This window comes from Cibotium barometz, chromosome 32 (assembly GCF_041138505.1).
Source record: "Cibotium barometz isolate CiBa-2024 chromosome 32, ASM4113850v1, whole genome shotgun sequence".
NCBI lineage: Eukaryota > Viridiplantae > Streptophyta > Polypodiopsida > Cyatheales > Cibotiaceae > Cibotium > Cibotium barometz.
Window position 1 is genome coordinate 801765 of NC_141077.1, and position 72089 is coordinate 873853.

At 38.4% G+C, this 72089-nt stretch overlaps 2 pseudogenes; one reads left to right on the forward strand and one right to left on the reverse strand.

Annotated features, from left to right (window-relative positions):
• Positions 1 to 30362: 30362 nt before the first annotated feature.
• Positions 30363 to 31377, forward strand: LOC147619712 (uncharacterized; annotated as a pseudogene).
• Positions 31378 to 33435: 2058 nt separating this feature from the next.
• LOC147619713 (uncharacterized) lies at positions 33436 to 36797 on the reverse strand (annotated as a pseudogene).
• Positions 36798 to 72089: the final 35292 nt, after the last annotated feature.

A 72089-nucleotide genomic window follows, 5' to 3' on the forward strand; every position in this document is an offset into this window, starting at 1 on the left:
AAATCTGTATAATTGAAATTCCCATGGAGGACTGTTCAGATGGAAATTTCGATCTAATGGACCATTATTGTAATAAAGATTTGAATGATACGATCTGAGTGAATTGTTATCTAATGATGAGTTCTATATAAGGGATCTTTATCCTAGGATTCTGTTGGGTTCACCAGACTGTAAGGAACCCCAGAATCAACTGGATCTTAAGGGAAAGAGTTGTCCTCTAGTTGCAAGATGAGGACATCTCACGTTTTTTTAAGTGGGGTAGGATGTAAGATTCCTCCCTCCAGCTTTTTAGGTGTGCAAGTATAAGAACCTCCCCTTCTGATCTTATAATTTTCCCTCTCTGAAATAAAAGAAAGATCATGTTTTACCCTGTTTTTGCCTAGAGAGAGAAAATGTATAGAGGGAGATTATTCAAAATTGAGATATTTTTGGATATAAAAATCCTCCTAGTGTCTAAAATTATTTTCCTTGAAACAGAAACTCAAAAAGAACTTTCCAATGTGCAATTGGAATTAATTGAAAATAGGTAAAAAGGACCTTAGCCTAAGGATCCAGATTTTCTAAAATTTTTGAATTATGCTCCAATTAAGGTTCCTATGGACCAATAAGATTAATCCAAATGTAGGGAGGAGATAAATTGAAGAATAAAAGAAAAACCACCAAAAATGAGTAAATGCTCACATAAGATGAAGAGTTGACTGAGTACAAGGTTTATTAGTTAAAAATTAAGAGATATTTAGAGGAAATGATGCATTTTTGACATCTCAATATGGGGATCTCCCCTCATGAAGGAGGCACCTATTTCACATGTGTGGGGGAGTTTTAAATTCAAAAATAATGAGATATTTTCATCTCTCCTCTCTCCTATTTCAACTAGATCCAAAAAGTAAGCTAAACTGACCTAAAAATAGTCAAAAATTGACCAAACTGATCTGGAAAATTCTAGAATTAGTTTGCTTGGTTAGAGGCTCACTTTTTCTTATAAATAGAAGCCTCCTCCTTTGTAAAAGCTAAATGCGCTTTTGTATACTATTACTCTGCTCATGCCCTGAACCATTGAATTTCTTAATAATTCAATTGTTTTTGGCTTAATCCTCTCCAAAGAGAATTGGTGGCCACTCTTGCTTCAAACAAGAGTAGAACCCTCAATCCTTCAAGTCAAAGGAAAGCTTACAACTCCATGTAAGCTAAATTTTCTTACTTTTTTAATTTTAAATCTATGGTTTTCTTGATTTTCTTGTTTTACAGTTACTTGAATTAAATTCAAATGCTATGCCTTTGAGAAAAAGGCCACCCCCTTCTCTTCTTTACAATTCAGCCTTTCTTAATCCTAGAAAGATTAGCTAAATAATTAATTAAACTTCTCTTATTGTTTACTCTCTTGAATTCTGAAAATTGAGTAGATTTCTAGAGTCCTATACATCTAGAGTGGGTTAATTTAAGTTGAAATTAGAATGATAAAAATGAGAAATGGTCATCCATAGAAAGGAGGTTATGGTAAAATTTTCCAGAGTTTTGTGGAAAAGAAAGTTTGTTTTTATGTTATTCCAAAAGAGTAATTCCCACCATTTAAGCATTCTAAAAGAAATATTCTAATTACTCCATGTACATATTCACCTATGAATATGCATGGATATCACTAATATTAATTATTAAAATTGATTTCTATGCATAGAAAGATGCATAATGAAAATGGTTTGATTATAAAAGTGTTATTTTCCTGAAATTTAATTTCCATGCATAGAAATATGCATAATGGATTTTTTTAATTAGAAAAGTGTTTTTTTCACTAAATTTGATTTCTATGCATAGAAAGATGCATAATGGAATTTTTTTATTATAGAAGTGTTATTTTCATTAAATTTAATTTCCATGCTTAGAAAGATGCATAATGGAATTTTTTAATTATAAAAGTGTTATTTTCATTAAATTTAGTTTTTATGCATAGAAAGATGCATAATGGAAATTTTTTTGTTTTAAAAGTGTTATTTTCATTAAAATTGATTTTATGCATAGAAAGATGCATAAAGGATTTATTTTTATTTCAAAAGTGTTATTCTCATTAAAATTTATTTTATGTATAGAAAGGTGCATAAAGGATTTATTTTATTTCAAAAGTGTTATTCTCATTAAAATTGTTATTCTCATTAAAATTGACTTTATGCATAGAAAGATGCATAAAGGATTTCTTTTTATTTCAAAAGTATTATTCTCATCAAAATTGATATTATGCATAGAAAGATGCATAAAGGATTTATTTTTATTTCAAAAGTGTTATTCTCATTAAAATTGATTTTATGCATAGAAAGATGCATAAAGGATTTATTTTTATTTCAAAAGTGTTATTCTCATTAAAATTGATTTTATGCATAGAAAGATGCATAAAGGAATTATTTTTATTTCAAAAGTGTTATTCTCATTAAAATTTATTTTATGCATAGAAAGATGCATAAAGGATTTATTTTTATTTCAAAAGTGTTATTCTCATTAAAATTGATTTTATGCATAGAAAGATGCATAAAGGATTTTTTTATTTCAAAAGTGTTATTCTCATTAAAATTGATTGTATGCATAGAAAGATGCATAAAGGATTTATTTTTATTTCAAAAGTGTTATTCTCATTAAAATTGATATTATGCATAGAAAGATGCATAAAGGATTTATTTTTATTTCAATTGTGTTATTCTCATTAAAATTGATTTTATGCATAAAGGAATTATTTTTATTTCAAAAGTGTTATTGTTTTATGTCAAGAATGCTGGGGAAGCATTTTGACCGTCTTGTGAATGAGGTCGTGGAGACCTAATCTGATAAAGTTGCAACAACTGGAGAGTCAATGGACGTCTCGCGTAGCAAGGTCGACCGAGGTCTTGACCAACCTCGGTTGGTCAAGACCTCGGTTGGATTTAAATGGTGAGCTTCCGGTACGGTGGATGAGGGACCAAGGAAGCGGCCTATGAGTGAAGCGCTAGGTAACTTGCGAAGGATCCTAGAGGGTGCTGACCATATGGTGCTCGGGCTCTGGGTCACCGAAGATACCCACTCGTGCGTCAGGGAAGTTATTGGAACAAGGAGTAAGAGTTGTTTTCTGAATTCGGGCATGGATCTGGTTGATTGACCTTGCTGGTCCTCAACGGCTGAGTCCATGGCTCTTTTATATGGATCTGTTGGTTGATCTTGCTGATCTTCAACAGAGATTCCATTTTGATTTTTATAAGTGAAAATATTGCCAGTTACTATGAGCTAGGAACGAAAAGGCCCCTAAGTGGACAGGTGGTGAGCGTTTTGATTGCCAATGATGCCATAGGTACACCGATGAGGGAAAAATTGAAAATTAGGATTCAATCGGATACTTTGGAGGATTATGATTAGTGACACTATGGTTTTATCAAATGATTGAGACAACTGATTCTGTGAAAAAGGTAATTTCATATTGGGTGTGTAAGTGGTGTGACTAGTTTTAAGTTTGCATGAATATCCAGCTAGGGGGCCTGGGAACTCTTTTTCCTGGTACTCGGGATAAACTTAACCAAATTCTTAAATGGATCCCATCACTACAGTGGTTGGGCGGTTGGTTAACCCACGGGACTAGATGGGGTTAGGTTGGACTGATGGGTCCCTAAAATAAGACTCAATTTTGTTATGGTACGATAGATGAAGTAAATTCCATATAAAAATTGTTCTATGGAAAAGAATCAACGACTGTATCTCTCACTGAGGAAAAAAGCGTTGGTCTCTATGATCCAAGTGCAATCGTTTCCTTGATCTGACTATGGGACTTACTGGTTTGGTCAGATCAGTTCAGTTAGATAAGGATTTTGACTACGTTAGAGTAAAAATTATTCTAGAGGAATTGCCCGTGCTTTTCGGGCGAGGGAAGTTTTTTCGGGTTCGGTTTTGGAAGAACCGAGGGATTAGTCTCTTGTCTGGATATCCGTGGGCGAGGCCCCGAGTGAGGGACCCTGCCCCGCCGCGCAAGAAGTGCTACTTCCACTGCTAGCATCCCTGAATTCGTTGCGCGGTGGGGATAGGGATCTTTCACTTTTCCTCGGTACCCGAGCAAAAACACAACCAAATCTTTATAAAGGAATCCCACCAATACAGTGGTTGGGTGGTTGGCTAAAATCCATGGGCCAGAGGATTCCTGCGAAACAACTAAGATGCAATTAGTTATGTTAGTTAGATTAAGTCTTGATAAGACCTTGTTTTGTGGGAAGGGATCAGCGAGACTGTGCCTCGTTAAAGGAGAAAAAAAGAGGCAATTCTATAGACCAAGTGCAAGTCTCTTCTTGATCTGACCATGTGACTTCAGGTTCGGTCAGATCAGTTTAAAATAGTGATGACTTTGACTCATTAGGATAATTCCCTCGTAGAAGATTTTTCCCATGGCGGAATCGCCTGTGCCTTCCGAGCGAGGGGACTTTTTTCGGGCTCGGTTTTGGAGGAACTGCTTGGGCTAGTCTCTCATCCAGACATCTGCGGGGGCGAGGCCCCGAGTGTGGATCCCCGCCCCGCGCGGGAGGTCGACGCTGCTTCTGCCTGCCGGCACCCCTGGAGGGGGATCTCACAGCTAGTATCGGAGCTTTGTTAAAAGCTAATAAGGAGAAATAAATTCTTGTCAAAAAATTATAATAAAAACTCAGAAAGAGCATTTACATATTGTATTTTCATTCCTTAAGCTTCACTAATGAAGATTTTTAATCAAAGAATTTGATTTTATAGATGGAAGTTCCACACTTATCTGGTGTTCCCAACAACCTCACCCAGTCACAAGACATGACTGCGTTTGCCTTCGAGCATCTCATCTCTTCTACTACAACTCGAACAAGCCAAGCCAGACTCGTAGGCCATTTTGAGAATCTATATTTTACTGACTCAGCACAGAGACGGCAGCACAAGTGGTTTGCAAGGCAGTATGTCCACGCCTCTTGTGACCAGTGTGCGATGCTGAGGTAGAATCTCTCACAGACCATGATTCTGATGAAGTTGAATGTGATACATGGTGTTATTTAATATCACTCAAGGCCTCAAAATTTCAAACTTTCCTGCCAAATCTACAGACTCCTTAGTCGTGTTCCTAAAGGAGAAGATAGTATCTCCCTTGGCAGTAAGGGAACATTTGTATCAGGGCATGTCTATAGTCCAGTATCGTCGTCTTATGCGTCTCCTGAGGAGATTTTGACTTCTGGAGCCGAGCTGCTCTATTTACATATTGCAACCTTTCTATAAATAAAGAAATGTTTTGTGGAAAAATTCCCTGTTGTATAAGTGATTGTTTATGGACAAACTGATAAAGCAAAATCTGTTACCAGACATATGTCATAGATCTCCAATAAGATCATTTATCTTGTTTAAATAATTATTTTCTGAACCTCTTAAAGTCTTAGGATCTCGTGGACGATATCAAAATATATATTTAATAATATATCATTTTTGGCAGAATCATGAGGCGAGGAAACCGTGGCAATCAGCCAGACCCTCTCTTTGAAGATGAAGAGCTTGACCCTGACATTTGCAAGGCTCTTCACAGAACTCAGCCAGGACCCTTCAAAGGAGAAGGGGAGAACCTGGGCGAGGCTGTGGAGAAATGGGTGGAAGCTATGGAAGAGTATTTTGATGTCATAGGCTACAATGAGCGGAGCAAAATGACTCATGCCAGGCTGAAAATTGTGGAAACAACCAGGGTGGCATGGAGGAGCCATTGTGACACTAACCATCTGGACAAGAATACCTAGTCCTAGAACGATCTTAAAACCTATTTGAAGAAGAGATTTTGTCCCCCCGGGTTCTTAGAACCAAATATGAATGAATTCTTAGAGGTAAACCAGGGGAGAAAAACCATCGAAGAATATCACCAGGCATTTTCTCTTCTACTCAAGTATTCACACCACCTCTAGACAAAGAGCAACTTATGGCTAGGTTCATTCGGGGAATGAACGAAACCTTAAACACACTCGTCAAGAATGCCAAGCTAGTGTCCATGGCAGAAGCTAGCAACTTATGGCTAGGTTCATTCGGGGAATGAACGAAACCTTAAACACACTCGTCAAGAATGCCAAGCTAGTGTCCATGGCAGAAGCTGTCAGAATGGCAAAGGATTTCGCCAAAGCTTTCATTGTAAAAGTCCTGCCAAAGCCAGCTCCCTCATCCTTCAAGAGATTTCAGACACCGGGAAGTTCTTCTAACCTTTTGCCTCCAAAGAGACACCAAGGTCCTAACCAGAATCTGGAGACGGGAAGTTTCAGGAATGAAGACCTTTCTCTCGAAGTACATTCTCAGGAACTCCAGCTCTCTCAAGAATGCAAAGGGAAGAGCTTCGAAGCAAGAACAGATACTTCAGATGTCAAGGGTTTGGGCACAGATCAAGGATTTTCCATCTTCTTCTGTGGGCCAAGGAAGCCAGGGACCCAGAATTTAGAGACAGTCTCCTTCGTATCAGTCCAATCAGGGTCCCTCGCGCCAAAATCAAGGTAACCCAAGAAGAGTGCCAGCTCTGCCTGCAGTCTCCATGCAAAACAGTCTCCGAGATCCCTCTCGGAATTGGAGTAACCAAAGAGAGAGAATTCCACCTCAGACTGCAGCAACTAGAGTAGTCACTATAGCTGATGAAGTGGAGGAAGAAAAAGGATAGATCTATGCGCAGCAATAGAGCATCAGGGGAATAACCACATCAATTCTCAGTCCTCCAGAATCTAGCAAAGTACTAAGGTAAGCAATTCAAGCTTATGATTGATTCAGGCAGTACTCATTCTTTTATTTCCCCAGGATGTTTGCATAAATTAGTCCTAAATAAAAAATCAAGGAAACCTATGCAAGTGGAATTGGCCAGTGAAAAGATTCTTTTCACACACCTTGAGACAGACCTTATTCAGTTTAGCCTAGACGGGAACGTAACAGAGTGTCAGTTCAGAGTCCTACTCTTGGGAATCTATGATGGAATCCTTGGAGTGGATTGGCTCCAAAAGAATCAGGCTGATATTCATTGTCACAAAGGAACCATCTCTTTCCTTGACCTTCACGGGAATAAAGTTCAAGGAATTGGAATTTCCGGATCCCCAGTGCTGTAATTAGTCAAGGCTTCCAAATTATTAAAAGGGCTCAAAAAGAGACAAGCTGTTTATGTCGTTAAGATGAATCTAGTAGACATAAAATGCAAGGCTTCCAATTGATTAAAAGGGCTCAGAAAGAGACAAGCTGTTTATGTTGTTAAGATGAATCTAGTAGACATAAAATGCAAGGCTAAAGAGCCAGAGTGGTTAAGTGAGTATGCAGATGTGTTTCCTGAAGATCTGACTGAGATGCCTCCATCTCGTGAAGTAGATCATGAGATCGAGTTAACCCCCAGAGCTCAGTGGCTCAGCGTACATACAAAATGCCAGTCCCTGAAGCCATAGAACTTAAGGAAAAGTTAAGACAATTGTTAGAGCAGGGATTCATCAGACCCAGTGTCTCACCTTGGGGTGTGCCCGTTCTCTTTCAAAAGAAGAAAGATGGAACATTAAGACTCTGTATTGACTACAGAGGACTGAATCAATTAACAATTAAAAATAAGTATCCTATTCCTAGGATTGATGAACTTCTAGATCGGTTAAGTGGGACCCAAATGTTCACAAAGATAGATCTCAAATCCGAGTACTACCAGATCAGAATCAAGGAGCAGGACATCCCAAAGACAACATTCAATACTCGCTATGGGCATTATGAGTTCAGAGTCATGCCGTTTGGATCAACTAATGCCCCGGCAACATTTATCGTCTTATGCAGGATATTCTGAGAGAATACTTGGATGATTTTTTTCTTTTCTTCTTTGATGATATCTTGGTATACTCAAAGAATGCTGCAGATCATGAAGATCATGTGTGCAAGGTCCTGGAAATCCTAAGAAAATACCAACTCTTTGAAAAAAGAGCAAGTGTTCTGTTGACCAGGTGGAATACTTGGGATTCATAGTATCAAAGGATTGGATTTCTCCTAACCCTGCAAAGATCTAAGTAGTCATAGAATGGTCAAAACCCAAGACAGTAAAGGAAGTCAGAGGATTCCTAGGATTAATTGGATGGTATAGGGTCTTTATACCTAGGTATGCTCAGATAGAATCCCCTTTAACTAACCTTCTCAAGAAGAGTACCCTTTTTTAGTGGACTGCATGTGTCCGAGTGCCTTTAATAAACTGAAGACAGCCTTAGTAACCAACCCTGTCCTTAAGTTGCTAGATTTGACCAAGCCCTTTGAGGTAGTTATTGATGCCAGTGGGTTTGCCTTAGGCGGTGCTCTTATGCAGGAAGGTCATGCAATGGCCTATGAATCTAGAAAACTCAGAACACGTGAGAGAAATTATGCCGTCCCCATGACTTGGAGTTACTCTCAGTAGTTTATGCTCTCTGAAGTTGTGGAGACATTATCTTTTGGGACAAAGGTTCACCTTGATGACAGATCATCAAAGTCTAAAGTGGATCTTCACCCAAAGGGATTCCAACATGCGTCAAAGGATATGGATGCAGACCCTGCAAGAATTTGATTTTGAAATTAAGTATCGATCGGGGAAAGAAAATGTGATGGCAGATACGCTCAGCAGAAAAGCCTCCTTGCTTGCAATTAGAGTGGTGTCAAATCCATTGATCAGTGAAGCAAAGGAGAAAATCATGCAAGACAAATTCTTTGCCTCTATTGCTTGCAATTAGAGTGGTGTCAAATCCATTGATCAGTGAAGCAAAGGAGAAAATCATGCAAGATAAATTCTTTGCCTCTATTGCTACCCTTTTGATGCAGGAAAGCAAGACTCCTCAGGAAATGAGTCGAGTTCTTTGGTACAAATTGGATGAAGGATGCATGTATTATAATAATCAACTATGTATCCCCAATGATGAGGGAATAAAGGGAATAATTTTGAGAGAAGCCCATGATAGCCTAATAGCTGGACATCCAGGGTTTATAAAAACTTATGTGTCTAATGAAGAAAAGCTTCTTCTGGGCCATGACTCAAAAAGGATGTACTTGATTATGTGCAAAAACGCTTAATGTGTCAAAGAGTCAAGGGAGAGAGAGTCAAGATGCCAGGGAAAGTGGAGCCTCTAGACATTCCTCCGATGAAGTGGGAATGTATCAGTATGGACTTTGTCACTGGATTACCTTCAGTGCAATCATGTTACAACTCCATTTTTGTGGTAGTTGATAGGCTAACCAAAGTTTCCCATTTGATTCCATTGAAAGAAACATACACTACAGTGTGGATGTTGCCAAAGTTTTCCTTAAAGAAATCTTCAGATTGCATGGCTTACCCAAAAGGATAGTAAGTGACAGAGATCCCAAATTCACATCGAAATTCTGGACTGCATTCTTCGAAGCAGTAGGTACTTTCTTGGATCTCAGCATAGCCTATCACCCCAAAACAGATGGCCAAACTGAAAGAGTGAATGAGGTAAAAGAGGATATCCTTCAGTCATGCTGCAGTGGCAGGGAACCTAAAAAATGGTTAAGCCATTTGCATTTGGTCGAATTTGCTAACAATGCTTCTTATCATCGAAGCATTGGGATGAGTCCTTTCAAAGCTTTGTATGAACAAGATTGCCTTACACCGTTGACTTGGTCTGACCCATTAATTAGAGTTGAAATGTCTAGACAAATGCTTGATGGCATGGACCAGCAAATGCAATTAATCCATAAAGATATAAAGGCAGCCCAAGATAGGCAAAAGCAGTATGCAGATAAAAAGAGATCAGAGAGAGAGTTTGAAGAATCAGATATGGTCTTCATTTGAGTACGACCAAAAAGAAGTTCCTTATCCTTAAGGAAGTACAAGAAGCTCTCTCCCAAATACTGTAGGCCATATGCTGTTATAAAGAAAGTGGGCGATCTAGCCTATAAACTTCTTCTACCTCCCCATATCAAGGTACATAATGTATTCCATGTTAGTTTGTTTAAGAAGTATGTACCCAGCCCGAGTCACGTGCTTGATGATGAACAATTGATTTCTCCGACTCAAGGTTAGATGGTACTTCGACCTGAGGAATCCTTGATGTTTGGGAGAAGATTATCAGGAGCAGAGTCCTCAGATAATTTTTAGTAAAGTGGAAGTTCTTTCCTCTAGAAGATGCCACCTGGGAGAAAGAAGAAGAGTTAGCGAAAGATTACCCCCACTTTGCGAGATGAGGACATCTCGCGTTTTTCAAGTGGGATTCCTCCTCAGCCTGAATAATGAATAAGCCTTTACTTCAATCCCCTGTAATCATTCCTTGTTTTTGAATACAAGAAAATATTATTTTTCCTTGTTTTTGCCTAGTGAGATAAAAATTTCTAGAGAGTGGTAATTCAATATTGAGATATTTTTTGATATATAAATTCTAAAACTATCAAAAATATGTTTCCCTGAAATAGATTTTCAAAAATAAATTTTCTAAGGTGCATTAGGAATCAATTAAAAATGATTTAAAAGACCTTAGTCTAAGGGTCAAGATTTTCTAAAATTTTTGGATTATGGTCCAATTAAGGTCCCTATGGACTAATAAGATTAATCCAAGTGTTGGGATGAAATAAATCCAATGAATAAAATAAAATACCCAAAAATGAGTAAATGCCCACATAAGATGAAGAGTTGAATGAGTACAAGATTTATTAATTAAAAATTATAAAATATTACTAAAAAAATGAGATATTTTGGAGTAACACATAAATCATTTTTATGCATAATGTGAAAAGAGGACTTCTTACGATATTCTAGGATTGGTCATCCTAGGTTAAATGAATAATTCTCATCATATTCATGGAAAATTAATTTTTAATGTTCATGCATAAATAGTTAATTAAAGAAAAAGAGAAATTTCTAGTAATTTCATTTTTATGATAAAGAGGAATTCCCATGATAATGGAGATCCATGTATTCCAATAGAGAAAGACAAAAATTGAAATATTAAAATAATGGATATTTTATTTAAAATTAAAGAAGACTGTTAGATAAATTATTTTTATATATGAAAAATTTAAATGATGAAAGAGGAATTCCCATAATAATTGGAGTTCAATCACTTAAATGGAAAAAAAGGAATTTTTGTCATATTTGGATTAATGGACATTTTTAATTCAATTTTAAGAGAAATTTTAGTTAAATTTATTTTTATGCATAGGAAAAATTTAAATGATAAAAGAGGAATTCCCATCATATTTGGAATTCAATTATTTAAACAAAAAAAGTAGAATTCTTGTCATATTAGGATTATGGATATTTTTATGTAATTTTTAAGAGAAATTTTAGTTTATCCATGAATAGATTTAAATGATGAAAGAGGAATTCCCATCATATTTGGAATTCAATCATTTAAATGGAAAAAGAAGAATTCTTGGTGTATTGGAATATTGAATATTTTTATTTAATTTAAAGAGGAATTTTAGATAGATTTAATTTATGATAAAAGAGGAATTCCCATGATGTTTGGATTACACTCATTAAATGAGAAAGAGAAGGATTTGAATTAATTTTTAGTGTCAAAAGATGAATTTCCACCATAATTCTACCTAGGGAATTAAGGTCGAGAAATTAAGTGATAGAAAGAATATCTTTAGATATTTTATTTGGTTAAATCACTAAATTGGTATTTACCCAAAACTAGATGTTTATCTGAAGGAATCCTTATTAGAACTAAACCAAATGAATTTGGTTAGACTACGAGAGGGACGGGCAGTAAACCTACTTGTCCATCTCTCGATCTGAATCAAGAAAAAACTTCATGACCAATTCCAGTTCCTAAATACAAATTCCTAAATACAAAGAATAGACTACCGTTGAACTAAACTAGTTTTCCTTTGACCGAACTCACCAAGAATCAAGTTGGATAATCAGTTAAATGATGGGTAGATTACCCCGAAGGTGTTAGTCGTAAGCTAGTGTGAGCCATGGGCCAGCATCAAAACCAGCATCACAGCTACAACCAAACAGCTTCGTGTTAGCACTGCCAACTATCAGGGCCGCCTACTTCATTTGCAGAAAATAATGCTTCCTTAAACACTCAACCAGCCCATCTTACCACCATCACAGTATACTAGTAGATATTGTAAGAGGGCACTATAAAAGGATGAATCCACAACCTTGCAAAGGCTGGCTATTGATTGTATCATTTTTGTTTTGGATTGATATAAGAAAGATTATCCCCTTTTTTCTATCTCTCTCTTGTGTACATTCATCTTCTTGTTATGTTTTTAGATATTTTTATTCTGATGCATACATTATAGTTATCTGTTGTAAGATTCCTCCCTCCAACTTTTGATGATGTAAGGATGTAATTACCTCCCCTTCAGTCTCTTGTAATCATCCCCCCTTCAGAAATGGAAAAAGATCTTGTTTGACCCTATTTGGCCTAGAGAGATGTAATCTAGTTTTGAAATATTTTTGGATAAGTATTTTCTTCCAGCCAATAGAAAGCGATCCCCTGAAATAGAATTTTAATCAGAAATTCCTAAGTTGCATTAGATTTGGACGGTGGGTGTGAAACAAGGAGTCCCCCAATTCAAAGTTCTAAGCCTTATTAAATTATTTTGAATTTAAAAATGTAATATCCTTATCCATTAAGGTTGGAAAATAAAATTAAAAGAAAAATAATTTTTTTTGGAAATATCCACAAGAAAATAATAAAGAAAGGCCTCCCTCACCTATAAATAGACCCCCATTCCTTTGTATTTTCAGCTTAGTGTATTTACATGCTAGTGTAATTTTCAATTTAGTGTATATTTTCTTCTTCCCTCTTCATTGTGAAGCTTTGGTGCTTCACTAAAACTCTTCTTCTCGGTCGTGAAGATTACCCTCTTTTCTTGGTGGCCAAGCCTCTTCCTTGTTGAGGGCTACACAATTCTTGCAAGAAGGTAAAGAATCAAGCAAACCAAGGGTAAGCCTAAACAGTGAAGTTTATTCTCTCTTTTTGATGTTAATCTTCTTCCTAACCTCCCTCATGCTTGGGAAAAAATTTATTTTATGGGTTTCCTCTTAAAACCATGCTTTTTTGATCTATGTTATTGTTTAGATGAATTAATGTTTATGTTTATGCTTAGGTTTATGCATAAACTAATTTTTATATTAAAAGTGAAATTTTAAGCAATCTCATTTCATAGAAAATATGGGGAAGCTATGGAAAAATTTTATCATTAGAAAATGAAGGTTATGCATAAACTAATTTTTATATTAAAAGTGAAATTTTGGGCATTCTCATTTCATAGAAAATGCAAGGAAACTATGGCAAAAAATTCAGCATTAGAAAATGAATTTATGCATAATAAATTTTATGCTAAAAGTGGAGTTTTGAGCATTATTCATAGAAAAATAAAGAAGGTTATGCACAAATTTTCTAGATTCATTCAATTTATGAGAATTATGAAAATAATTATGAATATAATTCATTTAGATAAAAATGGATCAGTAGGTATACATAAAAGTTTTATGCTAATGCAAAACATCGAGTTGTGTGGAAAAGTTGATGTTTTGCATCAACTCGATGCAAAACATCGACGAGTTGTATGGAAAAATTGATGTTTTGCATCAACTCAATGCAAAATATCAACTTTTAGCCTAAAAGTTGATATTCTGCATCGAGTTGATGCAAAACATCAACTTTTCCACACAACTCGATGTTTTGCATCGAAACATTAAGTTTTATGAAAAAGTTGATGTTTTACATCGATTTTATGCAAAACATCAACTTTTTTATAAAACTTGATGTTTTGCATAAAATTAAAGAAAAAATATACCTAGGATAAGGTGATATAGGTAGAACATAGGTTTATGGCAGCTAAGGACGTGAAAAACACATATGGTCGCAAAAACCTTTGACTCATTAAAAAAAAATGCTTGTCTATGTAATCATGTAACCTTTGTATCATAAATAATATCGCTACATAGTAGATGCCAAAAAATCATGATAACAGAAGAGCTAGATGAGATAATCCATGATGACCTGTAATCCATTGGTTTTAATCCAAATGTGCAAGGCTCCATTGATTTGGAATACCACAAGTCGATTGATTCGCCAATCCTGATTTTTGTTCTACAATTCAATTTTAAAGTTGAAGAACTATAAGCAAATACACGTGGTGCAACCATCTATGTCGAGGAGAGGGGTGCATGCGAGCTTGGACGCTGCCATGCCTATGTGCAGTAGTATGCTCTCCAACATAGGGGACCTTGAATCTACCATCATCGTGAAAGCTCTAAGCTCTTCTCTACCACCATTCCAGAAGCCCTAAGATCCTCTCTTTTCTCTTTATACACAAAGATAATATCTCACGAGCGAAGATTGCATCTCTCAGCATCCTTTGCATGTCCTCTAAATAATTATAACCAGAGTTCATTCTACACTACCCTTAGGCATACCATCTTTCAACATTCTTCACATGCACTATAAATAATTATAACTAGAGCTCATTCCTACACTACTCTTAGATATACCATCACCTATGTTCACGATAATGGCTATCTGGATCAAATATCAACATATGCATACTATGAATTTTTGCCACCACCACATATGTACATGATATAGGCTACAATTTCTTCCTGCCACCCTTATCCATATTGCATAACAAAAATTCTCTTCATGAAAACAAATGCCTATGTGGGTCGAAATTTACACCCATAGGCTATATGATGTCTGCCTCTAAGATTGTCCTGCTGAAAAAATCTCTCTTTTAACATGCTTAGGTTTACCCAGAGCCTCCATAGTTACCATCTTCTACATATATATATGAATACAAGTCTACCTTTGCACACTTATAAGTTGACCTCTTTAAACTATTAGCATTGGTTGTATATCAGGCCCACTATTTGCTTATAAATAATAGAGAAAATAATTATATCATGCAAACTGTCAAGGTAAGTATATACTAAAGGCTTTACTATTTGGATCTAGAAATAGACTCAAGGATGTTTGTAGATTTTTTCATAAATCATGGAGCTTATATTGTTATGTATTCTAATATTTTTTAAGTACTTATCAAATAATGTGCATATTTATGCATAGTTGTAAGATTCCTCCCTCTGGCTTTTGAGGTGTGCAGGTGTACAAACCTCCCCTTTAGATCTTATAATTATTCCCTCTCTAAAATAAAAGAAAGATCCTGTTTTACCCTGTTTTGGCCTAGAGAGAGAAAATGTCTAAAGGGAGGGAATTCAAAATTGAGATATTTTTGGATATAAAAATCCTCCTAGTGTCTAAAATGGTTTCCCCTGAAACAGATATTCAAAAAGAAATTTCCAATGTGCAATTGGAATAAATTAAAATCAGGTAAAAAGGACCTTAGCCTAAGGGTTCAGATTTTTTGAAATTTTTGAATTAAGGTTCCTATGGAGGACCAATTAGATTAATCCAAATGTAGGGAGGATATCAATTGAAGAATAAAAGGAAATCCTCCCAAAAATGAGTAAATACTCACATAAGATGAAGAATTCACTAAGGACAAGGTTATTATTTAAAAAAGAAGAGATATTTAGAGGAAATGATGCATTTTTGACACCTCAGTGTGGGGGAATTCCCCTCATGAAGGAGGCGCCTATTTCACATGTGTGGTTGAGTTTTAAAATCATAAATAATGAGATATTTTTATCTCTCCTCTCTCCTGCTTCAACTAGATCCAAAAAGTAAGCTAAACCGACTTAAAAATGGTCAAAAATTGACCAAACTGATCTGGAAAATTCTAGAATCAGTTTGCTTGATTAGAGGCTCACTTTTTCCTATAAATGAAGCCTCCCCCTTTGTAAATGGTTAATAGTGTTTTATGCACTGTTACTCTACTCCTCCCCGGAGCCAAAAACAGTGAATTTATTAATAATTCATTAGTTTTTGACCATTTCCTCTTCAAAAGAATTGGTGGCCACTCTTGTTGCAAACAAGAGTAGATCCCTCAAACCATCAAGCCAAAGGAAAGCTCACAAAAATTCATGTAAGCTAGAAATCCTACTTTTTCTTTATTCCATTTAATGGTTTTCTAATTTTGTTTTCTTTAAAATGAAAAATGATGCTATGCCTTGTTGGAAAGGCTTTCCCCCTCCCTTCATTCTTGAATTCAGCCTTTCTTTATCCTAGATGTATAATCAAATTGTTAGAATTCAACTTTTCATATTGTTTCTCTTTAAAAAGTGAAATTTGATTTGTTTAGAATGCTTTAAACCATTTGGGATAATTTCTAAGTAACTTAAGAATGAAAAAATTGAAAAATGGTCAGCCATACAAAGGAGGTTATGGCAAATTTTTTTAAAATTTTGTGAAATAAGTTTTATCTTTTATTATTCAAAAAGAGTAATCCCCACCACTTGTGTATTCTAAAAGTGTTATTTTTATTCTATGCATAGAAAAATGCATATTAGGAATATTTTTATAATAAAAGTGTTATTTTCATTAGAACTAATGTCTATGGATAGAAAGATGCATATTGGGAATATTTTGATTATAAAAGTATTACTTTCATCAAAATTGATTTTTATGCATAAGTAGATACAAAAAAGAATTTTTTTATTATCAAAGTGTTACTTTCATTAAAATTAAATAGATGCATAAAAGAATTTTTTTTAAAATAAAAGCGTTACTTTCATCAAATTTTGATTTTATGCATAAATAGATGCATAAAGAAATTTATTTTTATTTCAAAAGAGTTATTCTCATCAATTTTGATTTTATGCATAGAAAGATGCATAAAGAAATTTATTTTTATTTCAAAAGAGTTATTCTCATCAATTTTGATTTTATGCATAGAAAGATGCATAAAGAAATTTATTTTTATTTCAAAAGAGTTATTCTCATTAAAATTGAATTTATGCATAGAAAGATGCATAAAAGATTTATTTTTATTTCGAAAGTGTTATTCTCCTTAAAATTGAATTTATGTATAAATAGATGCATAAACGGATTTTTATAAAAGTGTTATTTCCCACTGAAGTTGTTCTTATGCATAAATAGATGCGTAAAGAATCTTTATATCAAAAATAAGAATTCTCTTACATTCTATAAATAGATGTGATATGAATCAGATAGATGAGAATGAATAGAGGATGGATGTGATGAGAATAGAAGTGATGAGAATGAGAGGTAAATAGATGTGATGAGATGGGATGCGGATCAGATAGATGGGAATGAATGGATGGATGGATGTGATGAGAATAGAAGTGATGAGAATGAGAGGTAAATAGATGTGATAAGATGGGATACAAATCAGATAGATGGGAATGAATGGATGGATGGATGTGATGAGAATAGAAGTGATGAGAATGAGAGGCAAATAGATGTGATGAGATGGGATGTGAATCAGATAGATGGGAAAGAATGGATGGATGGATGTGATGAGAATGAGAGGTAAATAGTGTGATGATATGTGATGCGAATTAGATAGATGGGAATGAATGGACAGATGGATGCGATGAGAATAGGAGTGACGAGAATGTGACGAGAAAAGAAGTGATGAGAATGAAAGGTAAATAGATGTGATGATATGTGATGCGAATCAGATAAATGTAAATGAATAGATGAGATATGATGTCATGTGAACCAGGATGTAAATGAATGATATAGGATATTAATGAATGTGATAACATGTGAATCGCGATGTGAATGAACGATAAGGGACGTGAATGAATGTGATAACATGCGAATCGGGATGTGAATGAACGATAAGGGACGTGAATGAATGTGTTAGCATGTGAATCGGGATGTGAATGAATGAGATGTGATGTGATAAGATGCGATGTAAACTGGATAGATGTTAATGTATGTGAAGTGATGAGATGTATGGGTAGATGCAAGTAGATGTGATCTGATGAGAGGATAAATGAGGAAATAAGTGATGAGTTAGAAAAAGAAGTGATTAGATGAGAATGGGAATACTTATGAAATGAATGTGGATTGATGTGGATTGATGTGGATGGATGAGTGGATAATGTGGATTGATGTGGATGGATGTATGGATGATGTGGATTGATGTGTGGGTAATGTGGATTGACGTGTGGATTGATGTGGATGGATGAGTGGATAATGTGGATTGATGTGGATGGATGTATGGATGATATGGATTGATGTGTGGGTAATGTAGATTGACATGTGGATTGATGTGGATGGATGAGTGGATAATGTGGATGGATGTGGATGGATGTATGGATGATATGGATTGATGTGTGGGTAATGTGGATTGACGTGGATGGATGTATGGATGATGTGGATTGATATGTGGGTAATGTGGATTGATGTGGATGGATGAGTGGATAATGTGGATAATGTGGATGGATGTATGGATGATGTGGATTGATGTGTGGATAATGTGGATTGATGTGGATGGATGAGTGGATAATGTGGATTGATGTGGATGATGTGGATGGATGTATGGATGATATGGATTGATGTGTGGATAATGTGGATTGACGTGAATGGATGTATGGATGATGTGGATTGAGGTGTGGATAATGTGGATTGATGTGGGTGGATGTATGGATGATGTGGATTGACGTGTGGATTGATGTGGATGGATGTATGGAAGATGTGGATGGATGTGTGGATAATGTGGATTGATGTGGATGGATGTATGGATGATGTGGATTGGTGTGGATGATGTGGATGGATGTATGGATGATGTGGATTGATGTGTGGATGATGCGATTGGATGTGATTTGATGTGGGAATGATATGATGTGATAGGGATCGATGAAGGAAAAAAAATTGTGGGAAGATGAGAAAAGATGGAGACTAATGTGAAAGGATGTGGAGTGATGAGAAAAAATGGAAATATTGTTGGAACTATATTTGTATGTGAAATCTGTTTTTAAATGACTTTTTTTTTGTCAAGAATGCTATGGAAGCATTTTGACCGTTTTGTGAATGAGGTCGTGGAGACCTATTTGTTAAAGTTGCAACTACTGATGGAGAGTCAACAAAGGACATCTCGCGTAGCAAGGTGGTCGGCCAAGGTCTTGACCAGCCTCGGTTTGATTTAAATGGTGAGCTTTCGGTACAGTGGATGAGGGACCAAGGAAGCGGCCTATGAGTGAAGTGCTAGGTGACCTGGGAAGGATCCTAGAGGGTGCTGACCATACGGTGCTTGGGCTCTAGGTCGCCGAAGATACCCACACGTACGTCGGGGAAGATATTGGAACAAGGAGTAAGAGTTGTTTTCTGAATTCGAGCATGGATCTGGTTGGTTGACCTTGTTGGCCCCCTCAATGGATGAGTCCATGGCTCTTTTATATGGATCCGGTTGGTTGACCTTGCTGGCCCTCAACGGATGAGTCCATGGCTCTTTTATATGGATCCGTTGGTTGATCTTGCTAATCTTCAACCGAGATTCCATTTTGATATGTGAATATATTGCCGGTTACTATGAGCTAGGATCTATCGAAAAGGCCCCTGAGTGTTTAGGTGGTGAGCGTTCTGGTTGCCAATGATGCCATAGGTACACCGATGAAGGAATGATTGGAAATAAGGATTCAACCGGAGATTTTGAGGATTGTGATCAGTGACACAATGGTTTCATTAAATGATTGTTTTAAATATAGCTGATGCTAAAAAAAAGGCAATTTCATATTGGGTGTGTAAGTGGTGTGGCTAGTTTTAAGTTTGCATGAATATCCGGCTAGGGGGCCTGGGAACTCTTTTCCCTGGTACCCGGGACAAAACCTAACCAAATTATTAATTGGATCCCATCACTACAGTGGTCCTGGCTGGATGGGGTTAGGCTGGACTGATGGATCCTTAAATTGAGACTCAATTCTGTTATGGTACGATAGATGAAGTAAATCCCGGATAAAAATTGTTCTATGGAAAAGAATCAACGGCTGTTCCTCTCAATGAGGAAAAAAGCGTTGGTCTCTATGATCCAAGTGCAATCTTCTTCCTGATCTGACTTGGGACTTATGGGTTTGGTCAGATCAGTTCAGTTAGTTAAGGCTTTTGACTACATTAGAGAAAGTTATCCTGGAGGAATCGCCCATGCTTTCCGGGCAAGAGAAGTTTTTTCGGGATCGGTTTTGGAAGAACCGATGGATTAGTCTCTTGTCTGGATATCCATGGGTGAGGCCCCGAGTATGAGACCCTGCCCCGCGCAAGAAGTGCTACTTTTGCTGCTAGAATCCCTGAATTCGTTGCGCGGTGGGGATAGGGACCTCACAGCTGGTATCTGAGCGAATTGGCTAATGAGGATCAACCGAGAAGCCAAAAATGTCAAAAAATTATAAAGAAGCAGTAAAAGGTTATAATTGTGTGAAAAAATTCATACGAATTGATATTTAAATTGAAATTCGTAAATTGGTAATAAGGTCTTCAAATGAAAGTACCGCAATTGTATGGAATCCCTGACTTGCTTGAGGCCTAGACATGATGGTATTTACCTCATAGTTCCAAGGACCGTGACTACCCGTATATACCGAGGGTATAACTGTAGCTCTTTACTGGCAGTATATATAAGTAAATCTAAGACTTAAAATTATAAGCATTAATACTATCTAGATGATGAATTCGAATGTGGTTGATATGATTTTGAATTCTGGTTGAGAACTGATGAGTTGATTTGGATTCTGATTGAAAAATGAAGATTCCTGAATTTTGGTTGAAATGTAATAAACTAAGCAAAACCACAATGAGGATGAATGGGACGAGTCCCTATGATGACGTTCGTGCTGGAATGATGTTAATGACTTCAGCAAATCGATTTAGTGGATTGTGTTGGTAGATTGTTGCTGCTAACATGACCCAATGGATCAAGTTACGGGATGTCAAATTAAAAATTTGTATAATTGAAAATTTCCATGAAGGACTATTCAGATAGAAAATTCGGTCTAATGGACCATTATTGTAAAGGATTTGAATGATACGATCTGAGTGAATTATTATCTGATGATGAGTTTTATATAAGGGATCTTTATCCCAGGATTCTGTTTGGGTTCACCAGACCAAGGAACCCAGAATCAGTTGGATCTTAAGGAAAAGAGTTCTCCTCTAATTTTGCGAGATGAGGACATCTCACGTTTTTTTAATGGGGTAGGATGTAAGATTCCTTCCTCCGGCTTTTGAGGTGTGCAGGTGTAAAAACCTCCCCTTCTGATCTTATAATTATTCCCCTCTTTGAAATAAAAGAAAGATCCTGTTTTACCCTGTTTTGGCCTAGAGAGAGAAAATGTCTAGAGGGAGGTAATTCAAAATTGAGATATTTTTGGATATAAAAATCCTCCTAATGTCTAAAATGGTTTCCCATGAAACAGATATTCAAAAAGAAATTTCCAATGTGCAATTGGAATAAATTGAAATCAGAGAGATGGAAATACCCTTACCTATTGAGTCCGGAGAGTTTCACTTGGCCAACCCTAAGAGAGTTAACTCCTCAATGTGAAGCTACTAGGGGCTCACTCCACCTCTTTTTGTATCACCCAATAAGAGATCCAATGGCTAGGTAGAGAGAAATAAGGAAGGAAGCTATGAGAGCTCAACCTTCACCTCATGCAACTAGCATGTAAAAGGGACTTGGTAGATAACAAAGAGAGGGTAGAGAAGAAGAGAAATGAGAGCATTACCATCCCTACTTACATACACCGACAATCAAACAAGCAAGCAAGAACACAAGCTAACATGTATCCATAAGCTCAAATGAGAGAGAGAGAGAGAGAGAGAGAGAAGGCAAGCTCAAATGAGACAATTGAAATTGTCCCTTTTGATATTTCATAAAATGACTTATATATAAGAGCTCATAGCTACATTGGCCGGCCGCCCATTTACAATTGGGAACCCAAAACTAATCTTCCTAGTCTCTCTAGCTCTATGTACAACTATTCCTCTCATGACCGGCATTACACGAGTCGTAAGCTTGGTCATCCCATGTGACTTATATAATCAATGCATTGCGCGGCTATAAAAGATAGATTATAAATAGTGTAGCCACACCAAAGGTGATGTTAACCAGAGTGGTTAACAACAAAGTATAATAATTTTGAATGTGTGGTAATTTTAAATAATGTGATAAATTATGTTATCAAAGTACACATTGATGAAAAATAGGTAGAAGGAGAGAAGATACACACATAGGAGCAAACCCTAATGTATTATGCAAACTCTAACAAAAGAGGGAAGCCATCTCCCTTCACACACAATGCATAAAGCCATAATCCATAATCTACAACACACTACATGTGTTGTGTCCACACACTGCTAACCCTAGCTAATGTCCACACGCTATGACCAGCTGGACGTAGTCATTTATGTCTCACACATGTTACTACCTGACATGCCAGCACAGAGTGCAACTAGCATAAGCTGGCACCGAGCTTGAATCTCAACAGCCCCTCTCAAGCTCATAATGTACTGCCATAGATGAAGATGTAGATGAGCTTGGGCTATCAAAGCTCTCAACACTCCCCCTCAAGCTCATCCCATGTACTCCCAACATAGTATGGAAGTAATCAAACTTCACCCTGCTAAGTGGCTTTGTAAAGATATCAGCCACTTTCTCTTCAGTCTTCACATACTGCAAATCCACTGTACCATCCAACACTTTCTCTCTGACAAAATGATAGTGGACCTCTATGTGTTTGGTCCGTGCATGAAAATTTGGATTCCTGGCCAACTGTATGCTGCTCATGTTGTCACAATGAATGACAACCTTGCCATCAATAGACTCACCCAAATCAGCCAAGAGACTCTTTAACCATACTCCTTCACAGGTAGCAATGGCTACACCCCTGTATTCAGCCTCTGTACTAGATAAAACAATAGTAGGTTGCTTCTTGCTGCTCCAACTCACCATTGCACTTCCAAATGCAAAGGCGTAACTACTAGTAGACCTCCTGTCATACGAGCTACCTGTCCATCCTGCGTCTGTGTAGTCGTGTACATCCAAGCCTTTACCATGCTCATAAAGAAGACCATAATGTGTAGTGGTCTTTACATAGCGCATAATGCGTCTCACTACATCCAAATGAGGTTTTCTGGGGCTCTGCATAAATTAGCTTACTAGCCCCACACTATAACTGAGATCCGGGCGTAAGATAGTCATGTAAATAAGACTGCTAACAACCATCTTTCTATACATAGATAGATCATCCAACTCTTCACCAAAATCAGCCCGCAGCTTCACATTCTGCTCCAAAGGTGTACTCATTGGCTTACACACTGTCATCCCATATTTTGCCAACATATCCAATGCATATTGGCGTTGCACTAACCATGTCCCTGTATGGTCTTTGATCACTTCAATCCCAAGAAAATATCTCAACTCACCCAAGTCTTTCATGTCAAATTGTCCACTCAATGCCTTCTTGTTAACATGCATAACATCTGTAGCATAATCTCCTGTGACAATCAAGTCATCCACATAGATGACAAGTAAGACAATCCCATGATCTGTTTTCTTCACATAGAGTGAAGAATCTGCTGAAGAGACTTGAAATCCAAGGGAGATAAGATATCGGCTTATCTTATCACTCCAAGCACGAGGTGCTTACTTGAAACCATATAATGCTTTCTTTAATCTGCATATATGAGTGAGGTACCTTGAGTGTACATATCCTTCTGGCTGTGCCATATAAACTTCCTCTTGTAAATCACCATTTAGAAATACATTTTTCACATCCATTTGATGCATTTCCCAACCATTTGCTGCATTTCCCAACCATTTGCTGTAGCCATAGCAAAGATGGACTCATAACCTATAATTCCAATTCCTTCAACCTTCTTTTTCCCTTTATCCACAGCACTACTCCCAGTGCTCACACTCTCATGTCTCAAGCGTCCTGACCATGGATGTATAGTGCTACTCTCAGACTCTGTTGGCCCAGACATAGAAATAGAACTTGCTTGTGGCAAGTTCACATGCACATCAACATCAACGGAATCAATGACACCGTCATCCTTTGCCTTGTACCACCTAGCAAGTTCATCAAACACCACATCCTTTGAGATAACCACTTGCCTAGTTTGTGGATTGTAACATTTATATGCCTTGAGATCCTGTGTATACCCAACAAAAACACACTTTTTTGCCTTAGGATCCAACTTCCTCCTTCTCTCATCAGGCACATGCACATTAACTATGCAACCAAACACTTTGAGGTGTCCAATGTTTGGCCTAAAACCTATAAGCCACATCTCTAGCGTACTTCTATGTATGGCTACTGTGGGTGTCTTATAAGTACATACACCATGGTGGCACATGCTTCTGCCCAATAATAGTCTGGCATGCTCTTTTCATTGAGCATTGCCCTGGCCACATCACAAATGACTCTATTCTTCCTCTCAGCAATAGCAACACCATTTTGCTGAGGTGTGTACCTACAAGTTAATTGCCTTCTTATATCGTGATTTCTCAAAAAGCACGTGAGGTGTATTCACCACCTCCATTTGTCCTCAAACATTTTATCTAAGAGCCATATTGCTTCTTTGCAAAAGCTTTGAAGCCCATAAACTTTCCCAACACTTCACTTTTCTCTCTGAGAAAGTAAATCCAAGTCATTCTGTTGAAATCATCAATGAATGTCACATAATACAAGTTACCTTTAATGGATGGGTTTTGTGCAGGACCCCATACATCACTATGAACTATCTCAAGTGGCCTGCTACTCATGTTGCCTTCTTTAGGAAATGGCAACCTTGCTTGCTTTTCGAACTGGCAAGCATCACAGACATGCATATTCCCATCATACTTGAATCTAGGCAGCCCACTTACAATGTCTCTTGCCTGCATGTTCTTTAACCTTTGTATGTTCACATGTCCAATCCTTATATGCCACATGTCAATGTCCTGTACCACATTTTGGCTTTTAGAGAACATGGCTGATTTCAACTCAGGAATCCCAACATCCAACTTAAATAACCTGCCTTCTTTCTTGCCTTTGGCAAAATAACTTTAGATCCATTTTTGAAATCCTCAACAAAGCAACCATGCTCGTTGAAACAAACGTGTAAACCCTGTTCCACCATTTGACCAACTGAGGCCAAACTTTTTGTAATAAAAGGCAAATATAAGACATCTGCCATAGACTTTGTTTCACCATTGTGCATAACCAATGGTACACTTCCAACATGTGTGATAGCATGTTGATCAGGTCATCTACATAGATGACAACAAGCACAACCTCTCTATCACTGTGTCTCACATATAGTGAAAAATTTGCATCAGTTATATGAAAGCCAATAGTGACAAGATATTCGAAAACCTTGTCAGACCATGCTCTTGGTGCTTATTTTAAGCCATACAAGGCTTTCTTCAACTTGCAAACATGCTCGGGGGTGACTCACATCCTCATAACCAGGTGGCTGCAACATATACACCTCTTCCTGCAAATCCCCATGCAAGAATGCATTCTTTACATCCATCTGATGTAAAGACCATTGCTTTAATGCAGCCACTACTATCACAACTCTCACTGTTGCCATCTTGGCAACTGGGCTGAAAGTTTCCTCATAATCAATGCCATATGTCGGTGCATATCCTTTGGCTACCAATCTAGCCTTGTACCTGCTTATGCTTCCATCATTGTTATGTTTTACTTTGTACACCCACTTGCATCCAATGGGTTTCATGCCTTCAGGCAATTGCACTAAATCCCAAGTCTCATTTCCATATAGTGCATCCATCTCCTCATCCATAGCTTTCTCCCAACACACATTTCCAACAGCCTCATCAATGCATGTGGGCTCTACAACCTGTACAACTTTTGCCATGTATGCACATTGCATAGTGATGTGCCACATAACCATCATAGGTAAACCTCTGCACAGGATTCTTCACTCTCTCAGATCTTTGTAGTTTTGCATTCATGGCTTCCATAGTCTTCTTTACACTAGGTGTTCTCATAGCTAGTATCCCAAGATCCTCATCAAGGCTCATCTCTGAGCCACTAGACTCTCCATCAACATGAGAATGCCCTGCAAAAACGTCAGGCATACTAAGGGACTCAACCACTTTCTCTTTGCCTTTATGTGATGTACTAATTACATTTGCAGGACTGGTATTATGAAGCAGCCTGCCACTCCATGGTCTATCAACTGAACCACTAGATGAGGACTCTCCTGGTCCACTCAAAGATTGTGATTACTGACTTGCATTCTGTGCAACCACATTTCCACTCACATCAGCCCCAACAGCTTCTTTTTTAGTAGCATACCAGCTACTCATCTCATCAAAAACAATATCCCTGCTGCTTACCCTAAACTCACGTGTAGCAGGGTTATAACACATGTATCCCTTTTGCTCAAGGGAATACCCAATAAACACATATTTTTCAGCTTTTGGATCCAGCTTAGTTCTCAGCTCATCTGGCACATGCACATATGCAATGCATCCAGATGAGACAAATCAGGTTTTCTGCCACCACTAAACCTCTCCTCTGGAGTTACATCATGTATGGCTACACTTCGAGTCCAGTTCATGTTATAAACTGCTGTAAAAATAGCCTCCAGAGAATTCATTAGAGAATTACTCTCCCCCTCCATTTGACCTTCGTCACTTTACATGTTTCCCTGTTTGCTTTTCAACCATAACTCTGAAATTCTGAAAATGAGTGAACACCTCACTCTTCTCCTTTATGAAGTATACCCACACTTTCCTTGTGTGGTGGTCATCAATAAATGTCACATAATACCTGTAGCCTCCCATAGACATGGTCTTCATAGGACCCATACATCTGAATGCACAACATCTAGTGCGTTTGTGCTCACATTTCTGTCACGTGGAAATACGTGCTTTGTTTGCATTCCAAATTGGCATGCTTCACATATTTTCTACATACCTTCAACTTTAAACTTTGGCAGCCCTGTCACAATTCCTTTAGTCTACATAGACTTCATTCTCTGCACATTCACATGTCCAATTCTTTTATGCCAAATGGGTAGAAGCATATTAACGTGCATAAAAAATGCTATCCCGGACAATGCTAGTTAGTAGTGCTTGTTAGCATACATTCGAGAGCCAAGAATATATCCATTTTGAAATAAACTTTCCATAATTAATGTTAAATTTACTCGGCGCCAAATTCAAATGTAGCATCTTTTCAGTTATACTGAAGTCATGGTGTAGTGGATGAGCTCTCTCTCTCTCTCTCTCTCTCTCTCTCTCTCTCTCTCTCTCTCTCTCTATCTTTCTGTCTCTCTCTCTCTCTCTCTCTCTCTCTCTCTCTCTCTCTCTCTCTCTCTCTCTCGCTCTCTCGAGGTTCTCCATGATCTGTGTAAGCCAAGCTCTCTCTCTCTCTCTCTCTCTCTCTCTCTCTCTCTCTCTCTGATGCTGCTCAAACAGTCTCACCCTCTCCCTTTGCCTCGCATTCTCTCCGTGTAGCCCACTTCCTCCCCATCTCATAGAGTTATGGCGAACCATACCTTGCAATCTGATCTGGTAGGTTTACTTGCGCGTTCAAGGGGGCAGCAGATGAAGGTAGCAGAAGGGATCCTTTATAGACAATGAATCCAAACTTGGAGGACCCAACTTGTACTGCCATTAGGGATTATGAGAGACAAAGAAAGAGGAAACAACGAGAGAAGAAAAAACTTAAGCAGGTTCAGGTTCGAGAGCTTGCCTTTGAGGAGGAAAAGAAGAAGAAAATCTCGTTTGAGATTGTGGCACTGTTCAAGAGGAGGACTGAAGGAATTAGTACAGAAGACAAGCAAGAAATTTGGAATCTAGTATCTCATCATCCTGTCGTGCAAGCAGTGTGTCCAGAGGAGTCTACTATTCAAAGTGCAATCATGTGCAATGTTCGTAACACCTTGGCGCTTGTAAAGCAGCCAAGCTATAATGAGGAGTTGTATTTGAAGCATACAGCATTGTCCATGATGTTGAATTCAAAGGAGAACATGCAAATGTCAAAAGTCTCGAGACTCCTTAAAGTTCCGCGTCGATCCTTGTACAAGGCTGAATTGCGGGTGACATCAAATGTTGACGGTGGAATGTTTTCATTGGCTGCATGTCAAAAACATGCCCGTTGTAGCACAATCACAGATGAAATGAAAGAGCTAGTTTACACATTTTGGAGGGGTGAGACACGTGTATCCCCTAACAAAAAAGATGTTTGTCGAAAGAGGATGGGGAGAAAAAATTACATAAAGCACCCTGTACACCTCCTTGATGAACCTCAGGTAATTGATCTAACCAAAGCACCATTATTCAAGTACACTAAAAAGCATGTGAAACTTTACAGTTAGCATACTGGTTGTTATTTATACTGTGGTTGTTTATGGTTTATTCTAGCTAGAACATGCTATACTGTATATGCTAGTTCAAATCTTCAATATGTTGATCACCTTACAGAGTGTGTTATTTATCATATTAGTAATGCTAATTAGTATACAAGCCATACCTAGAGGCACACTGTAAATGCTAGTTAGCAGACTGTGTATGCTAGTTAGCATACTTTATGTGCTAATTAGCACACTCTACATGCTAGAACATGCTATACTGTATATGCTAGTTCAAATCTTCAATATGTTGATCACCTTACAGAGTGCGTTATTTATCATATTAGTAATGCTAATTAGTATACAAGCCATACGTGGAGGCACACTGTAAATGCTAGTTAGCAGACTGTGTATGCTAGTTAGCATACTCTATGTGCTGATTAGCACACTCTACATGCTAGTCAGTATACAAGCCATACTTGGAGGCACACTGTAAATGCTAGTTAGCAGACTGTGTATGCTAGTTAGCATACTCTATGTGCTGATTAGCACACTCTACATGCTAGTTAGCATGTAAATGCGTAAGCATGCTGTGAGTGCTAGTTCGCATATGGTAGGTGCTGATTAGCATACTATAAGTGCTAGTTAGCATACTCTAAGTTCTAGTTAGTATATTCTAAGTGCTAGTTAGCATACTCAAGGTGCTAGTTAGCATAATGTAGGTGCATCTTAGCATATTGTAAGTGCTAGTTAGCATATGATTAGTGATAGTTAGCACTCTGTATGTGCTTATTAGCATACTGTGAGTGCTAATTAGCATACTTTAAGTGCTGGTTAGCATACTGTAAGTGCTACTTAGCATACTGAATGTGCTAGTTAGCATAATGAATGTGCTAGTTAGTATAATTGTTAGCATACTGTTTGTGCTAGTTTAGCACTATTTGTGCTAGTTAGCACTGTTTGTGCTAGTTAGCACTGTTTGTGCTAATTAGCACACTGAATGTACCAATTAGCTAACTGAATGTGCTACTTAGCATACTGAATGTACTAATTAGCCTATTGAATGTGTTAGTTAGCATACTGTCAGTGCTAGTTAGCATTCTGCAAGTGCTAGTTAGCATATTGTGAGTGCTAGTTAATATACTGCACATGCATGGAAGCATACTGTAAGTGCTAGTTAGCATACTGTAAGTGCTGGTTACATACAGTATGCTTCCGTGCATGGCCTGTATACTAATTAGCATAAATGGCATAATAACCGCCTTCTAACTCTCATAATTACAGGTTGAGCTCTTCTACAGATTCAAAGAAAAGCATCTAGATTGCAAAATAGGTATGAGAATGTTTGAGATGATGAAGCCATTTTTTGTACGGCGGCTGAAAGATAGATACACATGCTGCTGCGAATATCATGTGCAAATGTCCTTTTTAAAGGACACACTTAACCATATGCGGTCTCAGTCATTCGGGCTGCATGGAGCCCAATGCAGATGTACATGCAGCATTTGCGTCAGAGGTGATGAAACTAGCAGGGGTTGCATGGCTTTATTTCATACTTTCAAGGGTGTCACACATCTATGGGAGTCAGTTCTCTGCCCGAAGCAGATAGATGCTGGTTACCACAGTAGTGAGTGTTTGATGGGCGAATGTAAGAAATGTGGTGTGAAAAAGCTAGAAACATGCTGCTTAGAGACACAAAGCCCAGGTAAGAATATCTTTGTAAAATTGTTTGCATATGTGGAGGCAACAGATAAGCACGGAGACAAAAAAAAGAGAGAAAAGATCTTGTGACTAAAGAAATGCAGTGCTGGGAGTTTCTTCAACTCTTACAAACCAAGCTGAAGGTTTTTATCAAACATAACTATATCGCTCAATGGCAAGCACAACAGTTGAAGGATTGTATTCTTAGATTTCCTGACGATGTGGTTGTTGTGTCGGTTGTAGACTTTGCAGAAAACTATGCATTCAAGGAGCAAAATGAGATTCAATCCATGCATTGGCACTCAAGTCAAGTAACTATTTTTGTGCACATAACATACTACCGCAGGGAAGGGGAAGTAGTCAAGAAAATCCACTTCTTCATATCAGATGACAAAGTGCATGACACATTGTTTGTCCAACATTGTTTTATGCTGCATTGTGGCTGGTTACAGAGAGAAGGTGTCACTCCAAAACGTCACTAGGTCGGTCAGATGGTGCTGCCTCACAGTTTAAGACTGCTAGGACTTTCTATTTTGTTGCAAGGTATGCTGGACTGACATGAATGGAGATGAGCTGGTTCTTCTTTGGATCATCAGGACAGGCCAAGGGAGAGCATGACGGTGTAGGCGCAGTTGTTAAAAGATCGTTTTGACACATGAACAGCTGAAGCCTAATGGGGCCACTTTAAAGTGTGCTGTAGATGTGGTTGCCTATTGCCAAGCCAACCTATCAAAGGGAGCAGCTGCATCATATCCTCTAAAAGAAAGGGAATGTGCCCGTGTGTTTTGGGAGATCAAAGTAGGTGATGTAGACAGGGAGGTGAAATGGAATTGTGCCACGGTTGAGAAGTCTCACACCTTGCATGCTTTTTGCGGTCACAACCGACAGGATGCAACCGGTAGGATACAACTGCCGGTTGCATCCCTCGCACCTTGCATGCTTTTCGCGGTCACAACCGGCAGGATGCACCATTGGCATGCTTTTGTGATGCATGCATGAACCATAGTTGGAATCGCTGCACTAACAAATCTCATGTGCAGCCTTGGGATTATCACATTCTAATGCCATTGTCTGATGAAGTTGAGGATGAAGAAGACACTCCGACTGATGAAGTTGAGGATGAAGAAGACACTCCGATTGATGATGCCCTTGAAGGACAGATCATTGGATATGAAAAATTTGTGTATGAAGGCCACCATGATGCATTAAGTAGTGCTTTGTGTGTTGGTGACACTTTTGCACAGTGAATCCGGATGCTACAACCAATGATGAGAATGTAGACTTTTACTTGGTAAAGTGCATTGCAATAAAAGAAAAGGCAAAACAGGGTTACATTGATGAGTGGAACAATGTAATTGACAAAGACTCTTATGTCGTGCAAGGATTGTATTACAAGAAAGTGGATGCATACACCTTCAAACTAGACTACAATCAACCTGTTGTTCACATACTTTTAAATCTTGTACATTGTATCAAGATACCCATGAAACACATGCAAAAGAGAAGGCAAATGTACACAATCACACCCGAAGATTATGAAGCAATCTATAACAGCATGCCATTCGGTTTTTGACATGAGCGTCATGGTCTTTTATTCTATTTTGTATCTTGTGTATGCTTACTACTACCACAATATATGCTAATTGTGTAATATAGCGTGTGCTTACTAGCATACGATATATGCTAACTAGCATATATTGTATGCTAACTACCACAGTATATGATAATTGTTTACTAACAAGCTTCTACATAGTGTGTGCTAACTAGCATAAAGCGTATGCATACAATATATGCTAGTTAGCATATACTGTATGCTAACTAGCAAACAGTATATGCTGACTACTAGCATATACAGTATATGCTAACTAGCATATAGTGTATGCTAACAAGCACAGTATATGCTAACTGTATACTAACTAGCTGCTATATAGTGTGCTAACTAGCATATGGGATTATGTTAAATATGCTAACTACCACAGTATATGCTAACTGTATACTTGCTACTTTATAGTGTATGCTACCTAACAAAAAACCCAATACATAATTCTGTAACACATAAAAATGGAATAGTAGGAGGCAACTATTGAAAAGATTATCTCATCATTAACTTCCAGCATCAAATAACATTACATAGGGTTTAATTTTACAATGAGTCACACCCGCCAAAAATCTTTACGCCTCCTTAGAGGGAGTTTGTAGTGACCGGGTTTTTTTGCTCCCTCCTTTTTCTCTGCTTTCTCCTTTTCCTCTGCTTTTTCCTTTCTCTCTGCTTCTAGGTCGCCTCTGTGCTGTTCTTTTTCTTTTCTTTCCCTCTCCAGCCTAGCTTTCTCCTCTCTCTCTGCTTCTAGGTCATCTTCCTTTTGTTTGCGACAAAGTTCTGCTTGTCTCTCAGCCTCTAGCAACTGTTTGATGACTGCATCAGAGAAGTTATCAGAGCCTGTATCAAAGAAATTGTCAGCCACATACGCTACCCGATCATCCGAATGCAGCTAAAGAAAAAGCCAGTCTTTCAAAGTTTCTATAAGAAACTGTTCTCTCTCCTCAGCACTCTGGTCCTCTAGCTTCGGAGTAACGAGCCAAGCTTGTGCTGGGTTCTGAAACACTTTGTAGAGGCTATCATCAATCAGAAGCATGTTTTGGGCGTTGTACGCCGGATTGTATTTCCAAAACAAGGCTAAATCTTTCATAAACAGAGGTTTATTCAAGATCTGTCAGGGTTGCGGATTGCAGTGCTCTTGCGTAAAAAAATCGGCAATCCTTGGCACCTGCAATTTAAAAACAGCCCTGCAAATATTCATGACTTTACGATGCATGCTTGTGCTCCAAATATACACACTGAAGAACTGAAGACATGCTTGTGCTCCAAATATACACACTGAAGAACTGAAGACACCAGTCCAAAAACATGTGGCTGTCCTTGTGCGGACAGAACACCTTCTTATCGTCTACATTGTATTTTAACATTTTATCTGCATATGCAAGGGGCTTTTCGCCGAAGCGAGTCTCTACCACCCTCAACAAAAGACCGTTGAGATCTAGTAAAAGAGCCCTTTTTTCATCACACAGTCGCTTAGGCACCCATATTGGGTCTGGAAGAGGATACCATTCAGCATATATAACCTCCCCTGATGGGTGAACATAATTTAGGCGCTCAAAAATTCTACGGGAACACTGTGAATATCGTTCGAGCTGCTTTTCAATCTCCAATTTTTGTCTCCTTATCTGCCTAACTTTGCGGATTCGCCATTTCCGTAATTTCTGCCATTGCATGGCAGCATTTACATCAGACAAGGTAATTAATGCCAGTTTCTCTTCCTCTGTAAAGAAACAGCGATACAAAGTGAAGAAGTTCATAGATTGGCAGAAAATTATAATGGACTGCTGCTCAACATTATATTACACGAAGACATTTTCACCGGAAAAATAAAAAAAATTACATGACAGCCACAAGAGGCATTAGATTTTCAAAATGGCATAGCCATAAGAGTGAAGGGAATAGGTATGGGAACACTAAGTAAAGGCTAAACAACTGAACAATGACAGTTGCCTGCTTACAGAATCTGGGCAAAAACAACTAAACAGTGACAGTTGCCTACTTACAGTACAGAATCTGGGCAAAAAAGGAAAGGTCTTAACACAGTTTTTTGCAAGCTCTTGAGTGGGTGGCTTTCTTTTCACCTTTGGTGCTTTCAGCTTTGTCCTCCATCTTCTTTGGGGAACCATAGCCGTTGCTTGCAGTTTCTTCAGGTACCTCTTCCGGGCCCACTTTTCTCTTTGCCTTAGCCTTTCGCAAAAAACCCTCGAGAGGGCTGTTATCACCAACTTCCTGCGGGTCCTCTATGCTGTTAGTCTTTAATGTTTCCCTTGATGCACTGGCACTAGCCATTGTTTGCTGAGGAGTTTTTACTGTGTCAGTTGCAGCAGGCATGGCACGCGCATGAGGAACCATGACAAAAAAATCATCTTCTTCTGATTTACTGCTCACGTCGCCACCTTCCTTTGTTGTTTTCATGCTTGCACTTTGCATTTACTGGGATCCCGCATCTACTCCTTCGTTCATTGTATCTAGCTCACCACCCTTCTCAGTCGAAGGGTTCTCAGTTACAGCCTTTCCCTTACCTTTGGTGTCATGCACACTGCCCACATCATGTGGGGGCTTTGAGAGGCCTGCAACAAAAAAATCTTTGATTACACCCTTTATAACCATGTCATGTATGCTACATAGTATGTTTCATATGCTAACTATGTGTGCAGCTAGGCCAGTATGCTAATTAGCATTCCCGTGTATGCTAGCTAGCATAATCATATATGCTAACTAGAATATCAAGTATGCTAACAAGCATACCAGGTATGCTAACTAGTAAACCTTATAATCTCTAAGCAATTCAAGTGTACCCAAAAGCTTCTATGTGCTTACTAGAGCACAGTATATGCTAATTAGCATATCCAACATGCTTAATAGCATATCAAGTATGTTAATTAGCATATCCAGTATACTAACCACCAGCATACTGGATATGCTAATTAGTATATCCTGTATGCTAGCTATCATTCCAGCTAGCATATCCGGTATGCTAATAAGCATATCCAATATGCTTATTAGCATACCTAGTATGCTAACTAGTAGACCTTATAACCTCTAAGCTAATCCAATATGCTCCAAAATGCTTACTAGCATATAAAAATTGGTAATCAGCATATCCTGTATGCTAGCTATCATTCCAGCTAGCATATCCGGTATGCTAATAAGCATATCCAATATGCTAACATACCTAGTATGCTAACTAGTAGACCTTATAACCTCTAAGCTAATCCAATATGCTCCAAAATGCTTACTAGCATATAAAAATTGGTAATTAGCATATCCAACATGCATAATAGCATATCAAGTATGCTAACTAGCATATTCAGTATGCTAATTAGCATAACCAGTATGCTAGTTAGCATAAACGATATGCTAATTAGCATATCCTGTATGCTAATTAGCATTTTAGATAGCAATCCAATATGCTAACTAGCATACTGGATATGCTAATTAGCATTCAATATGCTAACTCTGGTATGCTAATAAGCATACCCAATATGCTTACTAGCATATTGGATATGCTAATTAGCATCCACTATTCCAACTAGCATATCCAGTGTACTAGTTAGCATACTGGTTACGCTAATTAGCGTATCTTGTAGTTAGTGTATCCAGTATCCTAACTAGCATATCCATTGTGTTTATTAGCATTTTGGTTACGCTAATTAGCGTATCTGGTATGCTAGTTAGCGTATCCAGTATCCTAACTAGCATATCCATTGTGTTTATTAGCATTCTGGATACGCTTTTTAGCATATCCGGTATGCTAGTTAACATATCCCGTATGCTAACTTAGCATACTGGATATGCTAGTAGGCCTACTTGATATGCTAAGTAGCATATCCGGTATGCTTGTTAGCGTATTGGGTATGCTAACTAGCATATATACTATGCTAGTTAGTATACAGGGTATGCTTACTAGGATGCTAGTTAGCATACAGAGTATGCTAACGAGGATGCTAGTTAGCATGCAGGGTATGCTAACTAACATATACGGTATATGCTAGTTAGCATCCTACTAGCATATCTAGTATGCTAACTAGTATACTGGATATGTTAATTAGCATATGCAATATGCTAACTATCATATTGTATATGCTAACTAGCATATCTAGTATGATAACTAGCATACCTGGCATGCTAATTAGCATATTCATTATGCTAACTAGCACACCTTTTATTCCCAATATGATCAAGCTTGCAGACTGTATGTCCTGTATGCTAGCTAGCAAGCATACATTCAAGTATGGTTTCTTACCAATGTCTGGTGTGGTTGGATGTCGTTGTGTTGCAAGGTTGCACAACCATGCGGTAGGTATGCTTTTTTTGTAGAAGGGAGCCCTACATACGGTCCCAAGGGAGCATGTAGCAGCAAAGCATAGAAGGTGATAATTATGCTCACAAGGGAGCTTGACCATTGCAAGGAATGGTTGGACCTCAAGGGGCAGACCACAGCCAGTACACAGGTTTGTTCCGATGCTGTCTTGCACCTCTCTATCCTTCATAAAACTAGCAAGGGCTAGATTAGTTAGGGCAGTTTGGAGAAATGAGCCCTGCATCTTGGACTGCATGTGCATCAGAAGTTCAAGTTGGCTTTCAGAGTTCTGCACCTTGGATTTTGCAATTTCCACCTCAACCTACAAAACCAAGACAAAAAGAGCATGGTAAGTACATGAGTTACCTGAGCACATGTACCAAACATAAAGTGCAGAGATGAAACTTACGGACACTTACCAGTTTACAGGTTATGTCTATGTCACTATCTATGGGGTCATCTTCACGAAGAGGAAACCCCATAGCCTCTATGGTGTCTTTGGTTGTCTCTATTCTGACTTCAAGCTCCATCTTTCGCCGGGCATCCACATCATTACTTTGCAATAGAGCCTGCAACTCCATCTCAGCTGCTTGCAACCTCTGTGTCTCATGGCCGTGACAATAGGAGTGACCTTCGCATTTTTTGCATTCAAAGCCCTAGCAAGTTCTAGGCCCTCTTGCACTTTGTTTAGATTCTATTTCTCATAATGTAGCTGTGTTTTCATTTAAAGGACAGCTGCCTTCATGCACTGCCATTCCTCCAACCCACAAAATGAAGAAGCTTCCATCTCCTGTCGACTATCTTGATGAGGCTGAAGTGTGGCCTTGGTAGATTTGGCAGTACTCTTTCCTGCAAATGCCATGTTTTCCTCGCAGATGTCAGCAGACTCATCCTCAATTTTTGAAGCTGGAAGCTAAAGATTGCGTAGTCTCCACTTGTTAACATGGCCCTCATAATAGCCCTTCTCTCGAATATCCTGCAAGTATTGCACTGCAAACTCGGCCCAATTGAACCTAATGGCTGTCCCGCTTGCAATCACGGCAGGACTGAATTCTTTCACGAAACCCTTTGCAAATGCAGAGGAAATTTCCATGTTGGTTGGGGCCTTCTGGTATACATTGTAGTGCAGTTTCATCATCGACTCATACATTTCGGTGTGGATGGTGCTGCATTTGATGCGGTACTGGCTGGGATCCTTTGTTTGTTTGAACACACTGAACCATTCAGCATCAGTGACCTACTCCCACCTAACCATTTTGGGATCTAAACCCTCCATGGAAAGGCCATAAGCAGCATTGAACTCTACCAAAGTTGTACAAAATTTTTCCTGCATGGGGATCACGACCTTCGGAGCTTTCCATCGGCCTGCACACATCAAAGGGAAATGTGCTCAACTGTAAAGGGAAATGTGCTCAACTATATTGCATGGAAATGTGCTCAATTGTATTGCATGGAACTTCTTGTGGTACTGAAGCCGAAAGTAGAAGAGAAAACACACAGAACCCGCACAAGAGAGAGAGAGAGAGAGAGAGAGAGAGAGAGTACCTGAGAGGGACATTGGGGAACCTTGAGATCACTTTGCGCTTTTGCAGGGAGATGGAGAAGTAGAAGGGGCTCTGCGTTTTCTGTGTGTAGGAGAAGGCGACGCGGCTCTGCGTTTTCTGTGTATAGGAGAACGCGAATGCGCCGCCTTGCTTGCGGGCTCCATGGTGCTCTGGCCTTTGCACTTCATCACCCCACCACTCCGCAATAACGCCCTTGCTAACTAGCTTTAAAGACTAGCTCGTAATTCAATATACCACAACTTTCATTGATTACTCTTTTTTTTTTGAAGTGCTCATTTGAGCTTTTTGTATCAGCTAGAAGTTTTAAATATGATTACTAATATAGTGACTTACATGCCTAAACTTATGCTAACTAGGAATGCTTGTTCACACATGTGAACTAGCATAAAAAGCGTAGCACGTTGACATGCTTCTACCCAAATGTTTGTGTCTGCAACAATTTGCGAACGATTTGCAAACATTGCAGCACACTCACTTCAGGCATGTTTACATTCAATGTAAACATTATGCCAACTCTATTGCCTTTTTCAACCAGCCTGCACTTGTCTTTAAAGTCTTCAACATAACAACCATCAGGGTTAAACTGAACCTGTAGACCCTGCTCAATCATCTGGCCAACTGAAACCAGATTCTTTGTTATGTTCAGAACATGAAGTACATCTGCAAGGTACTTCACTTTGCCATCTTGCATAGACAATGGCACATCTCCAACATGGGCAATTGGATGAGTAGTGTCATCCCCTGTTTCCAAAAAACCCGGTCTTTCAAGGTTTCTCATCTCCTTGAACCACTACCCATGACTTGTCATGTGGTTCAAAGTACCTGAATCAACGTACCATACATCATCTTTATGTGCTGCTTCAACATTTTCAGACATGGCATTAACGACATGCTACATATAACAAACAACCTTTCATTATCCTCATTGTTTCTGCTCGAGGATGCATAGTTGTTTTTGTAAGATTCCTCCCTTCGGCTTTTGAGGTGTGCAGGTGTAAAAACCTCCCCTTCTGATCTTATAATTATTCCCCTCTCTGAAATAAAAGAAAGATCCTGTTTTACCCTGTTTTGGCCTAGAGAGAGAAAATGTCTAAAGGGAGGTAATTCAAAATTGAGATATTTTTGGATATAAAAATCCTCCTAATGTCTAAAATGGTTTCTCTTGAAACAGATATTTCAAAAGAAATTTCTAATGTGCAATTGAAATAAATTGAAGTCAGGTAAAAAGGACCTTAGCTTAAGGGTCCAGATTTTCTGAAATTTTTGAATTAAGGTTCCTATGGATCAATTAGATTAATCCAAATATAGGGAGGAGATAAATTGAAGAATAACAGTAAAATTTTCTTAAATTTTGTGAAATAAGTTTTTATCTTTTATTATTCAAAAAGAGTAATCCCCACCCCTTGTGTATTCTAAAAGTGTCATTTTATTCTATGCATTAAAAAATGCATCTTAGAAATATTTTTATAATAAAAGTGTTATTTTCATTAGAATTAATTTTTATGCATAAAAAGACGCATAAAGAATTTTTTTTATTTCAAAAGAGTTATTCTCATTAATTTTAATTTTATGCCTAGGAAGATGCATAAATAAATTTATTTTATTTCACAAGAGTTATTCTCATTAATTTTGATTTTATGCATAGGAAGATGCATAAAGAAATTTATTTTTATTTCAAAAGAGTTATTCTCATTAAAATTGAATTTATGCATAGAAAGATGCATAAAAGATTTATTTTTATTTCGAAAGTGTTATTCTCCTTAAAATTGAATTTATGCATAAATAGATGCATGAATGGATACACTGCAGTGTATGTTTCTTTCACTGGGCAACTTTGGTTAGCCTGTCAACTACCACAAAAATGGAGCTGTAACCTGATTGCACTGAAGGTAATCCAGTGACAAAGTCCATACTAATGCATTCCCACTTCATCTCTGTGGAATGTTGTAACTTGATTGCACTTCATCTCTGTGGAATGTTGTAACTTGATTGCATTGAAGGTAATCTAGTGACAAAGTCCATACTAATGCATTGCCACTTCATCTGTGGAATTTCTAGAGGCTGGAGTTTCCTTGGCATCTTGACTCTCTCTGCCTTGACTCTTTGGCATATCAAGCATTTTAGCACATGATCAAGTACATCCTTTTTGAGTCCTGGCTCTAGAAGAAGCTTTTCTTCACAGACATATAGGTTTTTATAAACCCTGGATGTCCAGCTATCATGCTATCATGGGCTTCTCTTAGAATTCTTTCCGTTATTCTCTCATCATTGGGGATACATAGCCGATTATTATAATACATGCATCCTTCATCTAGTTTGTATCCAAGAACTCGACTCATTTCTTGCATCAGAAGCGTAGCAATAGGGGCTGAGAAGCCTTGCTTTCCTGCATCAGAAGCGTAGCAATAGGGGCAAAGAATTTGTCTAGCAAGATTTTCTCCTTTGCTTCATTGATCAATGGATTTGACACCACTGTTATTGCAAGCAAGGAGGCTTTTCTGCTGAGCGCATTTGCAACCACATTTTCTTTTCCCGAACGATACTTTATTTCAAAATCAAATTCCTGTGCAAGGTTTGCATCCATCTCCTTTGACGCATGTTGAGATCCCTTTGGGTGAAGATCCATTTCAGACTTTGATGATCTGTCATTAAGGTGAACCTTTGTCCCAAAAGATAATGTCTCCACAACTGCAGAGCATACACTACTGAGAGTAACTCCAAGTCATGGACATCATAATTCCTCTCATGCGTTCTGAGTTTTCTGGATTCATAGGCCACTGCATGACCTTTCTGCATCAGAGCACCACCTAAGGCAAACCCACTGGCATCAGTAACTACCTTAAAGGGTTTGGTAAAATCTGGCAATTTAAGGATAGGGTTGGTTATTAAGGCTGTCTTTAGCTTGTCAAAGGCACTCTGACACATTACAGTCTACTGAAAAAGTGTACTCTTCTTGAGAAGGTTAGTTAAGGGGGATGCTATCTGAGCATACCGAGGTATAAAGATCCTATACCATCCGATTAACCCTAGGAATCCTCTGACTTCCTTTACTGACTTGGGTTCTTGCCATTCTATGACTGCTTGGATCTTTGCGGGGTCAAGAGAAATCCCATCCTTTGACACTATGAATCCCAAGTATTCCACTTGGTCAATAGAGAAAGAACATTTGCTCTTCTTTTGCAAAGAGTTGGTGTTTCTTTAGGATTTCTAGGACCTTGTGCACATGATCTTCATGGTCTACAGCATTTTTTGAGTATACCAAGATATCATCAAAGAAGACAAGAGCAAAATCATCCAAGTATTCTCTGAGAATATCTTGCATAAGACGATTGAATGTTGCCAGGGTAGTAGTTAATCGAAACGGCATGACTGTAAACTCATAATGCCCATAGCGAGTATTGAATGCTGTCTTTGGTATGTCTTGCTCCTTGATTCTGAACTGGTAGTACCCGGATTTGAGATCTATCTTTGTGAATATTTGGGTCCTACTTAACCGATCCAGAAGTTCATCAATCCTAGGAATAGGATACTTATTCTTAATTGTTAATTGATTCAGTCCTCTGTAGTCAATATAGAGTCTTAACGTTCCATCTTTCTTGTTTTGAAAGAGAACGGGCGCACCCCAAGGGGAGACACTGGGTCTGATGAATCCCTTTTCTAACAGTTGTCTTAAGTGTTCCTTAAGTTCTATGGTTTCAAGGACTGGCATTTTGTATGCACACTGGGCTACTGGCTGAGCTCTGGGTGGGGGTTAATTTGATCTCATGATCTACTTCACGAGATGGAGGCATCTCAGTCAGCTCTTCAAGAAACACATCTGCATACTCACTTAACCACTCTGGTTCTTTAGCCTTGCATTTTATGTCTATTAGATTCATTTTAATGACATACACAGCTTGCCTCTTTCTAAGGCCTTTTAATAATTTGAAAGCCTTGACTAATTGTAGCCTTGGGGATCTGGAAATTCCAATTCCTTGAACTTTATTCCTGTGCAAGTCAAGGAAAGAGATAGTTCCTTTGTGACAATGAATGTCTGCCTGACTCTTGGAGCCAATCCATTCCAAGGATTCCATCATATATGCCCAGGGGTAGGACTCTGAACTAGCACTCTGTTACGTTCCCATCTAGGCTAAACTGAATAAGATCAGTCTCAAGGTGACTGAAAAGAATCTTCCCATTGGCTAATTCCACTTGCATAGGTTTCCCTGATATTTGATTTAGGACTAATTTATGTAGATGTCCTGGGGAAATAAAAGAATGAGTACTGCCTGAATCAATCGAAAGCTTGAATTGCTTACCTTGATACTATGCTCGAGTCTAGAGGACTAAGAATTGATGGTTATTCCCCTGATGATCTATGGCTGCATAGATCTGTCCTTTCTCTTCCTCTTCCCTCACAGCTATGGCGACTACTTTGGTTGCTGCAGTCTGAGGTGGAACTCTCTCTCTTTGGTTATTCCAATTCTGGGAGGGAGTTTGGAGACTGCTTTGCATGGAGGCTGTAGGGGCTGAGCTGGCACTCTTCTTGGGTTACCTTGATTCTGGCACGGGGACCCTGATTGGACTGATATGAAGTAGTCAGTCTCTGAACTCTGGGACCTTGGCTTCCTTGGCCCACCGAATGAGATGGGCAATCCTTGAGCTGGTTCCCAAATCCCTGACATCTGAAGCATTTTTTCTCACTTCAAAGCTCTTCCCTTTGCATTTTGGAGAGAGACGGAGTTCTTGAGAATGTACTTCGGGCGAGATCTTCCTTCATTTCTGAAGCTTCCCGTCTCCACATTCTGGTTAGGACTTTGGTGTCTATTTGGAGGCGGAAAGTTGGAAGAACTTCCCGCCGGTGTGTCTGAAACCTTTTAAAGGATGAGGGAGCTGGCTTTGGCGGGACTTACGATGAAGGCTTTGGCAAAGTCCTTCGCCATTCTGACAGCTTCTGCCATGGACACTAGCTTGGCATTCTTGACGAGTGTGTCTAAGGGTTCGTTCATTCCTCGAATGAACCTGGCCCCATGAGTTGCTCTTCATCTAGAGGTGGTGAATATTTGAGTAGAAGAGCGAAGGCCTAGTGATATTCCTTGATGGTTTTGCTCCCTTGCTTTAGCTCTAAGAATTCGTTCATTTTGGTTTCCAAAAACCGAGGGGGATAAAATCTCTTCCTCAAATATGTTTTAAGGTCATTCCAAGACTGAGTATTCCTGTCCAGACGGTTAGTGTCACAATGGTTCCTCCATGCTACCCTGGCTGTTTCCACCATTTTTAGCCTGGCAAGAGCCATTTTGCTTCGCTCATTGTAGCCTGTGACGTCAAAATATTCTTTCATAGCTTCCACCCATTTCTCCACAGCCTTGCCAAGGTTCTCCCCTTCTCCTTTGAAGGGTCCTGGCTAAGTTCTATGAAGAGCCTGGTGAACGTCAGGGTCAAGCTCATCATCTTCAAAGAGAGGGTCTGGCTGACAGCAACGGTTTCCTCGTCTCATGATTCTGCCGAATATGATATATTATTAAATTTTTATTTTGATATCATCCACGAGATCCTGAGACTTAAGGGATTCGAAAAACAATTTCTTAAACAAGATAAATGATCTTATTGGAGATCTATGACATACGTCTTGTAACAGATTTTTCTTTATCAGTTCGTCTAGAAACAATCACTTATACAATAGATTTTTCTTTATCAGTTCATCCAGAAACAATCACTTATACTACAGGGAATTTTTCTCCAGAAAACATTTCTTTATTTATATAAAAGTTGCAATATGTACATAGAGGAGCTCGGCTTTAGAAATCAAAATCTCCTCGGGAGACGTATAAGACGGTGGTACTGGGCCATAGCCATGCCCTGATACAACCGTTCTCTTACTGCCAGGGGAGCTATTATCTTATCCTTAGGAATAAAGCCACTAAGGAGTCTGTAGATTTGGCATGAAAGTCTAAAATTCCAAGGCATTGAATGATATAGAATGACACCATGTACCACTTTCAGCTTCATCAAAATCATGCCTAATGAGAGAATCTGCCTCAGCATTGCATGCTGGTCGTAAGAGGCATGGACATACTGCCCTGCAAACCACTTATGCTGTCGTCTCTCCGCTGGGTCAGGAAAATACAAATCCTCGAAATGGCGAGCGAGTCTGACTCAGCTTGTTCGAGTTACAGCGGAAGAGATGAGATGCTCGAAGTCGAACGCAGTCATGTCTTGTGTGACTGGGTGAGGTCGGGAACACCAGATAAGTATGGAACTTCCATCTAAAAAAACAATTTCTTTGATTAAAAGTTCTTTATTAATGAGACTTGCGGAATGAAATTACATTATGAAAAATGTTTTTTTTAGTTTTTTATTGATAAGAATTTGTTTATCCTTATTAGTTTTCAACAGGGCTCTGATACTAGCTGTGAGGTCCCTGCGCCCTCCCGTGGTGCCCTGCCGCCGCGGCGGCGGTGGAAGCGGCGTCGGCCTCCCGCGTGGGGCGGGGATCCACACTCAGGGCCTCACCCGTGGATGTCCAGGGACGAGAGGCTAGCCTGGGCGGTCCCTCCGAGACCGGGCCCGAAAGACTCCCCTTGCCCGAAAGGCACGGGCGATTCGGCCATGGGAAAAATCTTCTAACGGGCGAATTACTCTAACGAGTCAAAGTCTTAACTAGTTAAACTGATCTGAATGAACCTGAAGTCACATAGTCAGATCAAGAAGAGACTTGCACATGGAATCACCACTTTTTTCCTCATTTACGAGGCACAACCGCTGATCCCCTCCCACAGAACAAGGTCTTCTCTTAGGATTTAAACTAATTAACATAACTAATCGTATCTAGTTGTTTCTCAAGAATCCTCCAATCTAGCCTAACCCCATCCGGCCCATGGGTTAGCCAACCACCCGACCACTGTATTGGTGGGATTCCTTTATAAATATTTGGTTGTGTTTTTGCCCGGGTACCGAGGAAAAGAGTTCCCAAGCCCCCTAGCCGGTGATTCATGCAAAATTTAAGGTAGGCGTACCACGCACACACCCAATATGAAATTACCATTTATAACAGATTCGACTGGCTTTACAATCCTTCAATAGAAATCATAATATTTCTGATCATCATTTTTCGAAATTCCGAGTCCATTGTATTACAATAATATCCTCTGCACTTTCTGTTGAAGACCAGCTAGCCAACCAATGAGATCCAGTATCAAAATTTGGTTTCCAAAAATCTTTCCTTTTAGTCCATTCGAAATCTTCCTCGATGTATGCATGGGTGTCCTAGCAAACCGCGATCCCGTGCATTGCCTGGTCAAAACCCTCTAGGATCCTCCTTAGGTGTTCTAGCACTTCTTCACTCAAGGACCGCTTCGTCGGTCCTCGCCCGTCCTACCGAAAGCGCACCATTTTAACCGTACCGAGGCTGGTCAAGACCTCGGCAGGCTTTGCTGCGAGCAACGTCCCGTGTGACGAATCCCCGCCCACCACCAGCTGTTCCAACAAACCTCCTTTTTTAGAAAAACATAAGCCAAATGCTTCCTCTAGCATTCTGGCATAAAACAGTCCTTTGAATTAAAATAAACAGAGGTTCCAATGCAAGTAAAATTCTAATTTGAGATTGGTTCTAAAAACCCTTTTTCCATAATACCCAGTTTTATAATGAGGATCCTTGATCTCTCATCAAGGTAATCTACCCATCATTTAGTCTGATTGTCCAACTAGATTCTTAGTGAGTTCGATCAGGAAAAACTAGTTTAGTTCTGGTAGTCTATTCTTTGTGATCAGAACTAGAATTGGTCACAAAGTTTTTACTTGATTCAGATTGAGAGATGGATAAGTTTTTACTTGATTCAGATCGAGAGATGGACAAGTAGGTTTACTATCCGTCTCCCTCTCGTAGTCTAACCAAATTCATTCGGTTTAGTTCTACAAGGATTCCCTTCAGATAAACATCTAGTTTTGGGTAAATATCCATTTAGTGATTTTACCAATTAAAATATCCAAAGATATTCCTTCTATCACATAATTTCCCAACCTTAATTCATTAGGTAGAATTATGGTGGAAATTCATCTTTTGACACTAAAATTTAATTCAAATCCCTCTTTTCTTAATTATCATAAAAATTCTTCTTTTTAACTAAATATCATACCTATTTTTTTAATAAACTTGAAATCCCTCTTTTTCTCATTTTAATGAGTGCAATCCAATTATCATGGGAATTCCTCTTTTACTATAAATTAAATCTGTTTAAAATTCTTCTTAAAAATTACATAAAAATATCCATTAACTCCATTAAGCTAAAAATTCCACTTTTCTCATTTAAATATTTGAATTCCATTATGGTGGGAATTCCTCTTTCATCATTTAAACTTATCTATGCAAAAAGATAAATTTAACTAAATTTCCTCTTAAAATTTAAATAAAAATCTCCATTAATTCCTTTACACTAGAAATTACACTTTCCTCATTTAAATATTTAAATTCCAATATGGTGGGAATTCCTCTTTCATCATTTAAATTTATCTATACAAAAAGATAAATTTAACTAAAATCCTTCTTTAATTTTTAAATAAAATATACATTATTTAGCATCCCAATTTTTCTCTTACTTCATTGGAATACATGGATTTCCATTGTCACTGGATTACTCTTTTAACATAAAAATGAATTACTAGAAATTTCTCTTTTTCCTAATTAACTATTTATGCATAAACAAAAAAATTAAATTTTCCATGATTATAATGAGAATCATTCAGTTAATCTAGGATGATTAATCCTAGAATATGGTAGGAAGTCCTCTTTTCATATTATGAATGAAAATGATTTATGTGTTAATTTTTCAGAAATTTTACCATAGCTCCGCTGCTATTACTGATAATTCTTAATAATTTTAAAAACATAAAGTTTGGTAATATCATATGATAGAATAACCATTAATTGGATCAATATGCAATTATGGACTTGTTTCCTAATTTTTCCATGAATTAAATAGCATAAAAGTATTAAAAAACTGCTTATTTGGCCTCAATTTGACAAGCATAGAAATTACTTTTAGATTAAAGAATTACTTCATGAGAAGCTTCATTTGAATATAGAATAGGTCATAGGAATGACCATTATTTGGGGGGGGAGAGAGAAATGCTTTAAAAAAATATTATAATTTAAGTATAAATGGAAATTTATGTGTTTTATCCCTACAATTCATTAAAGAACTTCAATTGTATTAAAAAGCCATTCAGTTGAATGCTTCTCAATCTTGAGAGGGGTTGAGAAGAGAGAAACATTTGGAGATTTTAAAAAAAAAAGACCATAAATAGATTGCTTGATTCTTTAATCAAAGTAGAGGCCCCCAACAAATCAATTGGTTTGGTATGTTGATGAAGACTCCAAGGAAGATTGAAGAGAGAGAGAGAAGCTCCAATCTCTTCAATTTGTAAAGGATTTTTAGAGGATAATAGAAAATAAGCTTATCTTAGAGTAATATTGGAATAGTTTAGTTCACAGATGAGAATACAAAAGAATGAGGGTCTATTTATAGGTGAGGGAGGGCACTAACTGAGTCCAATTGAGTTCTAGAATTTTCCAGCTTCAGTTTGGCTGAATTTGGACAAGATTTGGACTAGTTTGGCTCCCTTTTTTATTTGGTTTGATCCAGGAGAGAGGAGAGAAAAAAATATCCTATTATTTTTGAGTTTAAAACTCATCCACACATGTGAAATAGGCGCCTCCTTGAAGGGCCCCCTTCTCCTTACCACCAATGTGTCAAAAATGAATGATTACTCCAAAATATCTCATTTTTTAATTAATACTTCATAATTTTTAACTAATAAATCTAGTACTCAGTCAACTCTTCATCTTATGTAGGCATTTACTCATTTCTGGGTATTTTCTTTTATTCTTTGGATTTATCTTATCCCAACACTTGGATTAATCTTATTGGTCCATAGGAACCTTAATCCAAAATTTTCAAAAAATCTTGACCCTTAGGCGCTAAGGTCTTCTAAATCATTTTTAATTAATTCCAATTGCACCTTGGAAAATCTATTTTGATTTTTTGTTTCAGGGAAACATTTTTTGATATTTGTAAAATTTATTTATCCAAAAATATCCTAATATTGATTTACCACTCTCTAGAAATTTTTATCTCACTAGGCCAAACAAGAAAAAATAATATTTTCTTGTATTCAGAAACATAGAATGATTACGATGAAGTAGAGGCTTATTTGTTATTCAGGCTGAGGAGGAATCTTACAGAAGTCCCCTAAGGTATATTATCCACTTCAAACCGCTTTTTGCATAACAAAAGAGGATTTCCACACATAGTACGGCCTCGACATAGAAGGAAAGGACCCAAGGCTCTTAAGGGATTCAAATGTCTCGGAATGTGATTGGTTGTCAGTATTCAAGCACATGAGGGAGACAGGTGCATATCGGATTAAGTGCAATAGTATTTGAGCAGAGAAGTTCCAGGATGTTTTGATACTTTACAACAAGGTATACCAGAAGCGCCTTACGAACATGGAGTTTAACATTTCATTTGCTAGAGCATGTGTTGCAGTTCAAACCAAGTGTTGTCATAGCAGGAAAGGCAATGTCTTTTTCTTGGGTTGTTGTTGCCGAAGATCACAACAATGATCTTCGGAAAGGTGGCTACTTTGACAGCCATTTCCTCCGTTGGAAGGTAAACAATGGTGGCGTGGACAGTGCCGTGGAGGAAAATCTTCACCCCCAGGATAATGCCTCTTGAACAGATTATACTTAATTTCTAATACACCTTTTGAAAATCTTTTTGAACTTCTGTTTCAGGGGAACTTATTTCAATAAGATGAGGTATTGTTCTATCCAAAAATATTTAAAATCTGAATATTATCTCTCTAGAATATTTTCTCTCTCTAGGCCAAAACAGGTAGAAACAAGATCTTTTATATTTCTGAAGAGGGGAATGAATTACAGGGGAAGATACTGGACATCATGAGGGCTGGGGGGAGGAATCTTACATTCTACCCCACTTAAAAAATGTGAGATGTCCTCATCTCGCAGGTGGAGTATGATCTTTTTCATCTTCTTCTTCTTCTTCAATCACTTCCAGCGTTACTGATTTGAAAGTGGACGACCGATTTGGGAACAACTCTCTTTGACTTCCCCTATTCTGAGGTGGAGGTCTTGCATTACTTTGGGTTGAAACTGCAGGTTGGACAGAGGGTCTACCTCTGGGACTTCCCTGATTTTGGCGGATAGAACCATGATTACTCTGGATGGAAGGGGCTGGAGTCTGGAATCTTGATCCCTAATATTCTTGCCCTGAAAACCCTTATCCAAAAGGAGTTGGGCAATCCATGCTGTGATGTCCAAATCCTTGACAATTATAGCATTTCACTCTCTTGCTCAAGGGTGGAATTTCTGAAGTTGAATTCCAAGGGATTGAGTTTTGGGAAAAGGACATTTCTTCTATTTTGGAACTTCCCATATCCTGGGTTTGACCCTGATATCTCTTAGGTGGAGGAAGATTGGAATCACCTTCTGGAAATAAAAATCTTTTGAAAGGCGATAGTGCTAGCTTTGGTGGGACTTTGACATCAAAGGCTTTGGCAAAATCCTTCGCCATCCGAACTGCTTCGGCCATGGAAATAGGTTTGGCATTCTTGACTAAAGTATCTAATGGCTCGTTCATTCCCCGAATGAACCTGGCCATCACAGCTTCATCCAATTGAGGGGAATATTTAAGGAGAAGGGCAAAAGCCTGATGGTACTCTTCAATTTTTCGGGTTTCCTGTTTTAGTTCCAAGAACTCATTCATCTTAATTTCAAGAAAGCCTGGGGGACAAAACCTCTTTCTAAGGTAAGCCTTGAGATCGGTCCAAGTTTGGGTATTTCGGTCGAGACGGTTTGTCTCACAATGGTTTCTCCACACCACTCTAGCTGTCTCCACTATCTTTAGCCTTGCAAGTGCCATTTTACTCTTCTCATTGTACCCGGTGACATCGAACATTATCACAAGGACTCGTCCCATTCATCCTCATTGCGGTTTCGCTCAGCTTATTACATTTCAACCAATTTTCAGGGATCATCATTTTTCAATCAGAATCCAAATCAACTCGTCAGTTCTCAACCAGAATTTAAAAATCATCTCAACCACATTCGAATTCATCAACTCGATAGCATTAATACTTATAATTTCAAGTCTTAGATTTACTCGTATATATAGCCAGTATAAAGAGCTGCAGTTATACCCTCGGTATATACGGGTAGTCATGGTTCTTGGAACTATAAGGTAAATACCATCATGTCTAGGCCTCAAGCAAGTCAAGGATTCCATACAATTGCGGTACTTCCGTCTGAAGACCCAATTACCAATTTACGAATTTCAGTTTGAATATCAAATTGTATAAATTTTATCACACAATTACAACCTTTTAGTGCCTCTTGATAAATTTTTGACATAATTGGCTTCTCGGTTGATCCTCATTAGCCAAATAGCTCTGATACCAACTGTGAGATCCCTGTCCCCGCCGTGCAGTCCCCACCGTGCAACGGATTCGGGGGTGCTAGCAGCGGAAGTAGCACTTCTTGCGTGGGGTAGGGTCCCACACTCGAGGCCTCGCCCACGGATATCCGAACTAGAGACTAATCCATCGGTTTTTCCAAAACCGAACCCGAAAAACTTCCTTTGCCCGGAAAGCACAGGCGATTCCACCAGGATAACTTTTTCCTAACGTAGTCAAAAGCCTTAACTAACTGAACTGATCTGACCGAACTCGTAAGTTCCATAGTCAGATCAAGGGACAGATTATTGCACTTGGATCATAGAGACCAACGCTTTTTTCCTCATCGAGAGGCACAGCCGTTGATCCTTTTTCCATAGAACAATTTTTGTCCGGGATTTACTTCATCTATCAAACTAAACAGAAATTGAGTTTCGATTTAACGATCCATCAGTCCAGCCTAACCCCATCCAGTCCCATAGGTTAGCCAACCACCCAACCACTGTAGTGATGGGAACCAATTAGGAATTTGGTTAGGTTTTGTCCCGGGACCAGGGACAGGAAAAGAGTTCCTAGGCCCCCTATGAAGTTCATGCAAACATAAAACTAGTCACACCACTTACACACCCAATATGAAATTGCCTTTTTCTCAGCGCATCAGCTAACTTTAAAACAATCCTTTAATGAAACCATTATGTCAATGATGACAATCCTCAAAATCTCTGGTTGAATCCATATTTCCAATCATACATTCATCGGTGCACTTATGGCATCATTGGCAACCAGAACGCTCACCTTTCTATTCACTCAGGGGCCTTTTCAATAGTTCCTAGCTCATAATACCCGACAATATTTTCACATATAAAAATCAAGATGGAATCCTCGTTGAAGATCAGCAAGATCAATCAACAGATCCATATAAGAGAGCCATGGACTCATCCGTTGAGGACCAGCAAGGTCAATCAACCAGATCCATGCCCAGTTTCAGAAAACAACTCTTACTCCTTGTTCCAATATCTTCCACGACGCACGTGTGGGTATCTTCGGCAACCCAGAGCCCGAGCACCGTATGGTTAGCACCCTCTAGGATCCTTTGTAGGTCACCTAGCGCTTCACTCATAGGCCGCTTCCTTGGTCCCTCATCCACCGTACTGGAAGCTCACCATTTAAATCGAACCGAGGCTGGTCAAGACCTCGGCCGACCTTGCTACGCGAGGCGTCCTCCATTGACTCTCCGTCAGCACTTATCAGTTAGGTCTCCCACGACCTTAATCACAAGATGGTCAAAATGCTTCCCCAGCATTCTTGACATAAAACAGTCATTTACAAACAGGTCATAAATACAGTTTCTATATTGAACTCTCGTCTTTCCACATTATTCCACATTAATCCATATTATTTAATCCAATTCCAATTCATATGTGTATCCATTCTTGACCAGATACATCATTTTCTATCCCATCACATAGGATTCATTCACTTCACATAACATCCATTCCTATCTTTCTTAATTTACATTACGTCTCCTCACATCCATTTCTCATTATATCTCATTCGTTCAGATCTTATATTATTCATTCACATTCTGATTCACATGACATCTCATCTCATCCATTCACTCATATCGACTTCATATCCATTCACATTCATATTTGCATTCATTATTCCACACACACATCCACATTCACATCTACATTTATACATCCATTTTCACATCCACATTCATACATCCAAATCTAAATCCACATTCATACATCCACATCCACATCTACATTCATACATCCACATTCACATTCACATCCATACATCCATATCCACATTCCACATCCTCATTCACATTCACATACATCCACATCCACATTCCATATCTACATCCATATCCCCATTCACACATCCACATTCATATTCACATGCATCCACATTCACATTCCATATCTACATCCATATCCCCATTCACACATCCACATTCACATTCACATTCACATCCAAACATTCATATCCACATTCCACATCCTTATTCACATTTACATACATCCACATCCACATTCCATTCACATCCAGACATCCATATCCACATTCCACATCCTTATTCACATTTACATACATCCACATCCACATTCCATATCTACATCCATATCCACATTCACACATCCACATTCACATTCACATTCTCATCCATACATCCATATCCACATTCCACATCTACATCATTTCTTTCACATACATATAACTCTATCTTTTCTTTCACATACATACATCTCCATCTATTCTTCGTTCATTTTCATCTAATTGATTCATTTCACATCCTCATATCTATTTATAGAATACAAGAGAATTCTTATTTTCGATATAAGATTTCTTTACGCATTTATTTATGCATAAATTCTAATTTAAGGAGACTAACACTTTCAAAATAAAAATCAATCTTTTATGCATCTTCCTATGCATAAATTCATTTTAAATGAGAATGACACTTTTGAATAGAAAATCAAATCTTTAATGCATCTTCCTATGCATAAAATCAAAATTGACGAAAATAACTCTTTTGAACTAAAAATAGATTTCTTTATGCATCTTTCCATGCATAAATCCAATTTAGTAGAAATTACACTTTTAGAATAAAAGAATTTTTCTTATGCATCCTATTTATGCATAAAATCAAATATGATAAAAGTAACACTTTTATAATAAAATAATAATCTTTTATGCATACCTCTATGCATGAAAATCAAATATGTTAAAAGTAACACTTTTACAATAAAATAATAATCTTTTATGCATACCTCTATGCATGAAAATCAATTATGATAAAAGTAACACTTTCACAATAAAATAATAATCTTTTATGCATACCTCTATGCATGAAAATCAATTATGATAAAAGTAACACTTTTACAATAAAATAATAAACTTTTATGCATACCTCTATGCATGAAAATCAAATATGATAAAAGTAACACTTTTACAATAAAATAATAATCTTTTATGCATACCTCTATGCATGAAATTCAATTATGATAAAAGTAACACTTTTACAATAAAATAATAATCTTTTATTCATACCTCTATGCATGAAAATCAACTATGATAAAAGTAACACTTTTATAATAAAATAATAATCTTTTATGCATACCTCTATGCATGAAAATCAAATATGATAAAAGTAACACTTTTACAATAAAATAATAATCTTTTATGCCTAAAAATCCATTTTGATGAAAGTAACACTTTCATAATAAAAGAAAATTATTTCTTTATGCATAAAAATCTATTTTGATGAAAGTAACACTTTCATAATAAAAGAAAATTATTCCTTTATGCATAAGAATAATAATAATCAATATGCATCTTCTATGCATGAAAATGACACTTTTATAGTATAGAATTGATAGGAATTACTCTTTTAGCATAATAAAAATTTCTTATTTCCAAAAATTTTGCCATAACCTCCTTTGTATGGCTGACCATTTTTCAATTTTTCCTACTTAATTTTGTCTTAAAAATTAACTCTAATTGATTTAAAGTAGTCTATACTAATCAAAATTAACTTATAAAAGAGAAAACATTATAAAAAGTTTAATTCCTACAATTTTCACTTAACTAGGATAAAGAAGGGTTGATTCTAAGAAGAGAGAGGGGAAAAGCCTTTCGATCAAGGCATAATATCCATTTATCACTTCAAACAATCATAAACATTAGAAAAACATAAAATCAATAAAGAAAAATACAAGAATCTCTACTTACATAATTTCTTGGAGCTTTCCTTTGGCTTGATGGTTTGAGGGTTCAACTCTTGTTTGTAACAAGAGTGGCCACCAATCTTTGGAAGAGGGAATTGTCAAAAACTAGTGAATTATTAATAAATTCACAGTTCTTGGCTTGGGAGGAGCAGAGTAACAGTGCATAAAACACTATTGAGTTTCAACAAAGGGGAGGGCTTCTATTTATAGGAAAAAGTGAGCCTCTAACCAAGCCAACTGATTCTAGAATTTTCCAAATCAGTTTAGTCAATTTTTGACCATTTTTGGGTCAGTTTTGGTCACTTTTTGGATCTAGTTGAAACAGGAGAGAGGAGAGATGAAAATATCTCATTATTTGGGAGTTTAAAACTTATTCAAGCATGTGAAATAGGCACCCTCTTCATGAGGGAAATTCCGAGGTGTCAAAAATGCATCATTTCACCTAAATATCTCTCTTTTTTAACTATTAACCTTGTCCTTAGTCAACTCTTCATCTTATGTGAGTATTTACTCATTTTTGGGGGATTTTCCTCTTATTCTTCTATTTATCTCCTCCCTACATTTGGATGAATCTTATTGGTCCATAGGAACCTTAATTTAAAATTTCGAAAAAATCTTCACCCCCAGGATAATGCCTCTTGAACATATTATACTTAATTTCTAATGCACCTTTTGAAAATCTTTTTGAACTTCTGTTTCAGGGGAACTTATTTTAATAAGATGAGGTATTTTTCTATCCAAAATATTTAAGATCTGAATATTATCTCTCTAGAATATTTTCTCTCTCTAGGCCAAAACAAGTAGAAACAAGATCTTTTATATTTCTGAAGAGGGGAATGAATTACAGGGGAAGATACTGGACATCATGAGGGCTGGGGGGAGGAATCTTACACATATCACTCAATGTGCTTTGCATCATTATGCACTCTTAGGGATCGATGTATATTTCCCTACTGTACTATGGTGATTCGGCATAGTGCTCATTTGAGTGTGGTTTGGAGAGAAAGTAAAGACCTTTGTTTCATTTTTACATGTATATAATTTGTCACCAAGATGCTAGTTAACACTCACATGTATGCTAGTTGATAGGATCCAGTATGCTAGTTAACTAACATGCTAGTCAACAGTCACCTATGTTAGTTAGCACTCAACATTTTCTAGTTAGCAGTCACCTATTCAATAGTATGCTAGTCAACAGTCACCTATATGCTAGTTTATAGTCCCCATTATGCTAGTTAACACTTACTAGTATGCTAGTTAATAGTGCCAAGTATGCTTGTTAATAGTGTTAAGTATGCTTGTTAACAGTCACCTGCTAACAAGCATGATAATTAACAATGCCCAGTATGCTTGTTAATAGTTACCTATTAACAACCATAATAGTTAACAGTGCCCAATATGCTAGTTTATAGTCCTCACTATGCTATTTTATAGTCCCTAGTATGCTAGTTAACAATGCCCACTATGCTTGTTAGTCACCTGTTAACAAGCACGATAGTTAACAGTGCCCAGTATACTAGTTAACACTCCCCTAGTATGCTTGTTAATAGTTTCCAACATATTAGTTAACAATCATATGTTCACTAGCATGCTAGCCAACAACCACCCATGTTAGCTAGCACTTAAATATGTTTAGTTATTAGTCACATGTTCATTAGCATGCTAGTCAATAGTCAGCTATGTTAGTTAGAACTCAAGTATGTTTTGTTAACAATCACATGTTCACTAGTATGCTATTTAACATTACCAATCTGCTAGTTAACAGTCCCGAGTATGCAAGTTAATGTTAGCTCTCATCTATGCTAGTTAGCAATGACCAAATATGCTAGTTAGCACTTCTTACCTATGTTAGGTCTCAACAATGTTAGTTTAGTAGTGACCAGATATGACGAATACCACTTTTGAACTATGTTAGCACTTTTCAAGAGAAGCCCCAACCAAAGTGGTAGAATACCTACTGGATGTTGAACTATTCACAACTCATACAGTCACTCCCATCCCCTAGACGGTATGATGAAATGCTAACATTTTTTGTCATAGTTCTAATGGAGGATAACATTTCCAGAGATTAGTGAAAGCAGATTGCTATGCATATCGGTACTTTCACGTCATAGCTGACCAGGTTTACAAGAAAGGGATTGACCAAATCCTTTGGAGGTGTATCCCATCACATGAGCAGGAAGGTGTCCTCAGAGAATCTCACCAACAAGGAATCAGTGGAGGACACTTCACCAAAGAAATCAGATGTTGAACTATTCACAACTCATACAGTCACTCCCATCCCCTAGACATGGTATGATGAAATGCTAACATTTTTTGTCACAGTTCTGATGGAGGATAACATTTCCAGAGATTAGCGAAAGCAGATTTCTATCGATATCGGTACTTTCACGTCATAACCGACCAGGTTTACAAGAAAGGGATTGACCAAATCCTTTGGAGGTGTAACCCACCACATGAGCAGGAAGGTGTCCTCAAAGAATCTCACCAACAAGGAATCAGTGGAGGACACTTCACCAAAGAAATCATCGGGAGAAAAATCCTCCAAGCAAGACTCTGGTGGAAGACAATACTTGGTGATGCCTGCGAAATGGGCCAAGCAATGTGATGTATGCCAACGTCTTGGCCAGCCACCAATAGACAGAGACAAGATGCCACACAACCCAATCCTTCCCCTAGAACCATTCCAGAAATGGGGCCTTGACTTTGTTGGCCCATTTAAACCCCCATCCCGTTTCATTGGTCATAAGTATATCTTAGTAGCAATAAACTATAGCACCAAATGGGTTGAAGCTCATGCTCTTCGGGATAACACAACACAATCAACTACCAAATTTCTGTACAAGATGATCATCACTTATTTTAGATGCCCCATAGAGTTGATTAGTCACCAAGGCAAGCACTTTGTCAATGACATCATCAAAGAACATCTCATCATTCATAAACGGTTCCCAATATACTATTCGCAAGCCAATGGTCAAGTTGAATCAATTAAAAAAATCCTCAAGAAGATCCTCACAATGTTGGTCAATCAAAATCACAATGACTGGGATGAAAAGCTTTATTCAGCTTTATGGGCATTCCACACAGCCTATAAGATCTCCACCGGAATGAACTCTTCAAATTAGTATATGGCACTGAAGTAGTCATACTAATGAAATTCCTAGTGCCAAGTCTTTGCATTGCTATTACAGAAAAGCTAAGCTCAAAAGAGTCCCTTTAACATCGTTGGGGCCATCTCCTTGCACTGGTGGATGAAGTTCGCCTCAAGAGTTTCTATATATGACCACAATCATTTAAAAAAGAAGGAAGAAATGGGTCGACCATCATTCCAAATTTTGGATGTTCAAAGAAGAAGATCCAGTTTTGCTCTTCATTAGGGGAAATTTGGACTCAAATTGGGTCCTTTAACGATTGCTACACATTCTCTCTCTACAAAAATAGGCTTGTGGTAAAATTTTTACAAATCAATTAAGAAATGAGTGGATTTTGAACATTTGGAATCTACTCTTTGAGACCTTTCCAATGATATATAGCATGATGGAAAATTTTTCATATTCAAGAAGTCTCCAAATTTGGTGATGATGTGGTATGTTACATGCCACGCCATCACCAAATTTGGGGACTTCTTGAGTATGCAAAATTACCCATCATGCTATATACCATTGGAAAGTTCTCGAAGAGTAGATTCAAACTATCCAAACTCTGCTCACTTTTGAGTTGATTTGCAAAACAATTTTCCATGAGCCCATTTTTGTAGAGAGAGAGAATGTGTAGAAATCCTTAAAAGGCCCAATTCAAGTCCAAATTTTCCCTAAAGTCATATTCACATGGGTCCACATTCCGAAAAAAAGCTCTAGTGGACAAGACCATTTTGGATCGTGGAAAAGTTCTACGATGGCACTTTCCTTTTTGGCACAATCACTGGCGAACATTTTCAAAAGCCTGTCGTCGACGGCTATCACCTACAACCCTACCACATGCAGATGTCGTCGAATCCCTTCATTAAGGTGACATAACCACCAATCTACTACTTGAGCATCCATCACCATTATGATGACACCCCTCTCCAAACAATCATGACAAATTCACCTCAAGTGCTCACCAACATGATGGAGTCTAATCAAATATTTTCAATTGCAGTGCACCAATGCTACATGGTAACTCTTTTTAAACCTCCCTTAATTCAACTAATATGGGTGTATATATTTGTTTGAATGCAGAACCCCTTATTGCCCCAAGCTATAACCTTTTGCCTCCAACCACCTTCTACGTTTCCTCTCACCTTACACATGTTCTGCATATAGCCGTGAAGAATACCATATACATACCCAAAGCCAAACTCCTAACCTTAGAAAACCCAACCCCCATATCCAAAACTGAACTACCACCTGTCTGTACATCCACATATCATGAGGCACAACATACTCCCAAAATCCAACAACCTATAGTTCCTTCTTCTGTCTCTAACTGCACAACTCATAGTCACCATCACCCTAGAAAAAAGCCACCTCCTACAATGGCAGTCCTGGCTCTCATAAAAGTTTCCATCATCAAGGACAATGTTCTGGTGCCACTAGTCAAGATCTTTACAACAAAGGGAGAAGTTGAGGACAACCAAAAAGAGAGCCGCCTTCTTCGCAACACTGCAGATCAAAGAATGGGTTCTCAAAGCTCACTCTTGGCTATGCCAAGAGCCAACATGGTAGACAGTTACTTTGGTAGCATAAGGCAAGGAAGCCAGCATTCTGAAAGATGGAGATATAGCAACAATGACACCAAAAGACCATCTACAAGACAACAGTATGATTCTGAAGTTACTAATAGTAGTAGTAACACGGAGAAACATGCAAACTCAGGGATCATATTCAAGGATCATGGGCAACTCCTCTACCTCCTATTTGTGCTCCTACCCGAGCTTGTTGGAATAGCACTAGAAGAGGCAGAGCCATCTTGGTCTCACAACATCACCTTGCGCTCTGAAGTAAGTGGTCAAGACATCAAAGCGGCAAAAGCAGTGGAAGTGGATATACCCCAACAGACCCTGCCAACACTGAATCCGCAGACACCTATCAGCATGGGAAGGCTATAGCTATTGGAAGTGTTGAAGGATTACTCCACTGCTCTCTAGAAGAACTACGACTAGCTGCATAACTGGCTAGTCTCCATGATAATTCCCAACAAAGACCAATAGCAAACCGACAACCACAACACCGCTAAGATCCTCTCTCACATCAAGGAACTCAAGGCAAGCATGTTGGGAAGAAGTCAGTACTACCCTGGAATTTTTCTTCTGGAAGTCTGCATCTAGGAAGTAATTTATCCCGTGGAAGACATTCGTCATCTTCCACCTTCCAAATCAACTTGTCCAAGATGTGCCTGCTACCATAGCATTCAGGATGTCGCCACTACAAGTGCCGAACCAAAGATCATCACCGACTCTGGTCAAAACTCACAGAGATAAAATATATCTAATAGTCTAGAGGATGATAATTTTGTGGGTTTGAGTCGACAGATTGGCCTTCCCAGCAGGTGTGCCAAGTGGTAGCCATAGGCTAGCCTGAGCCATGGGCCAGCATCAACCAGTGCCATAGCTACAACCAAATAGCCGCATATCAACACTGCCAACTGTCAAGGCCACCTACTTCATTGCACAAAACGATGTTTCCTTAAACACCAATTCAACGCATCTTATGATCACAGTACTAGTAGATATTATAAGAAGGCACTATAAAAAGGATGAATCTGCACCCTTGTAAAGGCTAGCTGTCGATTGTATCATTTTTGTTTTGGATTGATATAAGCAAGATCATCCCCTTTTTTGCTATCTCTCTCTCATGTACATTCATCTTCTTGTTACGTTTCTATATATTTTAGTTATGTTGCATACATTATAGTTATCTGTTAATGTATCGTGTTTCATTCACTGGTTTATCAAGCAAACAGCTCAGTAGTGTTCAGTAATCTGTGTGTTGTGTTTGTTGCATTAGATCTACAATTATCTAGTGTATGTTGTGTGCATAACCAATGAATCTTAGTAGGTTGCAGTGGAAATAAGCAGTCATATGAGTCCCCCGCCAACACTACTAATTGTCCACCCGAAAAAGTAGAAAATCCCACGTACCAAAAGAGGTCACAAATATAGTTAATCCAAGTAACATAACGAAAGCATAGTGATATTAGGGTCAAGATACAATTGCCCTCTAAACCGGACGTGAAGCTCTACCCTCATCCGGGTCGTTGCAGCACTTTCGAGGTAGTCCCCATCACTGCTTCCCCTAATATCTGCCATATACCGAATGGGGGTTTACAGGAGATCCTAGAGCCTTGGGAGCACTAGTAGTCGCTACGTATGGCTCTTGCTGAGATCATTATTTTCCCGTACTGTAGCTTTTTCTCTCCCTAGACTCTTAATCATACGTGTAGTTATGGCAGCGTAGCTATATATCCTCCTTTTCTAGTAGCGGGGGAGACCTTATCCATATGGAAGAGAAATCAAAACACAAAGTGATGTTTTCAAAGATATAAAGGGGAGGGGTCAGAACTTCCCCTAGTGTTGGTGTTCATACTAAAGAGTTCTATAGGAAGAAACTACGAACTATGAAAGTGAGATACAATCTAATAGTGTTGGTAGGGGAATATGACCGGCTTATTTCCACTGCAACCTACTGAGATTCACTGGTTATGCATGCAGCATACACCATACAATTGCAGATCTAACGCAACAAACACAACACATAGATTACTGAACACTACTGGGTTGTCCGCTTGATAAACTAATGAGACAAAACACAATATGTTAACAGATGTGAGATCCCTGCCCTCTGTGCGCATCAAACTCTGGAGTGCTAGCAGCAGTGGAAGTAGCAACCTCACGCGCAGGGCAGAGCTTCCCACTCGAGGCCTCGCCCACGAATGTCCGGACAAGAGACTAATCCCTCGATTCTTCCAAAATTGAACCCAGAAAAAACTTCCCTCGCCCAGAAAGCATAGGCGATTCCTCCAAGAAAAATCCTCTAACGTTGTCAAGAGCCTTAACTATCCTTTGTATTTTGACCGAGCCCGCGGTCACATGGCCGGATCAAAGGAGAAACTTGCACTTGGTTCATAGAGACCAACGCTTTTTTCCCCATCAAAAGAGGTACAATCATTGATTCTTTTCCATAGAACAAGGATATCCTGTGACTTACTTCAACTATCGTAACTTGAACAGAATTGAATTTTATTATAGGAATCCATCGATCCAGCCTAACCCCATCCAATCCCATGGGTTAGCCAGCCACCCAACCACCGTATTGATAGGATCCATTATAAACATTTGGTTATGTTTTATCCCGGGTACCAGGAAAAAGAGTTCCCAGGCCCCCTAGCCGCCGACAGTCATACAAAAATTAAATAGACTCACCACTTTCACACCCAATATGAAATTGCCTTTTTCTTAGATTCAACTATTTCCAAACAGAATTGTAATAAAACCACAGTGTTTCCATCATAATCCTCAGTATTCCATTTCTAGGGTCCAATTTCTAACTTTTTCACTTAGGTCCCTCACGACCTCATTCCAAATCCAATTTCCAACTTTTCCACTTAGGTCCCTTACGACCTCATTCCAAATCCAATTTCCATTCATTCCTTGATACAAAACATCAAATTTTCCACACAATTCGATGTTTTGCATCAAAGTTGATGCAAAACATCAACTCTACCACAAAACTTGATGTTTTGCATCAAGTTTCAGATGCTTCGGAGAAAAAAGTTGGAGGATCGGAGGTCGATTTTCACAAACATACTTTTTTAGCAATTCCGTCTACGCTAGCATACTCAAACGACCTATTCCACAAATTTTGAGTATGAATATGACTATGTTTCGATGCGATTTACAGACGTCACAAAGCGGCTTGCTGATGCAAAACATCAACTCTACCACAAAACTTGATGTTTTGCATCAAGTTTCATATGCTCTGGAGAAGAAAGTTTGAGGATTGGAGATTGATTTTCTCACAAACGGCTTATTTTAGTGATTCCGTCCGCGTAAACATGCTCAGATGACCTATTCCACAAATTTCGAGTATAAACATGATTATCTTTCGATGTGATTTGCAGGCATCACAAAGCAGCTTGCTGATGCAGCAAGTCGCTTTGTGACATCTGCAAATCGCATCGAAACATAGTCGTGTTGGAATCACGAAAATAAACCGTTTGTGAAAATCGATCTCCGATCCTCCAACTTTCTTCTCCGGAGCATATAAAACTTGATGCAAAATATCGAGTTGTGTGAAAAAGTTGATGTTTTGCATCAGCTTTGATGCAAAACATCGAGTTGTGTGAAAAAGTTGATGTTTTGCATCAACTCGATGCAAAAACATCGAGTTGTGTGAAAAATGTTTTGTATCAACTCGATGCAAAACATCGAGTTGTGTGGAAAAGTTGATATTTTGCATCGAGTTGTGTGAAAAAGTTGATGTTTTACATCGATTTTATGCAAAACATCAACTTTTTCATAAAACTTGATGTTTTGCATCAAAGTTGATGTAAAACATCAAGTTTTGTGGAAAGTTGATATTTTGTAAAATATTGATACAAAACATCAAGTATTGTAAAAAAGTTGATCTTTTGCATAGAAAGTTAATGTTTTGAATATAAAGTTAATGTTTTATATCAACTTGATACAAAATATCAAATTTTCGTAAAAGTTGATGTTTTGTATCAAGTTGATGGAAAACATCAACTCTTAGTTGAGAAGTTCTTACTCAACATTAAGTTGGCTCCAAATGGTATAGCTAAACCATCCTTACTATGTGTAGTAACCAATAGGATTCGAACCTAAGTCCCTACCTGATATTTTACAAAAAAAGTATTTTGGAAAGTATAAACTTTTGTTTCTTAAAGAGACATTTTTCATACTTTCTAAACTCATTTAATAACTAAAATTATCATTTAACCCTTTTTTGTCACATTAAGGACACATCTTCTTTAAAAATGAGTGTGGAATTATTTTCAAAATTAGATAACTTTTAAATAGCTTATTCATGATATTTTAAAATTCATATGTACGTAACGAACTCTTTTTTAAAAAGTATATATTATCAATTAAGAAATTGTGATACTCAAGAGCTTCAAAATGGATTTTAATACTACTCTAATTGTCGAGAGCCAAAATAGGGTTTTATAATTAAGATAATAATTATATCAAGATAACGGTTTTGTAATATAATTATACAAATAGTTTTTTATAGTTGCACTCTGTAGCACATTCTCAATCATGCTAACATGGCAGATGACCCAAGGAGTCTAAGCTTTAAGTGTACACATAGAAGAAAAAAATTGTATTTGTGGATAGTGAAGAAGAGGATGCCTCGTCTACCTTCTCAGGGAAAGGCACATCGACGACTAGTGATGGTGTAGCAATGATTATGAAGAACCATACCTATGCCATAAGCTATATGTTTAGAAAATGGCTTCTTTTATAATTGTATCATTTTTTAATGGATTGAAGATAGAAATAATAAATATTGTCTCTATTTTGGCATGTTTTTTGAAAACTTATTGTTAGAATTTTCATTATTATAATCTCAAAAAGTAAGCAAAACGAAGTCTTTTTTTCATGTCAATTTTTGTAAGAAACATGTAAAGTGCTCGAAATATTATCGTTTTTTGGCAGTGTTGTATGCATGCGTAGGCCACTTTTTAAAAAGAGGTAAAAAACTAAACTTTTTTGATAGAATCTTTGAAAGATGCCAAATGTTTCTCGTTTTCAGAAAATATTACCTATTTTGTCCACAACACTGTTAAGTAAGAAAGTCTCACCTCGATGTATTGTTGGCTACAAAATGAAAAGGTCAAGAGAAATAGATAATTTATAAATAATTTATAAATAACTCAAAAATATAATTAGTTAGTTAAGATGAAGACTTATCGTAAATCAATCTGATAATTGTTGAAAACTCAACACGACTCCATGGTAGACATCATGCTTACACCACACATACATGTACAAACTCAAGTCTATGAACGAGTAAAGTGAAATGATCATACGGCCTAGAATAATGCCAGCCTTGACTTAGGAGTATAATATGAAATTTTACCCCAGATGAGAGTCCTTGTAGAGTTGAGAAAACATTTAAAACCATTAAATCCAATGATGGGTCGAGATCATAATAATAATAATTTTTTAAAATTTATTTTTCTTCTTCTTTTCCTTCTTGCTTTTTATATAAAGCTTATTTAAGCTTATCAAGCTTAACTAGATGAGGAGTAGGTGAGAAAGAAATAAAACGTCAACGTATTTAAACAAATGAAAGCTTTAAAGTCAAAAGCTTTTAAACTTAAGAGCTTTAATCAAAGCTTTGGTAAAGCCACCCCTCTTTAAACCTTATAAGCTTTTATTAGCTTTTTCTAATATAAGCTTTAAAGCTTATACATTAAACTTTTAAAAGAAAGTAAAGCTTATTCATAGCAGCCAGCACTTAAAAAGGGTTTTTTTTGGTTTTTTTAAAACCTCATAAAATTAAATCTTTTGTTTTATAAGCTTATAACAAAGCTTTTTGTAAGAAGCTTGTCTTCTTTTATAAATAGCGCGCATCGCTAATTGGAAAAAAAAAATCGCTGCTTTTTTGCCATCACCGAATGGAAGGGAGAAGAAGCTGCTGCGCCCTCTTGAGATCGCCCTACTGCCGCCAAGAGAGAGAGAGAGAAGGAAAATTCTGCCCCCAATCGTGTAGTTGCCACTGGAGGATGGATGGGGAAATGATCAGCGTACATTTTTTGGAGAAGGGGAAAGAAAAAATTTAGAACCCTCCATTATACAAATTGAGTAGAGGATAGGTTTAGCAATTCTGAAATTAGAGATTTGACCTCCTCAATTTGCTCATTCGATCCATGCGGACGGATTATGAAGAGCATTAATGAGATTAAAGATGGTTTTGTAGTTTTCACAAACCCTCTAATGATTTTCCAACGTGCTTGATGGGAATTTGTTGTCCAATCGTTAACAACAAGCCTTCTTTCAACCATATCTTTCAACCATACATAAGCATAAATGTATTCTTCTTGAAATTAACTTCTTTCAACCATACATAAGCATAAATGTATTCTTCTTGAAATTAAATTACATAAATGTATTCTTCTTGAAATTAAATTGAAAAACCACCAAAATCACCTTTACCTTTGTCTCTTTCACCTCTTTGTCCACAAGTCTTTAACCGGCTTCAAGAAGCTTGAACTAATCCTATACCACTCTCCGGCTTCAAGACGCTTGAACTAATCCTATACCACTCTCCGTCAAACATACCTCGATCGTGGTAATGACTTAAAATCTAAGCCGTCCATGTACCTCGAACGAGATACTGAATTCAAATCTCAACCATCGATCCTTCACCAACCCTAAAATTAAGTGCGTATCTTGGCCGTTTGTCTCACTAACCCTAAAATCCAGAGCGTACATTTTGCAAACCCTAAAGTGCATAATGCCACCGAACCTCATTCGAGGTTATAAAACTGGGAAAAAAAATTACCTCATTGTCAGAAGTCATTTTCACTCTCCTTACTCTTTTGATTTGGATTAGCATTAGTGGGCCCATTAGCATTATTTTATAGCTTCATTAGTGCTACTTAGCACTAAGCATTAGACCTTTCACATTGGACCTTTGTGTTAGGCTTAGGTTTTAGCATGGAGTCACTCGAGGAGGGCCGCTCGTCTATTGTGGACCTCATCGCACGGAGATAGACCGCGAGTCAGCGGCTATCTATAGGAGTGCTAGAGACACACCGTCTACATTACATATCGTGGCAGACTTGGAGGCGATGCTTTCGTCCCTTCGTAGCCTTCACAATATTGTTTATGTAGATGAGTGGATAGCCCACCATCGCACTGCTCCCGTGTCACATGCCCTGACATATCGTCAGGTCTGTGATCTTGGTCCGATTAGGGATGAAGCCTACTTAGATCTTTTCCTTGATAGTCATGGGATGAGGCCAAGGGCGGGTAAGCCCCTTACTATTTCGCGGTGTTCGCATCCTTGTATGGCGGCACATATCTATAGTCGATATATTGCCGCATAATATGGGAGGATGCCAAACAACCGCCAGATTCCCATATACTTCGCAAAGCAATTATATGCGGAGTTTGTCTTAGGGAAGGAGGTAGATTACACTAGCCATCGGCCCGGTGGTGGTGCTGGTCGAGGCCGTCTCTAGGACCAGGGTAGGCGGCCTCCGCCAGCCCTTCGTGTAGTTCCTACAGCTCCAACGTTTGTGCCTATGTCGACCGTCGAGGCTCTAGGCACCTAGGTTGGCATCGACGTACGGAGTACCACATGGAGACCATCTAGCACGCTATGCGCTTGTTCTCACGATCGATACACCGACGACAGATGTCGAGGTATTTACACATTTATTACTTCTAAAGTTTTTTTAGTCATTTATTTACATGTTTATATGTACTTTTCTATATTTTTACATGAGCGGCATGGTTGATTGTGTCACGTAGGGTCCCACACCTACCACTGAGAGACTCACTCAGGAGTTGGTAGAGGCGAGAGCGAAGATTGACCGCCTTAGAGCTGCATTACAGACCACGGCAGAGACAGCTACTACTACAGAGGCACGGCATGTGAGAGAATCTGACATCCAGTAGGTAGGTTTCTCTTGCACGTAAAAGAGTTATAATTAAGGTCCTAAGTTATAAATTTCTTTAAGTAATACCTAATGAGAGAGACTAATCAATTATTTTTATACTTTACTTTTTGCATAGGCTCGGACTAAGGTAGAGAGTTCTAGAGCTGAGGCGCAGCAGCACATGATTATGGAGCAGATTGCACAGCATAGGGCAGAGCAATTGATGATGCATGTTCCGGAGTTCTGCAGATCCTCAGACGTGACAGTGCCCTACTTGCCTTTATATCCACGGCCTGTTTACAGAGGTTTTTCGATGACCTCCCTCAGCATGCACCACCATTCCTCCGTGATGCCTGCTATGCTCTCTGTATCGCGAGGACATTGACAGTACTGGTGGATATGCTCTAGGATGTGGACATTTTTTCCATTTGTCTTGCATCACCTAGGAGCTAGTACGCTTCTCAGCATGTCCCTCTTGCCTTGCACGCGGCGACCTAGCGACATACAGAGTTTTGGGCATTGACAATCTTCATCCAAGCTTCGCTCGAGTAGATGCTAGGACTGGCACGCCTCTTGATTTTATCTCACTGACCTGGGACGCGACGCCGCGCCGATGATAGAGATCAGGAGCTTGAGGTGCCTCCAGAGATTGAGTGGAGTGCACTTGAGTTTGATGCATATACCAGAGAGTCCTTCACAAGAGCCAGATCATAGCATACGAGCGTGTGTGTGGTGTTGGTCCTAGTGGCACCTCGGGTGATGGTGCTAGCAGCAGTGCTCCTTCTCATGATGAGCAGCGTGTCCTTACAGCAGAGGAGCTTACACATGCAGAGTGGTAGACACGTATAATTATTGATTATAGATTTTGGGTTTACAGATAGAGACGTCTTACAGTAGCACGACGTAGAGAGAGGGAGAGGTCTATAGCAGCTTATGGGACTCGTGAGCTCCCGAGTACACCGGCACCATCTCATGATCCTGCCCTTGAGGCAAACATCTCCACAGATATTCGACGACCCCCCCAGTTGGCATAGCCTCCTCGACGTGCACAGCAGCCTCAACGCGCACGTCGACCAGCAGTTAGAGATAACAGTTTTGATTGGGTTGCCCCGTTGATAGTGACTAAACTTAGACTAGTTGGGTTAGCTCACTTACATTGTACTTAGATTTATGGGCTCAGACTAGCTGAGGTAGCTCATTTTCATTATGCCTTGATCTTTTGAGTTAGTGTGGCTAATCCCAGAGTAGTTGGGTTAGCTCACATTCTGATATACTTATTTGATGTTTATATCATTATGAGTTTTTTCATTATTATCATTACATTTTAGTTTATATTCTTGGTTTTTTTTATTTTTTTAACACTTTGGCTATCATATTGTTTGTTGAAAATCCCCATGTCATCGTACCCAAACATGCTCCGATGGTGGGGACCAAACTTTGCAAAGCATGTGGAGGGAGCCCACCCCCACATGCTTGCAAAGTTTGGTCATGATCGGAGCATGTTTGGGTTAGTAACTAGTGCGAATTTTTCAAGTCTCGGTGCTTAAGAGGCCATGGAAAATCTGGGTCTTCCCCATACCATCGTACCCAAACATGCTTCGATGGGAAACAAACTTTGGAAGCATGTGGGTGTGGGATCCACCCCCATATGTTTGCAAAGTTTGGTCATGATCGGAGCATGTTTAGGTTAGTAATTAGCGCCCAGTGCGGATTTTTCAAGTCTCTTGGTGCTTAAGAGGCCATAGAAAATCCGGGCCTTCCTCATACCATCGTACCCAAACATGCTCCGATGGGGACCAAACCTTGCAAGCATGTGGGGGGGCCCACTCCCACATGCTTGCAAAGTTTGGTCATGAGATCGGAGCATGTTTGGTTTAGTAATTAGCGTCCAATGTGGATTTTTCAAGTCTCTTGGTACTTAAGAGGCCATGGAAAATCCGGGCCTTCCCCATACCATTGTACCCAAACATGCTCTGATGGGAACCAAACTTTGCAAACTTTACTTCTTTAAGATGTTCTAGTGAATTTAGTTTAATTACAAATACAAGAGAACCATACGTACTACCTGTAGGGCCAATAGAACTGTCGTTTGATGACTTGAACTGTGTGCCACAACCATTCGACCAAACCCATCGCTGGCCACATATGATCCCACAATCTCGTAAAAAATCGTCATGGAGATGAAAACAGTGTTGCACAAAATGTGGATCATGTGAACGATCATCACTCTGATATAGAAATGATACTCTCGAATAATGACTCGGGTCTCGGGGGGGTACTCGCTATCCCATCTACATGGGCCTCTGCATGTCGATAGCTAATGTGGACCATAATAGCAACCTGGTGAGGTAAGCAATAGAGACGATTAGGACACAAAAAATCAAATAAGTAATATAACTTAAACACGAAACAAATATTATGAAATATAACCATTACCTGCTCCGAGAAGTAATACTCAGATATTGTATCTCCTGAAAAGGTGTGAAGGTGTAGCTCTTTACAACATCAATCACAGAGACGACCACACCAATAGGAAACTTTGCCAGGCATGCTCGAAACTAATGATCCTACTACTTGGGCACAATGACTGTGCCGTATATAGGGGTAGATCTGCTCCCTAAATGTGGTTGTGAAGTGACAACGTGGTGTATGTTTGTCCACGAGCTGCAACTTCCTGGACTATCCACCACTCTGGAGAGCCGGTATGTCACATACTCATAACGTTGCCATGGCACTATCTCTTGGTCACTGGCATCAAGATCTACCATCTGTTAAATGTGCAAGTGAACCACATGATGTGCAATTGCTCTCCACACAAGGCATCCTATGGAACTGGGCATCCTTCGTGCGCGTGCACACAAAAGAGAGTGGATGAAATCATGAGGACTACTAGGCAACTCTCTATGCCCACTAAGAGAACGGAACACATCATAAAAAATTTTGAACTCAACATGGTAGCGACAACAATATGTGTCACGCTGACATGAGTACCTCACAAACCAAGGCTTACGCCCCTCAAATGACCTTTGCCCAATTTTAAGCTCTAGATACGATGCCACAAACTGAGAATACAACTCTGTTTGGGTCATTTCAAGAAAGCAAGCACCATGCTCAATGAACACTCCTCTTGTCACTCTCTTACGCAAAGCTTTCTTGAAAACTCGCGAGGCACGACAATTCTCCTCCCAAAAACTTTCTATCAAGGCTCTAGTGGTTTCATCTAGTAGGCGATCATGCCTAGCTACACGACCACTACTCGCCGGCAAAGCACCAACCTCATTGGCATATAAACTTTGTCGTCTAATGGACCCAACTCTAAGTGCGTGTGGTGCTATGGAAAGGATGCGAGGTGTGGCACTCACCTTACCCTTCATTTGGGAGCTACTTATGGCTGCCACAATAGCCCATCGAGCAGCTGCAGAGTTCCTCTTCTTGTAAACTGTATAGGAACAATGAACACTTTGAAGCACCGCCATCCCAGCTCTCCTCTCTCTTCGACCTCCAATGTCGGAAAGCGTCCTGCAGTTAGCCATGTTGGGCAGATCGATCAAAGCATCAAGCACGGATGCCTGTGATGAAGGCATGAGGTCTTTGAAATAGGAATGGAAGATTTCATGGGCACGACGATGTGCCCCTGACTTTGATAGTTCTTGAAATCCTATCCACACGATGAGCACCCAAAGGAGGGAGGGTGGGTTCTTGTGGAAGAGAAGGGGGCTCAGGAAAGGCGGGTTCATGTGGATTATCTAAACTAAGGGGTAGTGGGGGGGAAGAGGGCAGAGGGAGAGGAAGTGGAAGAGGAGGAGCAAGGCCTAGATCATCGCCAAAATGGAAGGTGCTGCTCGTTGACGTGCTCTTCTCCACTTTCTCTTTCTCTCATCACGAGCTACCCTTTTCCTCTCTTCCTCTTGAACTTGGTGGACGGGGGGGAATTCTAGTCCTATCACGTTTTTGACTTCTACGACTTTGAGAACCCATTCTCAAGGAAGCTAAGAGAGTAAAAATTATGAAGGCTCAATGATGAGATAGTACTAGAGATAAGTGTGGGATAGTACTAGAGATGTGTGATTATATAAGAAAAATAGGTTATCCATTTCAAATCTCATTGGATTTCCTATCTAAGATTGATTGGATAATTAAGATAAACATAAAGATAATTAAAGATAAACTATTATCCACTTAAAAATTAATATTATTAATAATATTTATTAACAAGTCTAAATATTTATCATTACTAAATATATAAACATATCTTTTATTTTATAATTATATAACTGTATTTTCTTTTATAATGTATTTTTTTAAAATTTTATTCAAAGGTTTATCCTACATGAAATATTTTTAAGAAATATTAAATTTAAAATTTTATTTTTTAAAATTAAATAACATGAACTTTAAAAATAATATTATTGATCTAATTTCAAAATATAATCCTTTAAAATTAGTGATTTTAAATCCTTTTATATTAATAAGTTTTATATATTTTATTATTTAAAATTCTATACTCTATTTCTCTAAATTACTAAATTAACTTTTTCAAAAATATGTTTTTGAAAAAAAATAGGGAGGTGGGAAGGAGGTGCCATGTGTCACATGCGTGCATGACACGTGGCATTCACTTGACAAGTGGCACTATTATGGTTGATGTGGCATGCCATGTCACCAAGTGTGAGGTGGCATGCAAAGGAGGTGGCAAGAAGATGTGGCATTAATGATGACTAGGATGATAAGGTGGGGAGTCAACTAGGTTGACCATGTTGACATGGAGGGTGGAGGTGGCAAGCTGCTTATGTGGATCCTCTCGAAGCTGATGTGGACATAAAGTGGCATGCATATATAAGATTTGTGCCTACCCAAGCCTCACACATGGATAGATATCTAGGCTTTGAAGTTTACCAAGCCTAGATTTCCAAACCTAACTAGGGTTGGTTTTAGATTTGAAAAGGGAAGTGGACACAATATGGGAATTTTTGCTTGGGGGATTGAAAATGGACCTTCCCATACTAATTAAGCCAAAAAAAAATTAATAAATTCATGGCAACAAGCATATTGATCCCTAGAGTTTTTAGATTGAAAGATTCAATATTTGATTTTCTAGAATTAAATTACAATTGATTTAATGGGCCTCTAACAGTCACAACAAATTTTTCAAAGTAGATTTACAAAAATCTACAAAAATCCAACCGTTAGATTTGTAATTTTACCTTATACCCACATTATACTAATCTTTCCCAATCCAATCATCACTAGATCCATACAATTTGAGTATTTTAAATGGTAGATGTGATGGGAGGACAAAATAGTATGTTTTTTAATAATTCTAATGCCTTTTAAATAATATAAAAAATAGTAGAACACATAAAAAAATTACTCGATAAATCAAGTTAAGTTCTATGTTATTTGTATTTGTGATATGCAATGGGAACATCATATGAATAATAGTGTAAAAGTTATAGGCAATTTACTCACATTCACTATACCTATCTAAACCTCCGACAGGGCCTGTATACAATTTTGGTTCCCAAAGAAAAGGGGATTTGCAATTATTGGATATTCGATCAGATTATAGTTTTAGGTGCCCAACTTTGCATATGATGTTTCATTAGAAGATCTTGAAGTGAAACTCCTTAGCTAACTAGGAGAGATTGGCTATTCTTCTTGAAAAAATGCATGTTTTCAAGCTAAAGCCAAGGGCGCCCACTACATGAAACTAGATAACCTCATCTTGCAACCACCCCCCATTGGCTTGTTATTTTTATGTGGTTCTCAGAGGTGAGACAAAAGAAGCAATCATCCTTGGAGAAATCTGGATTCAAAATGCTACACGTACAATCAACTCCGCTGATAACACATCTACCCTCAAGCTTCCCCATGACACGGTAAAACTGGGATGGGGAATGTATCGAATCCGATCCTTTGTCCCCACCAATTGCTTCCCCAAAGGGTACTCTCTCACCGCCAACAATAACTAGTAAGTCTTTCACTACCCCCGAATTACCACTAGAACTAAACCCACCA